The sequence below is a fragment of the Gossypium hirsutum genome, chromosome D08 (assembly GCF_007990345.1).
Source record: "Gossypium hirsutum isolate 1008001.06 chromosome D08, Gossypium_hirsutum_v2.1, whole genome shotgun sequence".
Taxonomy (NCBI): Eukaryota; Viridiplantae; Streptophyta; class Magnoliopsida; order Malvales; family Malvaceae; genus Gossypium; species Gossypium hirsutum.
The window spans coordinates 29,255,934-29,328,022 of NC_053444.1; the positions used below are offsets into that span (position 1 = coordinate 29,255,934).

The 72,089-nt window shown below is 34.9% G+C and overlaps 4 protein-coding genes across 12 annotated transcripts; 2 read left to right on the forward strand and 2 right to left on the reverse strand.

Annotated features, from left to right (window-relative positions):
* The first annotated feature begins 9,236 nt into the window (after window positions 1-9,236).
* Window positions 9,237-13,548, forward strand: LOC107906435 (uncharacterized). The gene is made up of 4 exons (XM_016833421.2): window positions 9,237-9,527; window positions 10,865-10,976; window positions 11,485-11,636; window positions 13,345-13,548. The coding sequence occupies exons 1-4, from the start codon at window positions 9,237-9,239 to the stop codon at window positions 13,546-13,548; spliced, it is 759 nt and encodes a 252-aa protein (XP_016688910.2).
* A 19,069-nt stretch (window positions 13,549-32,617) lies between these two features.
* LOC121220030 (tubulin beta chain) lies at window positions 32,618-35,461 on the reverse strand. 9 transcript variants are annotated; one of them, XR_005917107.1, is made up of 7 exons: window positions 34,498-34,896; window positions 34,334-34,390; window positions 33,981-34,248; window positions 33,694-33,759; window positions 33,503-33,617; window positions 33,274-33,313; window positions 32,618-32,944 (listed from the first exon to the last, which is right to left on the reverse strand). XR_005917107.1 is itself a non-coding variant. In XM_041099087.1 (7 exons), the coding sequence occupies exons 1-5, from the start codon at window positions 35,309-35,311 to the stop codon at window positions 33,539-33,541; spliced, it is 690 nt and encodes a 229-aa protein (XP_040955021.1). In that variant the 5' UTR covers window positions 35,312-35,411; the 3' UTR covers window positions 32,618-32,944; window positions 33,274-33,313; window positions 33,503-33,538. The 9 variants fall into 9 exon arrangements, 4 of the variants coding, with proteins under 4 accessions (XP_040955021.1, XP_040955022.1, XP_040955024.1 ...); XM_041099087.1 differs by lacking the exons at window positions 34,334-34,390; window positions 34,498-34,896 and adding an exon at window positions 34,903-35,411 and having other exon boundaries at window positions 33,503-33,589; window positions 33,981-34,079; window positions 34,184-34,248; XM_041099088.1 differs by lacking the exons at window positions 34,334-34,390; window positions 34,498-34,896 and adding an exon at window positions 34,903-35,411 and having other exon boundaries at window positions 33,981-34,079; window positions 34,184-34,248.
* A 5,645-nt stretch (window positions 35,462-41,106) lies between these two features.
* LOC107919154 (VQ motif-containing protein 20) lies at window positions 41,107-42,283 on the forward strand. The gene has a single exon (XM_016848677.2). The coding sequence runs from the start codon at window positions 41,442-41,444 to the stop codon at window positions 42,105-42,107; it is 666 nt and encodes a 221-aa protein (XP_016704166.2). The 5' UTR covers window positions 41,107-41,441; the 3' UTR covers window positions 42,108-42,283.
* Window positions 42,284-42,808: 525 nt separating this feature from the next.
* On the reverse strand, window positions 42,809-54,880 carry LOC107917938 (uncharacterized). The gene is made up of 10 exons (XM_016847368.2): window positions 54,578-54,880; window positions 54,023-54,242; window positions 53,580-53,818; window positions 53,082-53,247; window positions 50,508-50,650; window positions 45,209-45,386; window positions 44,460-45,039; window positions 43,971-44,083; window positions 43,276-43,519; window positions 42,809-43,186 (listed from the first exon to the last, which is right to left on the reverse strand). The coding sequence occupies exons 2-10, from the start codon at window positions 54,211-54,213 to the stop codon at window positions 42,947-42,949; spliced, it is 2,094 nt and encodes a 697-aa protein (XP_016702857.1). The 5' UTR covers window positions 54,214-54,242; window positions 54,578-54,880; the 3' UTR covers window positions 42,809-42,946.
* Between the last annotated feature and the right edge of the window lie 17,209 nt (window positions 54,881-72,089).

A 72,089-nucleotide genomic window follows, 5' to 3' on the forward strand; every position in this document is an offset into this window, starting at 1 on the left:
TTGATACTTCACTTTGCTTAAGGGCCCAAGTTAAAACAAAAGCAAACCTGAAGGGCCCGTATGTTCAAGGTTGCATCAAAACTCATGATCTTGAAAGGTTAGTGGAGAATGACCATGAGCTAAACCCAATGGAACTGAGTGAACCAACAGAACCAGAAACTGATGAGTCATCAAACAAGTCTAAAATGGAAGCTAACTCAATTACTGACATAGAAGAAGTAGAATCTAAGGAAGAATAGAATGATCCTGAATTGATAAAGGAATCATAAGTCTCTGAACCAAGAGAGGAGTCGAATGTTGATGTGCCAGTTGAACCAAGTGTTGATCCTGAGTTGACTATTCCAATGCCCACTTGTTGAAGTACTGTGAAGAAATTGGAATTGTCAATTATGATGGATATGATGAAATTTATGCATAGCTAACAACAGGCTTATTGGAAATATGCAAAGATTAGAGATGATTCTGTAAGAAATACTTTTAAAAATATCTCTTAAAATTTTGTTCCTAAGTTCTCAGATTATATCTTCGAGTCAAGGAAGGAAGATAAGAATGCAAGCGAAGATGAAACATCAAAGGAGAAAGACGATGAGGATAAGTCAAATAAATAAAATGAGGGAATTTGTTGTCTTTAGCTTTTATTTCTTTTAGGTGTTTATTTTATTTATTTACTAGTTAGAATTTTACTTTCGCATAATAAAATAGCAGGCATGAATAATATAAGCTCAATGCCTCTTCAATAGAAAAAATAAAGTGATGTGGTAATGGAAATGAACATGTCTAATATTGGATTGTGGGGAAAGACTTGGTAGTTAAGAAGTCTTTATGACTTGCCTCTCTTTTCTTGCAACCCTACTTGGTGTTTAGTTTTCATTCATTACTTTCTTTTCGCAATGAGGACATTGCTTCTTTTTAAAGGGGGTAAGGCATTTCACATGAATTTTTAAAGTATGTTTCAATCTTTTTACTTAAGTATGCTAAAATAAATGAATGCTAAGAAAGAATTTTTTTCATACATATGCTCAAATGCAAGCATGACTTCTAATTTTATCTAAGTTATTCGTATGTTATCTTCAGTGATGGAATACTTGTATGATCTTTAGTCTTATGTAGTATTTGCCATGAAAATTTGATTTCTTTAGAAATAGACATGCATGAAGGTTTAAGACTTTAGAATTAACTTAGTAACTTTCTTGAGGCAAAATCCTAGGAGGTATAAGAATCTAATATGATATAGTCACACTTTCTTTAGATTGTTTGAGCCTTTCAAGCCGACCTTATTAATTTAACCTTTGAAACATAATTTTTGAGCTTACTAGCATGTTTATTGCAAAGTACCTCCATTATAACTCGTATTATCATTTTTTTATTTTATCCTATTCTTTTGCACCTATCTTAACTAAATTTGTCTTGGTGATGAAAGTTTGAGGAAAAATATGAAAAGATATACAAGCTCTTCCCATGTTTAAAAAGAAAGTTAAAAAAATGACTAAAGAACAAAGAAAAGTTTGCTCAAATTCTAGAAAAAATAAGAGCAAAGAAAAGATTGTTAAAATTCTCAAAAATAAAGAGTAAAGTTTGCTCAAAAGTCTAAAAAAAGTAAAAGTTGAGAATAAGTTCGAAATAAATTTGGGGGTGTTCCAAAAACCCAATTGTATGAAGGTTTTGACATAGAAAGATCCAATACAAGTTAGGATTGAACCTCAAAATTCACTTCTTTTTATCCCTACCTTTAGCCTAACCCCATTACAACCTAATAAAAGACCTATTGGTTGAATGATTATACCGACTACATTAGTGGAGAGGAATTACTATGCTCAACTTATGAAGACCACTAATTAAACCTTAGGATTGTTATGTTTAGTTGATAAGGAAAGCATATTGATTGGTGAATGTTATGTATGACTTTGAAAATGCATGCAAACTATGGTTCATGTTGATATTATGATGTGGTTAGTATAAAGTTTGGAAATAATATTTGCATTCGAGCTACTTATCAATAAAAAGTATTTTTGAGCATGATTTTGTTAATGCGTGATTATGTGTGAAGATTGATACTACTGTATCATTTTGCAAAAATTCCTTAGCAAAAGTTGTGTTGTGCATGAACATTACTCGAGATGAGCAATGGTTTAAGTTTGGGGGTGTGTAAGTTCGAAATTATATAGGGTTTTTCTATATATTTTTACCACATTGTTTTCTTAATAAATATGTTCATCTTGAGTAATTATTATTAAAATAAGTGTATTTTACTTAGTAATATTGGGCATGAATTTATAAAGTATATGAAATTGTGCTTAATTACATGGTTTTTGTACATATTTTATATTATTTCATGTTAATTTATTAATATGTGATATTTCACTATGTAGGAAGACCATTGAAGATGTGATTAATGTAAATGAAATATGGACATGCACAAATTAATTCATGTGGACGGTAAGACCATGCAACTTGGGTCATGAGGTTGATAATTTGACCTAGTAAAAGATGTGCTAAAAGATGAACATGCCTGCTAAATTATTAGACTAAGAAACCGTACAACAAGGGGGAATTAAAGCCCAGTTTTGGCACAAGTAAATGGCTGCCAAAAACAAGCTTTGGGGTATTTAATTGAAGGTCCTTACAGTTGAAAAATAATTAGACTTCAGCCCAACAACTTTGCTATTGAAACCTTCCACCCTATGGATATTAATAGCTTTGGTTTGAATTCAAAATGAGGAGACTAAGTCATCCCCTTTTCCATGAATTGTGGCCAACCATATGTGAGAGAAAATGAAGGAATTTGAATTTTATTTTTAGCAAAGTCTACCCCTTAGCTTCACTTATAAATACCATTCATCAATCCCTTATTCCATCATCCCTCACAACTCATTTCTCTTCTCTTATTAGCATTTTCTCTACATTCTATTTCCCTTTTCTTTCCCTTTGCATAGCCGCCCGTTTCCCTTCCTATCATTTAGCCAACATAAGATTTTTCAAAAGCATTCTTTGGTTGGCCACCTTAGGAACTCCTTAGCAAAAGAAGCATAGAGCAGAATAGAGGAGCGCATCAATCACAATAGATCCAAAAGGCTGCTGAACTGAATAGAGTTTACTATTTCCTCTAATTTATTTTAATTATTTTTTCTTTGAGTTTCTTGTTTTTTACATAAACTATGGTATTTTAAATCCTATTTGCTAGGATGATTATGTTAATTAAATAAGATTTATTTTAATCTTTTTTAACATGTTTGTGCCTTAACCGATCATGTTTTCAATTAAAATCATAATACATTTTATTCATACGTGATTGAGTGCACTCAGATTAGTTGAGCGATCTTAACCAGACGATGACTAGTAGACACATAATTAAAAAGTGCAATGCTCAGTTGAAATCATTAAACCCGACTAATTTGAGGTTTATAATATCTTTAGTTAGCTCTATTATCTTGCACAATTTTTGGGTTTATGTGATTAAACTGCTACAAACGTAAATGTCTGATAGCACTAGAAAGAACATAGGTTTTTCCCCTTTCTTATTGGTTAAATTGTTCCCATTTAGTTATCCTTAGCATACATTTTAGCATTTTTAGTTTAGTAAATTGCATTTTATAACTTAGTGAATCCTAGCCTATTTTATCTTTAATTTTGCTATCTTATTATATTAATTTCGCTGCATGAGTTAATCCTAGATTGCATCCAGAATTGTCGTCGTACCTAATAGTTGTCCAGATAATAACAAAAATTGCGTGAGTTGCCAGTCTGGTATAACCAACCTGTACGTACAAGGACATAATAATTTTGAGGAAAGGACACCTGTACTGTTGGAGGAGGACATAAAAGTTGGACATGAGAAGAAAGAGGAGAGTTTTTTTTCTCCATCATCCTACTTTGAAGCTTGCGTCCATGGCAGCTTAAGCCTCTCACAGGTGAGCCAACATGAAAACTGGATGTAGACTAGCTCCTGATGAGGAGATCTAAGTGCAAGACAAGAGGGAATAGAGAGATTCAGTCGAGTTGTCTAGGAATATAATTCCCCACTCGATTCTCTCTTATATCTTTCTAAATGCTGGTGATTTGTTTCTGATTTTTTATTGTCTGAAAGAATTGATGAATTCTTGGTGAAATTTTATCTTATTTAATCTTGGTTTTATTGTTTAATCTTGGGATTTTAATTTTTTTTATCACGGAAGTGTTATTGCAGTCACTGACACTGGAAAGTGCAGTGATAGTTTGAGCCAACAAGCATTTCAACAGAAGTTGAGTGAGGATTAGAGGAATTTAGTCCACTTGTTTTTAATAGTGTCGTATTGCCATCACCAGAAGGTGAGTTTAATATGCATGTTTAAGTCTTAGATTAAATAAAGGAGTAACATTGGGTAAGATTTACATTGAATTTTATTGCCTCGACAATCACCTACACTTTTATACCTTGTGCGCATTTAGTATTCTACTGAAGGTTCATGTTGGGGATCCCAGTTGATCACTATCATATTCTATTTTATTGTTTTCAATTGACTGCATCGACAACTATCCTCACAATTTAACTTATTTATATCTAGTTATCGCACCGACATTAATAGACAAAAGACTACCATTGTGTGGGATCGATATCCGACAGACTCACATCTATCTACTATACTTGCATCGACAGTGTACGCTTGCACATTATTGTTGTGACGTTAAACAGCCGATCAAGTTTTTGGCGCTCTTGCCGGGGATGGTGTTTGTTTTATGTTTATTTTTGTTTTTGTGTGTTTTTGCACTTTATTTTCCTTACATAATATTTATTTTTCACTAACCGATTTTTCTTTGTTTCTATTTATTTAACTTCAATTTAAGTGTTTTATGACCCGAAGAAATTTGGATTTTCTTTTCGATTGTGATCCAAAAATTAAAAGGACTGTTTAGAATAGACTTTGAGAACAAGGCGATGATTAGTAGCTGGTCCAAGAGGATGATCAGCCACACTGGGACTGAGACGCGTCCCAGACTCCTACGGGAGGCAATAGTGGGGAATTTTCTACAATGGGCGAAAGCTGGACAGAGCAATGTCGAGTGGAGGTAGAAGGCCTACAGATCGTGAACTTCTTTTCCTAGAGAAGAAGCAATGACAGTATCTGGGGAATAAGCATCGGCTAACTCTGTGCTAGTAGTCGTGGTAATATAGAGGATGAAAGCGTTATCTGGAATGATTAGGTGTAAAGCATCTGAAGGTGGCATTTTAAGTCCACCGTCAAATCCCAGGGCTCAACCCTAGGCAGGCAGTGGAAACTACCAAGCTGGTGGAGTGGTCAAATGCGTAGGATCAGAAAGAACACCAACGGCGGAAGCACTCTGCTGGGCTGACACTAACACTGAGAGATGAAAGCTAGGGAAGTGAATGGGATTAGGTACCCTAGTAGTCCTAGTTGTAAACTATGGATACTAGGCATTGTGCGTATCGACCCGTATAGTGCTGTAGCTAACGCGTTAAGTATCCCGCCTAGGGAGTACGTTCGCAAGAATGAAACTCGAAGGAATTTATAGGGGCCCGCACAATCGATGGAGCATGTGGTTTAATTCGATGCAAAGCGAAGAACCTTACCAGGGCTTGACATGCCGCGAATCCTCTTGAAAGAGAGGGGTGCCTTCGAGAACGCGGACACAGGTGGTGCATGGCTGTCGTCAGCTCGTGCCATAAGGTGTTGGGTTAAGTCCTGGAACGAGTGCAACCCTCGTGTTTAGTTTCCACCGTTGAGTTGAACCCTGAGCAGACTGCTTGTGATAAGTAAGAGGAAGGTGAGGATGACGTCAATTCATCATGCCCCGTATGCAAGCATTATGCCCTGGGCGACACACGTGCTACAATGGAAGGGACAAAAGGTCACGTTTCCGTGAGGGTAAGCTAACTCCAAAAACCCATTCTTAGTTCGGATTGTAGGCTACAACACGCCTGCATGAAGCCAAAATCGCTAGTAATCGTCAGTCAGCCATACGACAGTGAATTCATTCTCGGGCCTTGTACACACTGCCCGTCACACTATGGGAGGTGGCCATGCCCGAAGTCGTTACCTTAACCGCAAGGAGAAGGATGTTGAAGGTAGGGCTAGTGACTAGAGTAAAGTTGTTACAAGGTAGTCATACTGGAAGGTGCGGCTGGATCACCTGCTTTTCAAGGAGAGCTGCTTGTTGGGTATTTTGGTTTGACACTACTTCACACCCAAAAGAAGCGAGCTACGTCTGAATTAAACTTGGAAATGGAAGCCTTCTTTCATATATGACTTTACTAGGAAAAATGTAGCCATACCCTCGATGCAACAGCAAAATGTTAATTGTCGCAAGATGCTCGCATACAAAATAGGACTATAATAGATTTTGTAGTACCTATTTTGGACGATTTACAACCAAGAGTTGTCAGGCCAATAATCTAAGCTGGGAATTTTGAACTCAAGCCAATAGTGTTTCAAATGCTGAATTCTAATGGACAATATGTTGGAATACCACACGAAGATGTGAGAGAACATCTTAAATCCTTTTTATTGATCTTTGCTCCTTTTAGTCAACAAGGCGTTTCTAACGATGCCTTGAAGATGCAATTATTTTCTTATTCCTTACAGGAAGAGCCCGTACTTGGTTTTTTAGACTACCTGCCGGATCAATTACTTCTTGGGTTGCATTAGCAACATAGTTTGTTTTGCGATTTAACCTGCCAAAACTAAATGCTCGTCTTCAAAATGATATTACTGCTTACCATCAGCTAGATGATGAAAATCTTCACACCACATGCGAACGTTATAAATCTTTACTTCAACGTTGTTCCATGTAGGGCATTCAACCAGAAACATAAATTGAGATTTTTTATAATGGGATGAATTAAAATACAAGGAATCTTGTCGATGCATCAGCCGATGGACCTCTGCTGGATTGTACTTATAATGATGCTATGAGAATTCTTGAGAGAATTGCTTAGAATGATTATAAATACAGCTGCACAAATAAAAACTACTCCAGGAGTTATTGAATTGGATGCAACAACTGCACTAAGTGCTCAAGTTTCTTCTCTCATAAACATGATTAAAAATATGCAAGGGACTAGTGGTGTTGCACCTATACAAGTCACTTAGCAAGTTGATGTTTCTACCTTTTGTTGTGAGATTTGTAGTGACAACCATAGCTATGAAGATTGTCCACAAATGCAGAGAATGCCTATTACATTAGTAACATTCGCAACAATTCTTATGGAAATCCTTACAACAACTCTACACACAACTAATAGTTTTAGGGAACTCAAAATGCTGGAAAAAATGTAGCGACATTCAGATGTGGGAATACATCTACTCAGGGCAATTATAATTCTAGGCAAGGGAACTACAATCAACAATAGGAGAACTATAATCAACACACTCAGACGCATCCACAACAAGGCCAGACACATCCGTACCAAAATTCAATGCAGCCACAACACTCTTCACTACCAAATCAAAATGTTCAAGGACATCGACAACAACCGTACACTCAAGCTTCTACTTCTTACCCGTTAGTAACTCTTGAGGCGTTAATGTGGGAGCATATTACTCACATGGAAGCTATCATACAAGGGAATTCATCTTCCATTCGAGCATTGGAAGCACAATTATGACAACTTGCTTCAAATCTGAATACTCGACCACCAGGTTCATTACCTAGTGTCACGAAAAATCCAAGTCCGAGGGGGGAAAGAACATTGTAAAGCTATCACTCTTATGAGTGGTAAAAAAACTAGCAAATCGTTTATCGACTTTACTATAGCACCTCAAGATACGGATAGAGTAATCACTGGTGAGAAGATTGAATCTGAAGAAATTTTTGATGCATCAGACAAAGAAGTTCCACAAATTGTCACTCATATGCCTAATGTCAGACCTTCAAAACTTTCAACGTAATCAAAGGTGTCAGCGCAAATAGATATATCTCTACCTTTACCCCTTCTACAAAGATTTAGAAAGAATGAGCATGACAAGCAGTATCAGCAGTTCCTAGACACACTGAAGCAACTGTAGATCAATATTCCTTTAGTAGACGTTCTGGTACAAATTTTGAGTTATGGGAAATTTATGAAAGGCCTCTTGTCCAAGAAGAAGAAGCTCATTCATATTGAAACTATTGCACTCACAGAAGGCTGTAGTATTGTTTTGACAAACAAGTTGCCCCCTAAATTGAAAGATCCTAAGAGCTTTACCATCTCATTTTCAATTGGCAACATTATTTGGGCAAGGTTTTATGCGACTTGGGAGCTAGCATTAACCTAATGCCACTATCCACTTTTAGAAAGTTGGGAATTGGTCACATAAAATCTACTGTAGTGACATTACAACTAACCGATCGATCCTTGGCTCCACCTGAAGGGCAAATAAAAGACATCATAGTTCATTTGGATAAATTCATTTTTCCTATTGATTTTATCATACTTGACTGTACGATAGATAAGGAGGTTCCCATAATTTTGGGATGACCATTTTTAGCCATCGGCCGAACTCTGATTGATGTTTGTAAAAGTGAACTAACCATGCGACTTAATGATGAGCCAGTCACCTTCAGTGTTTTTGAATCTATTCAATGTAAGGACAAAGAAGAATGCCATACTGTTGATGTGTTAGATATCTAATCGAGGAAGAATTCAATGACCAAAGCATAGTACTTTTTGAAAAGTTTACAGTGACATCTGATGCCGAATGCTTAGATGATTGTTAAAGTTGAAGCTAATAATCTTAAACTGAAGCATGGATGGCAGATTGAATCCTTAAACCTAGCCAACAGAACAACCCCAATCTTCAAACCATCTATTAAATAAGCTCCTACTCTAGAATTGAAACCACTACCTTATCTTCTTAAATATATCTTTCTAGGTGATCACAATACTCTCCCAGTTATTGTTTCCGCAACACTGGATGTAACTCAAAAAGATAAATTAGTCCATATTCTAAAGCAACATTAACGAGCTATTGCTTGGAGTATTGCGATATTCAAGGTATTAGTCCTTTTTTCATGCACAAGATCAAGTTGAAAGATGAAGGAAAGAAATCGATTGAACAACAAAGAAGATTAAACGAGAAGATGAAGGAAGTTGTCAAGAAGGAAATCATAAAATGGCTTGATGCTGGAATTAGTTACCCGATTTCTTATAGCAATTGGGTAAGTCCAGTCAATGCGTACCTAAAAAGAGTGTCATCACTGTGGTTCACAATGATAAGGATGAATTATTTCCTACACACATTTCCACATGATGACGAGTTTGTATGGATTATCACAAAGTAAATGCGGCCACAAAGAATGATCACTTCTCGCTTCCTTTCATTGACAAAATGCTTGATCGGCTTGCTGGAAAGGCTTATTATTACTTTTTAGATGGCTATTATGGGTACAATCAAATTGCTATTGCACCGGAGGATCAGGAAAAAACAACCTTCACCTGTCCCTTTGGTACTTTCGCTTTTCACCATATACCTTTCGGTCTCTGCAACACACTAGCCACATTTCAAAAGTGCATGATGACAATATTCACAGATATCATCAAGGACTCTTTAAAGGTTTTTATGGAGGATTTCTCAGTCTATGGGAATGATTTTGATCATTGCACTAACAATTTGGATAAAGTATTGAAGTGATATGAGGACACACATCTTGTTCTGAATTGGGAAAAATGTCATTTCATGGAAATTGAAGGTATTGTGTTCGGACACTGCATCTCTAGTCAAGGCTATCAGGTGGAAATAATTGAGAAATTAGCTCCACAAACAAAATTGAGGGGTAGTCGCAATTTTCTAGGACATGTGGGGTTTTACCGAAGGTTTATTAGAGATTTTTTGATAATTGCAAAGCCTTTCTGCTCATTGCTGGAACAAAATAAAAGATTCTTCTTTGATTATACATATCTGGATGCCTTTATTTAGTTAAAAAAAGATAGTAAATGCACCCATTGTGGCTTCACCCAATTGGTTTCAACCTTTTGAAGTTATGTGCAATGCAAGCAAATTTGCCGTGGGTACGGTTCTAGGACAACGAAAGGGAAATATTTCACGCCATCTATTATGCTAACAAAAATCTTATGGAGGCTCAACTCAATTATACCACCACTGAGAAAGAATTGCTGGCAGTAGTCTTTGCATTCGACAAGTTTTTTTCCTATCTTGTTGGCGCAAAGGTTATGGTATTCACTGATCACTCAGAGCTGAGATATCTCTTTGCAAAAAAGGATGTAAAACTAAGACTGATACGCTGGATATTACTTTTGCAAGAATTTGACATCGAGATAAAAGACCTTAAGGGTTCATAGAATCAAGTTGCAGATCATCTGTCTCAATTGGAAGTTAGTAGCGAAGACAGAAACATACTTCAAACTATCGACGCATTCTCAGATGATAAGTTATTTGCTGTAGATGCAACCCCTTGGTATGCAGATTTTCTTAATTATCTAGTGTGTAGAAAACTCCCATTGGGTGTTACAGGCCATAAAAAAGAAAGATTTCTTTATGATGTAGTGCACTATCATTGGAATGGGTCATATTTATTCAAGGTATGCAATGTCCACATTATTTGATGTTGTGTTCTGGAAGAGGAGATACTTTCAATCCTGAAGCATTGTCCTGATGCTTCTTATGGAGGTCATTTCAGTGGTATGAGAAATGCTGCTAAAGTTCTCCAATCAGGATTCTACTGGTCGACATTATTCAAAGAGGCCCACAATTTTTTGAATCAATGCGATAAGTGTTAGCGCACCAGTTCTATATCTCGACGTAATGAAATGTTGTAGCACCCAATTATGGAGGTTGAACTACTTGATGTTTAGGGTATGGATTTTATGGGACCTTCTTCGAGCTCATTTGGAAATATTTATATATTAGTAGTTGTTGACTACGTCTTGAAGTGGGTTGAAGCTGTTGCAGTCCCAAAGGATGATGCAAAGACAGTGCTAAAACTTTTTTACAAACATATACTCACCCGCTTTGGCACACCAAAGGCATTGATTAGTGATCAGGGTACGCACTTTCACTGCAACCAAGTGGCGACCGCACTGAAAATATATGGATTTAATCATAGAATGACTACTACTTATCATCAGCAAACCAATGGACAAGCCAAAGTTTCGAATTGACAAATTAAGGACATTCTTGAGAAGGTTGTAAACCCTTTGAGGAAAGATTGGTCTTTCCGATTGGATGACGCTTTATAGGCATTGTAGACAGCATACAAAACTCAATTAGGGATGTCACCGTATCAATTGGGTTTTGGGAAAGCATGTCCCTTGCCAGTCTAACTGGAACACAAAGTAATGTGGGCAATTAAGTAAGTGAACATGGACTATGAAGCGGCTGGAAAGAAAAGATTGGATATCACTAAACTAGAGGAGTTAGGAGAAATTCTTATGAAAATGCTCAATTTACAAGGAAAGGACCAAACGATGGCATGACAAGATTATTTTACAGCGACAATTTATCTCGGGTTAATAGGTTTTATTATTTAATTCTCAACTCAAATGGCACCCAGGTAAATTGCGTTCATGTTGGCCTGGACATTTTGAAGTTGTCGACGTATTTCCTCATGGTGTAGTCAATATTCAAGATTTACGTGATAGACACCAGTTCAAAGTGAATGGACAGAGGCTGAAACACTATTTTGGCAACAATGATCAAAAGCAGGTAGAGACCATTAAATTGGTCTAAAAGTTTTAATTTTTAATTACTACTCCATAATTTTATTTTTTTATTTATGTTTTGTTAAAGTTTGTTTTCCTTCCTTTTTGTAGAATAATTAGGTACCATTGTTGACGCATTGAAATCTTACTTTCAGTGCATTCCATAAGTCTATACTACAATTTATAGCTCATCAAAATTCAGTGAAATTCAAATTCCACCGTTGGATCAAAACTCACTCAGCAGTTTGATCCTTCTGAGCGGGCACAATTTCTATTGGATACAACTTTTCCCGCCAGCCTTATATCTCTCCACAAAACAACACGTCTCTCCGTCTTCCTCTTTCACCCACTATAAATCCCCTCCCATTGTACCGATTGTAACACATTCAATCAACCATTTTTATTTTTTTTCTCCTCTCAAAATCATATCTTTTTACCTTTAAATTGTTCTCCCTCAACAAAAGATGGCCAAAGCAAGAGGCTCGGTCAAGAAAGCCACCAAATCTGCTGGAGAACATGCATCCTCTGCTACCATAGTTTCTGAATCGAAGTCCCCCAGGCCAATGTAGACAAAGAAGCCAGTAATCTTTTTGAATAAAGTAGCAAAGGAACGATTTCACAACAATATACTAAAGAAAAACTTCCATCCCGAGCAAGGCATTTCCCTTTCACCACAATAAGAGTTGGGTAAGCAAGTCTCCAAAACCATCTCAAAGTTAAAATAGGAAACCTTTTGCACCCATCCTGGCAGCTACTCTCCTTTACTGGTACGTGAGTTTTATGCTAATCTCTATGATCATGTGTTAGAGTTCAATTTCGTTTGAGAAGGTTTAATACGATGGGACGCTGCAACAATCAACTTACTGTACAATACCAAGGTCGATGTCGACGAACACTCCGAGTTCATGGATGACATCACAGATGAAAAATGAGACCTGTTGGTGAGAGACTTGTGTGTCGGGGGAGCAGTATGGATGAGTTCCCATCAAAAGAATTAGACGATACACCGTTGCTTCTTGAGGCTGCAAGGCTAATTTTGGTTTCATTTTGTCAACTGCAGGCTAAAGCCCTCCACTCACAGTACCATAGTCACCCTAGACAGAATGTGTCTAATACATTCTATTGTCAATGGCAGAAAAATTAATATAGGCATAATACTTCACCAAGAAATAGCTTACTACATTGCAAGGCAGACTGGGATCTTGGTTTTCCCGCCACTAGTGATGTTATTCTGCCAACAAACAAAAATTGTGCCCCTTGCTGGTAAGGAAGTCTTGGAAAATAATAGCCGGATCAATGAAGCCTCTGTAGAAAGAATAAATCGAGGCAAGGAGATGCTGATACTGAAGGAGGAAGAGACTAGAAAGACAAGAAAAGGCAAAGCCAAAGTCGACAGAAAATGAACAAACTTGAATGTAGAAGCATCATTATGGCGCAAACTGAAGGATGTCAAAAAAATGGCAAATTCCATCAACAATAGGTAGATTAGGCTTGTCGCTACGGTAGAAGATTTGGAGAAATCCAAAAATTTGTTTTATGCTTATACCAGAGCCTAGAAAATTTCTATTGTAGCCACATTAGGCCAACTGAGCCCATCCCCACTACTAAAATTCCCTGTGTTTCCACCAATCATTTGCAATTATGACCCCTCTTCCTCGGATGATGACTTCGAAGACCGAGATAAACTGGTAGCATCCCCACTCATTGTGTAGATCTCTAATACTGGGAAAGAAGAGGAATCCAATGACATTAAAGAATGCCTGCGAAAGATTGATAGCTTGTTTGAGGATGGTATTTTTGCTGATCAAGAGGACAATATTGTTGAGAAGGAAGTTGTTGCTGTAGAAGAGAAAGTTGTTGCTGAAGAAAAAGAAGTTAAAGAAAATGAGAAAAAAAGAAGAAAAATATTTTGTTGAGAATATTGTCATCTCACTTGAGTCTGTGGGTACAAAGATTGATAATTTAGAGTGAACTGGAGTGAGACAGAAGTTGATGAGGTAACCAGTGAGGAGCAATGTAATTCATTGGCAATAGTGGTCTACACTGACCACTCTAAGTGGCCTCTCCTACACAAACAGCAGCCAATGATGTTGGGGCTGAGCCGGGCATTGAGGAGCAATATGAAGACCGTGCAAAGCTCAAAGAAAAGAAAAGGAAGTGCTCTAAAGATAGAAAACAAAAGAAAATGAGGAGAAAGAAACATCATGCAGCCACATCGACGACTGCGGATAAATAAGTTTATTTTAAGCATTAGTTATAGTATTCATGCATTGCATATAACTCTAGGCTTTAATTTGATAAATATATATTGTAATTGCATTTTTATTATCATTACATTTTCATATTAGTGCATTAGGGACAATGCAAACTTTAAGTTTGGGGGAATGCACATGGGGCTTGGAAATGCACCTACATTTCAAAATTATTTTTCGAAAATGAAGCATAGGTTTAATTATAGTTAATGAAAATTGTTCAAAAATTTTGTTATATTCAATGCTTAATTCTTCAATCATGTAAATTATCAATGAATGAGTTGGATAAATTTGACAGAAGGTTGTAGCTTCAATTCTTTGAAGAATGGATTAGGTTGCATTAGTAATGGATGACTGCCATCATTCCTTAAATCTTGAATGAATCTGCTTTTTACAGCTGCTTATATATGTATATATAGTTCTAAAGTAGAGACACTCCAAAGTGGGTGTAATATGGAATGTTAAAAAGGGAACACTCTAATAGAAGCGTTAGAAAAATCAATCTGGCCAAAGGCTGCAGCTGCATGAGTGTGTGTCGGTGCAATTACATACTCCCTGGGGGTTTGATGCACCTCATCGTTACTTCTTAGGAACAAGGGTACAGTAATGCAATGATATCCCTTATTTCGAAAAAATAATATGCATATATATACTTAGTATTGTACAATAAATACTCTAATGGTAGATAGATCTTAAGGTTTAAAGCATTATGCTAGCTTTGATGAAGTTGCAACCTTATTCATTCATGCTTATGAATTTTCGATGCAATATTCTTTCATCTGAATGTGATTCATCCATTGGCAAATTAAACAGTTCAAGTTACTAGAATGATCATTTGCCTTAGTAAAATTTTTGTAGCCTTGCTAGTTTCTGTTTTACGTAAGGACAAGTAAAAACTCACGTTTGGGGGTGTGATAGGACTAGAAAGAACATAGGTTTTCCCCCTTAATTATTGGTCAAATTGTTCCCATTTAGTTATCCTTAGCATACATTTTAGCATTTTCAATTTAGTAAATTGTATTTTATAACTTAGTGAATCCTAGACTATTTTATCCTTAATTTTGCTATCTTATTGCATTGATGTCGTTGCATGAGTTAATCCTAGATTGCGTCCAGAATTGTCACCGTACCTGACAGCTGTCCAAATAAGAACCAAAACTATGTGAGCTGTCTACTTTGGTATAACCAACTTGTACGTATAAGAAAAGAATAATTTTGAAGAAAAGACACTTATACTGTTGGAGGAGGACATAAAAGGTGGACGTGAGATGAAAAATGAGCATTTTTTTCTCCATCATCCTACCTTAAAGCTTGCTACCATGGTAGCTTAAGCCTCTCACGAGTTAGCTAATGTGAAAACTGGATGTAGACTAGCTCTTGAAGAGGAGATCTAAGTGCAAGACCAGAGGGAATAGAGAGATTCAATCGAGTTGTCTAGGAATAGAATTCTTCAATCGATTCTTTCTTATTCCTTTTTAAATGTTGGTGAATACTCTCGGGTGCTATCTTATTTAATCTTGCTTTTGTTTTTTAATCTTCGGCTTTGAATGTTTTTTAACACAGAACTATTATTGCAGTCACTGACACTGGAAAGTGCAGTGACAGTTTGAGTCAACAAGCATTTCAACGGAAGTTGAGTGAGGATTAGAGGAATTTATTCCACTTGTTTGTAATAGTGCCGTATTTCCATCATCGAAAGGTGAGGTTAACATGCATGTTTAAGTCTCAGATTAAATAGAGGAGTAACACAGGGTAAGATTTACATTGAATTTTATTACCTCGACAATCACCTACACTTTTATACCTTATGAGCATTTAGTATTCTGCTGAAGATTCATGTTGGGGATCCCTGTTTATCACTATCATATTTTATTTTATTGTTTCCAAGTTATTGCATTGACAACTATCCTCACAATTTATCTTATTTATATCTAGTTATTACACCGAGATTAATAGACAAAAGACTACCATCCCTGTAGGATCGATATCCGACAGATTCACATCTGTCTACTATACTTGCATTGACAGTGTACGCTAGCACATTATTGCTGTGACATTAAACAGTCGTTCAGTTTTATTTTTTTTAAATACTTAGTTTAAATTTTTATGTAAATATTCAGAGCCCTTGGCCGAATTTCCATTTAAAATTAAAATAATTAGGAGTTTGTTTAGTTTTAGTTTTCTAATTAGATTAGGAAAATATTTGAAAAGCCAATATAAAGGCTTGGCTAGCCACCGTGTTAGATACTTCTCAATTATATTAAAATTTCAGATTTGGTTAAGTACAGAATTCTCCTTGAGTTTTCTCCAAGAATTCTCTCTTGAGTTTTCTTTAGAAGTTGTTTTAACAATCTTTTGATTGTGGGAACCATCTTCAGCCTTCTTCTTGCCATTGATATTCTTTGGAGGGGAGATTAGAGCCGTTTGAAGGGAGTTGTGAGATCTTTCGGGATTTCAAGGCTTCTTAGGACTTTTCTTTTATTTGCTTCCTGTCAATTTCTTTTCTTTATTTCTACTTGTGCCCAATCTTTATCTAATTTATTTGCTGTTCTTATTATGTTTTCAGCCTTTTTCTATCTTAAAGAATCGGCCAAAAATCCCCAATTTCTAGGGTTTTTGCCAATTCATCCTTACTCTTTTTGGGTGAAATTAGATTGTCGAAATTTGGGGAAAACTATCTTGGTATTCAATTGGACAGAATCGTAATCTCTTTTAGGGTTTCAAGAACCCTTATTAACACTTATTTCTATTCTCAAATTGATTCTTTGCTGATTTGGGGATTTTATTTCAGATCTAGAAATTCAAAGTTCTAATCATTTAATTTTCTGTTTCGTTTCAGATCTGATTGTTTAGGTTTTTTGTAGGAGTTTCCCGTAACTTGGCAACTCAATCTTGGTCTGCACGCAACCCCCGTATCATTTGGTATCATATTTTGGGCGTTTTGGGTGTTCTTGGTTGATTTCTAAACTGATCTCTATTTTTTAAACTACAAACAGCAGTTTTACCTAGAAAAAATTTTCGAAAAAAATTCATTTGAGTGGGTAAACGTTTTCCGATTGATCTAAAATTTTACATACATATTTTTCGAACTGTTATTGAGTATAAAAAAATTAATCCCGCAAAAAAATAAGTGGAAAAAGTCAAAAAAAATAAAAAAAATACGAAATCCAATAAAAATTTAAAAAAATATTCAGCGGGTTGAATTTGGTGTCCAAACTTTCCAGATCAAAAATTCAATATTTACGGACATTCTAGATTTAATTTCGTGATTTTTGGAGATCAGAAACACCTCAAACGAAGTTGTCAAGTTACTCCGCAGTTTTTCAGGTTTTCTATTTTCAGCAATTTTTATTGATTCTTAGCTGTAGGTTTTCATTTCTTTGCCTTTATTTATCCTTTACACTATCTAACACCTTCTTGTTTCTTGTGTTAGTAGGATTTTTAAAGTGTGCACAATTCTTCCTCGGTGCAACACAATCAGTCAGTGTCTCGTCCGTTTTTGGCATCCTAATGCAAATTAGGATTCTTTGGTAGTCCAGTTCATACACTCTCTAATTGATTGATATAAACTCTACTAAAGAACTCACAAGCCTGAATTCTACCTCGTTGAGAATTTTATTTTCTTTTTGAGTGATTAACGGTGAGATTTGCTAACTTTTATTTTTGAGTATTGAGTGTTTATTTTTTGCAGATTTTTGAAAATGTCCAAAGGTGATAATAATGATGACACATTTAAAAAATTCCAACAACAGTTGGAAGAACAGGCTGCTGCACTTCGAGCGTTGACTGCTACTATCAATGAGGTGCGGTTGAATCAAGAGCCTCAATATCGAGATCCAATTAAAGACGATGTGGATAACCAGCCTCCAGCTCATAGGCGCGCTCCTCAGCCTGTCCCTAGAATTTATTATGATCTTCATGATCGTGGACAACCCTCTTTGGCAAAACCAAAGAGCGAGCAGCAACGAGAATATCTCTTTCATACTCGCTGCCATGTACAAGGTAAGCTTTGTAGAGTTATTATTGATGGTGAAAGTTGCTCGAATGTAGCCAGCATGACGATGGTGGAAAAGCTTTGCTTAACCACTACCAAGCATCCACGACCTTATCAACTACAAGGGCTTAGCAACGAAGGCCAATTTAAGGTCACTCAACAAGTGCGCATCGCCTTTTCTATCGGTAAGTATCAAGACGAAGTCGTGTGCGATGTAGTACCTATTCAAGCCTGCCATTTGTTGCTAGGAGAACCATGGCAACTAGATCGAAAGGTCACTCACGATTGTCGTACCAATAGGTATTCTTTCAAGCATCAAGGAAGGAAAATCACCTTAGTGCCGCTCACTCCGGAACAAGTCCATGATGACCAAATCAAACTGAAAAATTCTGTTGTTAAAACAAGTGAGAAAAAAGAAAAAGAGCAAAAAGAGATTGAGAGTGAAAAGGAATGTGAAACAGAAAAGAAAAGTGAAAAAGAAATTGAAGAAAGAAGAGAAAATAAGTTAGAAAAAGAAACAAAAGAAAAAGACAAGGAAAGGGTAGTGAGGAATGTTTCCACTAACCAAGATATGAATTTTTCTTGTGTTGCTACTTTTCAGGTTCCCGAAAGACCGAAAGATAACTTTCAACTTCAATACCTCTCAAATGAAAGACGCTTTCATACAATCAACATAGGCAAAGAGGAAATTCAACCACATGAGCCCGAAGGTAAGCGAGGTAAGGAAATTTTAGCAACCAAGTCCCGTGCAGATTTGAAAATAATTGATAAAACTTTTGGTGACTTAGTTCTTAAAAGATCCCCTCATTTTGATCCAATTAATTTTTATTCTTTGATTGTGGTTGATAAAGTCATTACGAAAGGAAGCGTGAGTTGTTATTCTCTTAATTTGCCTTGTGTAAAATCCTCGATTTTGTGCAAATCTATTTTGGCAAATACTTTCATTATTTTGATACTTGGTTTTTGAATAAGGTAACGAGCTTTTCCAAGTTTGTTTTCAATTTATATTCGTGCCTTAAACAATTTCTATGGTTATACATAAAGTTTGAGTTCCATTTGACAAAGGTTAACTCAACAACGGAGCTTCGACTACACTATGCCCCCGATGAGCGAAGGTTTGTATTAAATGAAAAAGGTAAAATCGACCCTTATTCTTCTGCTTATAAAGGTAAGATGCTTGAAACTTTTGAAACACCTTTGTACTCCGCGGATAGTGACAAAGATCGTGTTGATGATTTAATTTTTGTAAAACACTTAGATGAAACGTGCTTGACTATCCTATTTTATTTATTGATGATCTATCTGTTTTAATGATTGATAAAAAGATTATTGTCTTTGATGCATGTGTGAGTGAATCCATAGTCCGTCGATTAATGCATGGTATGATTGTGCAACTCTGTGAACCGTGTGAATCTTTTCAAATACCTGCTTGTGACGATTATGTTTACCATTTGATTTATTACTCGCAATTTATTCATGGTTTGTGGAAACAATTTGAGACGACTGAATGCCTTAAAACATGTCCATCATTGTTTCGAATATTTGACGAGGCATTGGCGAGTAAATTAGCTTGGTTGCATGGTAATCTGAATCTGTCAATTCGCATGCGTTATACTTGTTTTGTTATGCTTATGATTGGGCTACAAGTTTGTTTGCTTTGCTATTTACTAACTGATGGCTATTCTTTTCAGTGGATTCAATTGCCATTAGTCTCATTCGATCGAGGAAAGTCGAGTCCATTTGATTTTTCAGATTCGAGGACGAATCTTTTTGAGGAAGGGGGGAATGATACGAGTCTCAAAGGCCCAACCCAAGCCCAAACAAGAAGACAAACCATGCTTACTTGAAAATCAGGCCAAATTGTCAAAGTGACCCAATTTGTAAAGTTTTATTTTTTTTAAATACTTAGTTTAAATTTTTATGTAAATATTCAGAGCCCTTGGCCGAATTTCCATTTAAAATTAAAATAATTAGGAGTTTGTTTAGTTTTAGTTTTCTAATTAGATTAGAAAAATATTTGAAAAGCCTATATAAAGGCTTGGCCAGCCACCGTGTTAGATACTTCTCAATTATATCAAAAATTTCAGATTTGTTTAAGTGCAGAATTCTCTATGAGTTTTTTCTCCAAGAATTCTCTCTTGGGTTTTCTTTAGAAGTTGTTTTAACAATCTTTTGATTGTGGGAGCCATCTTCAGCCTTCTTCTTGCCATTGATATTCTTTGGAGGGGAGATTAGAGCCGTTTGAAGGGAGTTGTGAGATCTTTCGGGATTTCAAGGCTTCTCCGGACTTATCTTTTAATTTCTTGCTGTCAATTCTTTCTTTATTTCTGTTGGTGCCGAATCTTTATCTAATTTATTTGTTGTTCTTATTGTGCTTCCAGCCTTTTTTCTATCTTAAAGGATCAGCCAAAAATCCCCAATTTCTAGGGTTCTTGCCGATTCATCCTTACTCTTTTTGGGTGAAATTAGATTGCCGAAATTTGGGGAAAACTATCTTGGTGTTCAATTGGGCAGAATCGCAATCTCCTTTAGGGTTTCAAGAACCCTTATTAACACTTATTTCTATTCTCAATTGATTCTTTGCTGATTTGGGGATTTTATTTCAGATCTGGAAATTCAAAGTTCTAATCTTTTAATTTTCTATTTCGTTTCAATTTTGATTGTTTAGGGTTTTCGTAGGAGTTTCCCGTGACTTGGCAACTCGATCTTGGTCCGCGCGCAACCCCCGTATCACTAGTGCTAGATCAATTTTAACCTAAACACCAAAAGATCTCATTAGTACTTGAAATGAGTTATAATACGAAAATATAAATAAAAGGAGTTTTTTATATTTTTGTAATAATAAAATATAACATAATAAATAAATATCAAGATATTGAAAAATAGAATTAATCAAATCTGGTTATGGGTGATTAGCTTCTATATATTCATTGAGTTTTCAATGAACTCACCCACTCCTCTCTTACTTCGCATGTAAGTAGGTTGCGGATGGCATCAGTGAGGTAGATAACTTGAGCAAGGCTAGATCCTGAACAGTTACCAATGAACCCAAGGTTAAAGGTGTTGGGATTATTTGTGTGGGCTTAGTCTTATTATAGTTACCTTTGTCAAGGTGGGAATTAACCAAAAATTAGTATGGCCTATCCGTGAACACTTTCACCCCAAGTCAGTCTGGATTATGAGGTTGGAAGATAAGTAGTCCTTTCTGACTCGTTATTTTAGTGGATGTATCAGAAGGTCCTACTAGAATATCGACTAGTTGATTGATGAGAAACTCGAAGCGACAGTTGATAAATATTACTAAAGCGATCTCATCACTCATAACCAGATTTGATTAATTCCACTTTTTAATCTCTTGATATTTATTTCTTTATTACATTTTACTATTATAAAAATCCTAAAAACCCCTTTAATTTATATTTTCATTGTAGAACTCTACTTTTACACCTTTTTCGATTTAGTCCTTTTTTCATAATTAAGCATGCAAATGTTAAAATTTCTTAACGAAATTCTAATACGACCTTACTTACATCCCATATACTTTAAATTAATAATAAATTAATAATTTACTTGTCTGATTTATGGCTCCAAAATCACTGTTTTGATTTCACTAAAAACGGATTGTTACACGGCCAAGCTTAAAATAAATGCATGGTATGTAAATTTTTATTTGTTACTTGTTATATTTATGTTTTTAGGCTCGTATTAGCTTAATCTAGCTAACCTAATGGTCAATTTCTTAAATTTTTAAATGTTTAGAATTTTACCATGGATGAATTTGTGATTTTCTTGAAATTTTATGATAGATTATTAATCTTGGTTGTTAAATATAAGAATTTTGTTAAGTAATTTTTGATGCTTTTCAATTTTAGGGACTTATTTATGAAAATGGTAAAATTAAAGGAAAATATTGTAAATTATGGATAAATTTGGGCTATTATAAGATTACGTAAAAATTGGCGACCATGATTTATGGTTAGCAATGGTGAAATTGCAAGTTTCGGGTTTAGGGACTAAATTGCATAAATGGTAAAATTTGAGGGTAAATTTGTAAATTTTCATAATGAAGGGTTAAATGTTAAATTGATTTTTTAAATGTTGGAACGGGATTAATTGAATAAAAATATTTATCTAGACCAAGAAACGACTCAAACAAACACTAATCAAGGGAAAACGAAAATAACAAATTAGTCGTAAGATCACGTTAGGGCATCGTTTTAGTATAGGTAAGTTTGTATAGAGATTAATTTTTTCATTTGATGTTTTGGATGAGTTACTATATATAATTACGTGAATTATAATCGTGATTTGATAATTGATATTATGGATATGGTTGGAAGGTTAGTTGACTTAAAGTTGTAATTCATAAATGTGAAATTCATGATGGTATATAGAAATGTTATAATGCGATTGAAATAAATGATTTGAGATGTAAAAGTCCCGTTTGAACCTTGTGAATACTTAGGATGCGAATGACATGTCATTAAGGTTATATGGTTTCGAGTGCTGGTCTTGAATGTCCTACCAATGACTAAGGTCCTGTATCTGTTGCGGATACTCCATAGCTCATGTGAGAAAGCCCATTTCACAACTCATATGAGCACTAATGGAAAGGAAATGTTACAATTACGGTTACATGAAAAGGTACACTATGTGTGAGCATTCTTGAGTATCCAATGCTATTCTATATGGTTCAATGGGTAAGTAAAGGTTAATGGAAAGGCATGTATGAAAATTTAATGTTACTAATGTTCATATGATAGGGAAATATGAATATGCTTATACAATATGAAAATGGATGATAATTTATTGAGTGATGGATAAAATATGCATGAAATCTATTTCTTAATATATGTTATGTTTTATAGATGTATTGTTTACTTACTAGCTATTAACCATATAATTTCAATGGAAAGTATGCGTAAAGGATATATGTATAGGTGATGGATTATGGATGAAGCCTAAATGTTTATCATGAATATGCCATAAAATACTTGGGATTTATATGTAATGATATATTTACTAACCTTATGAGGTGATATGTATAGGAAAGGAAGTTTGGCATACGACTTGATGAGAGTAGGTTCGATTGTTTAATTTAATATGATTGGTAAGTTAACTTTCGCTTATACGAATTTACTACGCATTAAATGCTTACGTAATCGTTTCCTCTATTTTGTAATTTATCAAGAAGCTCGGTCAGTTGGAATCTCCTCGGAGTATCGTCAGACTATCTATTTGATATATTGGTATTTATGGTTATTTTGGTTAATGATTATAAATGGCATGTAATAGGGTTGAAAGGTTATTCAAGTGAAATTGCTTGTCTTGAGTTGTGTCAAGCTTGTTGTGGTTAATAAGGTAAATGTTGGCATGAATAATAGTTGCAAATATGAGTCAATGAATCCTCATGCATACTCCATAGGTCTAGATGGTATATAGTACGATGGCATGTTTTGGAATGGTTATTTTGGCCATTTTTAGGTACTTGGAATATATGGTTCTTTTTGGTATGTTTGTGATGGCATGTAAATGGTCATATGTGATATCATTTGGTAGATAAATGAACTAGGTTCTATGCTTAAAATGTGGCTACATTGCTTTGATTTGATCATTGATATTTTGATATGAATGTGGTGTCTTTGAATGGCATATTGGTTAGATAAAATAGTATATTTGAAATGGTATGTTTATAAGTGTTTGAATGATGCTTAGGTCAATTAAATGTGTGCACAAATGGGATGGATGGTTAGGTGTGTTTTGGTCTTGGAATGGCTTGAATTAGAGTCAAATTATTGAACACACGGCCTGAGACATGGGCTGTCACATGGTCATGTGACATAGACGACTTGGCAACATGGTCATTTGTCATTTGTAAATTGTTAGTGCATCAAGTCAGTGTGTTACATGGCCTAGCACACGGCCTACGACACAGCCATGTGACCTAACTTAATGAGTTACATGGGTGGAGACGCGGGTAGGGACACGGTCGTGTGTCCCTTTGTTCGATTATTACATGGCCTGGGCTATGTCACACGACTTGGCCACACAGCCGTGTGACCCGTGTTTTCAAATTTTGTAACTTTTTCCCAAATATTCTGAATTGTTTCAAACTAGTCCTGAATTGCTTCTAAACTATTTTTAGGGCCTTGAAGGCTCGATTTAAGGCTCAAATGCATATGCTTGATAGGTTTTTAAAGAGATTTATTTACTTAATGTTAAATTATTTTATTGAGATGGTTTGATGTTAATTGTTGTTCCAATTGTTCAGTAATACTTCGTAACCCTAATTCGGCGACAGAGACGGGTTAAGGTGTTACACATGCATTAATAATAATCACAAATCGAATGAAACAGTATCCTACTCAAAATCAAATCATGGGCATTAAAGTTAAAAATTCACCCAGAATAATTTCAACCCAAAGAAATTTAGCTCATGGGTTGAACCTTAGAATCCATAACAAAACCATTCAACATCACCGTTTAAATTCACAAATCACAAGTTTAAATCAGAAAATAAAGGCAGAACTACAAAAAGCTATCGCTACCCTAGCTTTCACTCTAATAATGAGATTTGATGCAAAACCAGGGCAGACTTCTCTTCCCCTTCATTGCATCTGTAATTCCTCTACTATGTAAGCTGCTACCCTTTCCACTTTTTCTCTGAGATTTTTCACGAGAATCTGATGTAGAGAGATAGAAACCATTTTTTTCTCCTTTTTTTTCTTGTCCTCCCTCTTTCTCTTTCTCTTTACAGGGTAAGTCCCTCCCTCTCAGTACACACCTTTTGCTTCCTCTTTTTCAGGGTGGTTTATCTGGTACAAGTACAGTTGGCTGAGAGTGACGTGAATTGAGTGTTGCATCATCTTCTTGGAATTGTCATGGTATTTGTGTTGGCAATCTAACCAACATTTTTTTCATAACAATATTTCACTTCCTTCATTTTCCTAATATTTTTCTCTTCTCTTCTTTATCCTGCACCTGCTGCCAACCACAAACAACACATTTCTTCCCTAATAATAGAAGTAACAAATAATAACATGTATAGCACAATCCAACCTTTGTTATGTAATGTTCTAAAAATATCTAAAAATGAAAACATATTTACTTAATTAAAAACAATTAATTCAATCTAAAAGCTTGAAATATAACTCTTTTCAAGAGTTATCAATTACTATCATTATGATTTAAATAATTGTTTTGATTTTAAGCACTTAGGACTTAATGGATATTTGTTATTACACTATTTATTTTGTCCTGGATTGTACTATGAATGTTGCTTTGGTTTACAAGTAAGGTCATTTTGATGATTGAATACTGAGGTTGTAGATGCATGTTGAAGAAGTATGTGATTGAATATGTTAAATGCCTTATTTTGTTGTAACTTTCATTGATTTATACAATGTTATCAATAATCAGGGCTTAAGTATCGATACCTCCATGTTGAAACGAATGTGCGGGAAGTCAGTAGCTTAATTTGGTATCGATACCCTTTTCAATTATCGATACTCGGGGTAAAAATAAAGATACTTTTGCTTTGTATCAATATATTGTTTGGTTCCAATATTTTGAGAGGAAACAGAATGCTAAAAAGGTACCAATTTTCCTAATGGTATCAATGCCTATCTGCATAAATATCCATACCTGCAATTGAGTACCGATACCTACGTGATTTCTTCAAAAATTTTTGTTAGATGGTCCCCATGCATGATTAACTTGTTATCAATGTCAATATATGTATATTAAGTCATTTTAATTGTTACCTAAGGTGTTAGAGACTCAATACTCCCCTAAATATTTGAAAGTGACATTTGCTGTATGTATTTGAGACTTTATGAATAAGTATGAGTTTGATGTTTTATGTAGCATCCTACTACTCGAGCTCGGTGACCAAGCCAGGTATAAGGTGTTACAATACGACCCTCTTTAAGTTTGCAACCCTGATATTTATGCAAACCCTTGTAAATAGAACCCTTATTTGTGAACCCAATTAAAGTATGTAAACCCTTGTATGTTTGACACTTATTGTTTGCAAAGCTCATATTGTGTGCAAAGCTATGTTGTTTTGAGAACATATATTGTTATGCAAACCTTAGAGGTAAGTTCTAGGGACCTGTGTACTTATGTAAGAATATGTGAACCCTGTTATCTTCTATTTAATGTCACATACAAACCCTTCTTGCCTATGTGAGATGTATATTGTGAGTGTGCATGTCTTGCCTTGTGTTCTTATATGCATATTTGTGAGTTTGTTGCTCAGTGATATCTCTTTGCATTCTTTCTTTATGAAATTGATATTGTGAGCTCGCATGTTCTATGTTTCATCCATGATAGTATGTCATTCCACTGCACTGTGATAACTTAGTACATTCTTGGTACTGTAAAATTGTGGTGTGTTAGAGGTTAGGTTGGGAGTTAATAGAGAGTCACTCCGATGGCTAATGTGGCACACCAAATTTGGGTTGAACCAACTCGGTTGGGTTTGGGGTGTTACAAGTGCCCTAAGTGTAGTATATTTGTGACAGCCCAAAATTGACCCTAGTCGGGAAGTGGTTTCGGGACCGCTAAACCGAGTCACCGAAATGTTTGAATGTGATATTTATTGTCTAGAATATGTAATTATGAATGTGTGAAAATTTCAAGCTTCGATTTAGTCGATTGCATGTGAATTTAGTCAATAGGACTTATGTGCGACATTTTTGAAATGTGATAGGTCGAAGCATAAGGACCTATTAGTGCATGAAATAAAAAGGGGGGACTTGCATGTCAAATTCCCCCCCTAATTAGTAGTGGCCGGCCATGACAAGCATGGTAGACCAAGTGTGATGGGCAAGACATGTCATAGACATGTTGTGTTGGTGCATCATGGGTGGAAAAAATAAAATAAGGAGCATGGGCATAAAATAATGAAAGGGAATATGATGAAAACAAAAAAAAAGTGTGTGGTTGTTTCCCTCCCCCCCCCATTGCCGTGAGTTAAAGAAAAGAAAAGAGAAAATTTTGTTCATCCTTTTTCATCTTCATTTGGCCGAAAATTCTAAGGAAGGAGGAAGGAGTTCTTGCTTCATGTTTGGTTTGGAAGAGGATTAGGAGGAGGTTTGGCCATACTTGTATCTAGATCAAGGTATGTTTGAGGTTGTGCCATGAGATTCATGCATGTTTTTAGTTGCTAGCTTGAGTTCTAATTATCCCATGGTTCAAATCTTTGCTATGTCATGGGGATGATATTCGGCCTAGGTAGATTTGTGTTAATGCCATTGCATGTTAAATATGAAGCTTGTTAATGATGCATGTGATGGTGGATTGATGATTCTTGAATCTTCTTTTTAGCATTTTTGAGTGAGCACATATGTGCATTGGTTGCTAGATGGAGAAGAAACGGCTAGCAAGTTGTGTGCTAAGGCCGAATATAATTTTTGTATATTAATGAGTAATGCATGTGTTAAATTGATGGAAAGGGAGAGGATGTTTTACTAGTGTATATATGTGTGTATTAGCCAAGTTTTGAACTTGAAACAAAAGGGTGTTTAGTCAATACAAGTGACCATACTTGTAGAATGTATAAATATGGGCTAAGTGCCTTGTGTTCCTCTTTTCGATGCTCAAATGATTAAATCAATTTATTTGTTTAATTAAGCTCAAGAGCAAAGGGGAACTAAATCCGATAAAGGGAAGGAAAAAGTGGTCGAATAGCTATCGGAATCGTTCGACAACACCCGAGGTAAGTTCTTGAGTAAAAGAGCTTAAATTATGATTTGATTAGATCATGTTTTAAGCAAATCAAAATCATGCTCTTTGTGTGTGGCTATTGAGCCGAAATTGCAAGAATGATAAGTGTCTTGTGTTTGAGTTTTGTTAACGAAAATGAAATACGAATGTGCCATGATTTACTGTTAAATGTGCTTGGTTATTTGAATGATGTCCGGGCTAAGTCCCGAAGGCTTTGTGCTAAGTGACCATATCCGGACTAAGATCCGAAGGCATTTCTGCGAGATACTAATTCCGGGCTAAGCCCGAAGGCATTTGTGTGAGTTACTAAATCCGGGTTAAGTCCCGAAGGCAATTGTGCGAGTTACTATAACCGGGCTATGTCCCGAAGGCATTTGAACGAGTAGCTATATCCGGTTAAATTCCGAAGGTACGTGATTTGGGAATGAATGATCTTGCTGTAAAAATTTCAGTAAATACTCTAGAAACATCCCAACATTGAGGTATGTTCCGTATGTGTTTGAATTTAGTTGAGCCCTTACAAATAAGTATTCGCTCAGTTGATAAACGAGCTACCGGCCTTTGGCTAAGTTGATCTTTTGTGTATGTACATAAGGGTTGGTAATGAGAAGCAAGTATGATATCGAAAATTTGTGCATATGAAATTATCCGTTTAGCTATATGAATGCTATACTTTTGCTGTGCTGGAATTCCTTGCTCAAAACTTACTAAGCATAAATTGCTTACTCCGTTTCTTTGATCCTCTATTTTATAGATTTTGGTTCTCCAGCTATCGGACTCGGGATTTTGAAGTCGAAGTCGCCCACACTATCAAAGCCCCCCCTCTTTTGGTACAATTTTGGTTGAACTTCGAAATGGCATGTATAGGACTACCCGCTTGTTGTGGGTCATGGACCCTTTGGACTTGTATAATTTTGGATAGCCATGCGAAAATGGCTTATATATGTTTGAGTATAATGTTATAATCATTTGGTATGGATATGGTTATTGAGAGGTGTGGATATGCTTGACAAGGATTGGCCATGGGAATGGTTAATCACGATCATAAATTGTGCTATTTATGCAAAAAGGGCTAGTTGAATCATGGAAACTATGAAATAGGTAAAGTCTACCTTAAAGGCAGATGCTGACAGCAGCAGTGATGTAGATTTGGAAAATCACTAAAAATAGTAGGAATGGAATTAAATAGTGAATAAATTATGTAAACGAACCTTGATGAATCTATTTTCATAGGAAAGTAACGAAACAATCATACGGACAGTATGTTAAGAGATATTCAGGTTCTTGTGAGACAGGGCCAGAACGGTTTTTGGATTTCCTGTTCCGGCTTTGGAAATTCATTATAAATTAACCAGAGACAATTAGGAGTCAAGCCATATATGTATAGATTCCTCTCTGAGTCTAGTTTCTATAGAAACAAACGGCATCAGTATTGAAGCCCTGTACAGGGAGATATCCAAGTCGTAATGCGCAAAGGTCAGTGTAGTCGATCCCTGTAACATGGGAGACTTTGACTAATAAACTGTACTAATTGGCCCAACAAAAAATTCTAGAAAAAATATGTAGATGGACATATGAGTCTAGTTTCAGGGAAAATTTACGGAACTGGATTCCGAGTTTCTGAACTCAAGATATGATTTTTAAAGCGACTAGTACGCAGATTGGCAGTGTCTGGAAAATTATTTTTAAAGTCTGTTAACACCTCGTGTTCGACTCCGGTGACGGTCTCGGGTTCGCAGTGTTACAATATTCGTTTGTAAACTTGTAATTTTTTCGAATAGATTGGTTAATAAAAATATTTCATTAATTACATTAATATACTTTGTATAATTGTCCTCACATGGTTTTTTCACACAAAGAAAAACGTAAGCAAATGTTGCTCATTGGTTGTCTAAATTTTTAACAAATACTAAGTGGTATTGTGTGGTCAGATTGTAGTACAGAAAGACAACTTGTATTAGTAAACAAACCTAAATATGTCTTTAGTCAATTTGAAAATGAGCAAACCGATTAAAAAACTAAGATGTCGTCTATCAAATCCAATTGGGGGGATGTCTTATCTTGGACATCGGAGCAGATGACTCTCAGAAGATAAAGACGTAGATGTGAGTAACTAGACTGATATTACATCGAATGGGACCTAAGCAGAGTAGATCCTGAATCCGTTTATGGATTTATTCACTTTTAACATTCATAGTGTAGCATACCTAAATCTTGAGTGGATGGCAGACTATGTATGTGTGACTCGTACAATTTGACGTAAGTAAATGCCTGAGTTCAAATAGATAAAGAACCCAAAGCGGATGCGTTGGGTGTCTGACTTCTATGGTATGTAGCATCATTCACAATAGTGCAATTCATAGCCCAAAACATGGGTAAATGATATACTCTCATTTGCATTATATGGTTGATGAAAAGTAAACGTGGTCACGAATCGTCTATCTTTGTGATGGATGGCTTGATCAATATTTTATAATGATTGACTTTTCATGATGGAAGTGTAATAGTTACCATGATAAAATAGGATCATATTGGGAGAATAGATATTATCCTAAAGAGATCAAGGATATCCTATGAGGGTAACACACTTATGACAAGGTCATTGGACAAGCACTGAGTAGTTGCTTTCGTAATGGTATGTCGTTAGGGAGAGCTCAATCATGAAACTATAGTGAAATGATTTCGTGATTAAATGAGTTTATAATTAATAGGTGAAAAGTTGAAACTTAATTTTAAATCATTTGAGCCTCAACTACATATGTCTAATAGATCCCTCCGCTACCTTATTGAAACCAAAAATGAATTGAGTGTTTGAATAGAAATGAAAAGAATGAATAGGAAAAGAGAAAGGGGAAACACTGAGGAATGATTTTGGTTTTCTCTGAAATGGAATTATTTGGAAATGAATGTAGGTTTTCAAATATGGAAATATAAATGAAAATGGAAATGATCCATTTGCAATCCTATATGGATTACTTAAAAAATAGTCGGAAGAATTAGTTTTTTTTTTTGGACTATTTTAAAGCTAAAAAATGAAAATAAATCATTTGATCATAATGAACATGTTGAGTTGTGAAATATTGAATATATTTTCTCGAAATTTTACTAGGGAAAAATCATCAAAATTTTAGTAGGGGTAAAATAGGGATGAGAAATTTTTTATATATATAAATATTAAAGTTTTTCTTAGTAAATAAAAAAAACTGAATCAGGTTGGATCACATTATAGAGTACTGGGTCAAAAAGGCTCATAAAATACTCATAATTGGACTCGAAGTGAGAGAGGCCCAAAAACCCCTCATGGACATGAAGGGGGTGGCAACCCTAGTAAGAATACTATGGTGTGTCATCCACCTTAGTCCTATTCTAAGTAGAATGTTGTTTTTCTATTTGAAATAAACCACTACAACTCAAAAAAGGTTTTACCTTCTCTTCCTATAAATAGATGACATCGGTAGAGTTATTAACACAACTTTGAGAGGTTGTTATTCTACCAAACAAACAGAGAGAATTTATTCTCAACTATTACATATATTTTTTCAGAATAACAATTCTATCACTTTCTATTAAGAAGAGAGAATTTTTGTTTTCACCCCAAAATGAGAGAACTTTTTTTAGTTTTGTGTTTTGATTCAATTGGTTCGAGCCCAAACTTGAAACAATTCATGATACGAGGATAGCAGAGAAGATCATTTGGTTGAAATTTGCGAACAATGAACGTCTGCTAAGCCAAAAACACAGGTACGAATTTAGTTAAGGTTTATTGCTATAAATATCACAAACCAAGAACTTCTTTTTGTGCAAGTCCAAAATCGCTTGCAGCTATCTCTGACATTCACTTTTTTTGTTTCTTTCTACAATGCTCACAATTCAAAATGTCTGAATCTCTCGCGGGACCACTAGTACTACCCATTGACACTAATGGTTGTAGGTCTCAAGCACTTTATGACCTGACATTCAATAAAGTTGGTTTCAAGGGTTCTCAAAACTCTCTAGCTCGCTTTGGCAGAGGTTGTGAATTAGAAGTCCCAACTTTTTTTCCAAAGGCTCGGGAAGGCTAAATTTTCTTGTCTAGGCCCATGGCCTACTCAACCATCTTCCCTCATTCAATTAAATCGGCAAATTCTTTAAGCTGATGTGAAACTAACTGAACCCAAAGCTCATCTCGCAAGCCCTAAAGGAGTGGCTTGTAACTTTCTTCGTCATTCAGCACTAACTTAGAGGCATTCTTATTTAGTAGTAGAAATTCTCCCTCATAATCAACAACTAACATGTAACCCTACTTCAACATCATAAATTCTTGCTTTCTTTCTTCAAGATACAATTCATTGATGTATTTCTTCTAAAACACGGACTGGAAGAACGCCCAAGTAACCTGATCAATCAGCACATGTCGGCTGATTATCAACCGCCACAAATATGCCTCTTTTTTTAAAAGAGATACTGTGCACATAACACATTGGAGCAGTGAACATTCTAATTATTGTAGGACTCAATCGATTCACTACACCAAAACTGATTTTTAGCGGCGTTTTTTAGGCCTTTAAGCGCCGCTAAAAGTATTTGTGGCGCTTCCACAAACGCCGTAAAAAACGCCGCTATTGACAATGTCGCTAACATTAGTGGCGTTTTTAGAAATAAACGCCGCTAAAGGTCATGACCTTTAGCGGCGCTTTGAAAAAAAACGCCGCTAAAGAACAGGACCTTTAGCGGCGCTTTCATAAAAGAAGCCACTAAAGAACATGACCTTTAGCGGCGCTTTACCCAAAAACGCCGCTAAAAAAACATGATCTTTAGCGGCGCTTTTATCACAAACGCAGCTAAAAAGCATGACCTTTAGCGACGCTTTTATAGAAAACGCCACTAAAAGCATTTTTATTAAATGAATTTTTATAATAACAAATAGAATGGTCAAATTTTATTTTGAATGTATTACTTTTCATTAACAATAAAAGTAAAATAAATTATAGTAATAAATTTCAACATTCACCTATAATATGGCAATAAAAGTAAAAGAACATATATTCTTTTCATTAATATATAACAAAAATCAGTACTACAATACACGGTTATTATACATTCGCTTCCGTTTTCTTGCAGCGCTGAATTGATTGAACTGTATGAGTATATGTTACTTACAGGGAACAAAATTTTGGCTACATATTTAATTTCTCAATGTCGTCCTTATTTTTAGTCTAATAATAAAAGCATCACCTTAATTTTCCGTAGTGGTGAAACAACAAAAGAAAACTTTACTTATCACTCCATGTGTGACCAAAGAAAAATACATCCACGGCTTCTTGCAAATCCTCAGTAGCATCTGCCCTCTTTGAGTAACTACATGACAAAATTAGTATTATTTAAAAAGATAACTACAATTGTGTAGCAACTTATGCTTGGTGGTTTACATAGACTAGAAATTGCTATTATATTATTATAATATAACTGAAATTCAGAAAGTTACTTTTTATTGGAAAAAAAAGTCTGAAAATAAACAATTAGTCTAGTTCTTCATCTGTAAGAAAAATTACTTCAACAACAATGTTCAAGAGGAGCATCCATGCACTCAAATGACCATTTTTGTGTGTGTGTGAGAGATAGAGGAAACGCAAATGGGTAAATACTATCTTGTGATTCTGCCAAATATGACAAGAAACAGAACTAACCCGAAAGTGCAGTTTTGTCATCTGTTTCTAACCCAAGTTCCTGCACCAGAAAAAAAATGAAATTCATTCCAATTTCTACAGAGGAAAGGTTGGAATAAAGAATAGAGACAAGAGTTCAAAGAAAATAAAATGATTATATGGGGGCATACTAGACTATATTTAAAGATAAATTGGTAAAAGCATTAGCAAGAAGAACATACATAATAATAATATATTGGAATAAAAATACCTTCTTTGTTGCCTTAAGCTGCTCATTCAACAAGTATCAGCGTTGTTCACCACTTATCTTTTCCTCGATTGCTTTCGCAATTGAGTCCTAAAAGTATGCTTCAAATGATTTAGACCTACTCAAATCAAACAACAACAACAAAAAGGTTTAAATAACGTAGAGGTGCAAGGAGATTCAATGGCATCAAGTACCTGAATCTTGCTGATTTCCATTTCCTTTTTTACTAATTCCAGTGTATGTTGCAACTGCTTATGCACCTAATGAAAACAGTACAGAACAGTTTAACAAGAAAAAAGATAATTACTCCAATCTCCAAATATATAAAATCAAACAAACAGGTCAATGCCTATTCCAGGATAATTCACATACTAGATGTTTGAGACTTGTGATATCCTAATCAAATATAAAACCAACTAAACCAGAAAAAGATCTCAAAAAAGATCAGTAATCAATAATACATTGTATCCAGTGCACTTACATCCAACTCTTCAATAACTTGCTGGCATTGCAATTTGTTTGCACCAGATATTGCAGCTCCAAAATCTGCTAACCTTGGAAAATTGAAATCAACTATATGCTACAAAACATTAAGAAGGCAAAAAAGAAGAAAGATTTCACAATTAAGTCGCTAAAGTTAATTGAACAAGCCAACAAATAGATTTTGATAGTGATATGATGTACATATAATTCATTAGAAGCAGGAAAAAGTGCTGCTGAAGACTTTGCCCTTGCATTGTCTCCATTCTCTGCCAGAATTACAGTCAAAATACAAGTATTATCATCTAAAGCCTTTTTTAACAATACTAGAAATGAGCTACTGGTCTAACGTACACGCCCACTAACTGGAAAACCTCAGAAGCGGGAGCAGTAGGTTCTGAGATTTCATTGCTGCATGGTAAGCAATGTTAATAACTTCTTTCTCTCAGCTGAACATTAGAAGAGTTACACTCAAAGGAAAATATCCATTCAACATAGAATTTTTAAGCCAAACTAACCTTGCTAAAGTTTGTGAAGTCCCTTGCTAAAGTTTGCTTAATAAAACCTCCATGTTGTTTATAACAATTTTACTTCAAAATAGAAGTGTTCAGTAGGTATAACAGATAAGAAGACATAGTCCAGACTAAGGAGAAATATATCAACACTAAAGATGAAATAAAAGACCTCACTAAAATCCACCTAAATAGGAGAAAGGAAAATGAAAGAAAATCTCCTGGAAAGCACCCAAAATAGCTTACTGAACCCAAGAACCAAAAATAAATTATGAGATCCAAAATCAACAGGGGTGAAAGGATAAATTTAACATTAAACCAAGAACCAAAAAACAGAGATCTCAACAAAACCTATAGGTTAAAAGTGCTTTGGGGAAAAGAAAAAAAGGGTCAAAGCTGTAGGGTTTATACCTTGTAAGCAATCACAATTCTCAGCCTCTTTCCTGACAACATCAAGAACAGAATCAATGAGCTCAGCTCCCTCAGTGTAATAACCCTTGGCCCAGTTGTTGCCAGCACCAGACTGTCCGAAGACAAAGTTATCGGGGCGAAAGGTTTGTCCAAAAGGACCAAATCTGACGGAATCTATAGTGCCCGGCTCCAGATCCATGAGAACAGCGCTCCAGATCCATGAGAACAGCGCGTGGGACATACCTTCCACCACTGGCTTCATTGTAGTAGACATTGATGCGCTCCAACTGAAGGTCGGAGTCACCGTTATATTTTCCAGTGTTGTCAACTCCATGCTCGTCGCATATGACTTCCCAGAAATTAGCCCTGATCTGGTTCCCACATTGACCACCTTGGATGAACGAACCATCCGATCTGCTCAAACCTCAAAGTGAAGAAGAAATTGGGAGAGGCGCACTTTAGGGTTTGGATTTGGTTGAAAAATGAAAGCGGGTTGTTTAGGCGCTTTTTTTTAAGTAAAATGATTCTTTTGTGGCATTTTTAATAAAAACGCCACTAAAAATTAAAATACTGAAAAGAGACAGCCCGTTTTACTAAATTTTAATGCATAATTCTGGCGTTTATGTAAAAACGTCACTAAAAATTAATTTATTGAAGATAAACGGTGGCGTTTTGATAAAAAATTTACCTAAATATCCATATCAATCTATTACTTTTTTTAACTTATTTATTAATTCTATTTAAACTAATATTTAAATATATCAAATGGTTTAGATTAAAATTTTTTTAAATATAAAAGCATTAATTAATTGTATAAAATTTTATCATTTAATAAATCTCAAGTAAACTTTAACCTTAAACCCTAAATTAACCATTCAATACATATAAAGTCTATCTATTATATATCTCTTAAATAATTCAAATTATACTCATAATTTCAATAATTAAATTTATTATTATCTCTTTTACAATTATATAAGAACATATTTAAAATATAAATTAAAAAGCTAATTAATCTAAACCCAAAACCCTAACCCGACCCCTAGGACTTAAACTCTAAATCATTAACTCTTAACCTCAAAATGTCTAACCCCTAAACCCTTAACCCCTAATTAACCTCTAAACCTTAAATCCCAACCCTTAAACCATAATCCCCAATCCATAATCCCTAAATCCAAACTCCATAAACCTTAAAATAGTAACTCCTACACCGACCTTAAATTTTAAATTAATCATATACACTAAACTAAAAACCCTAAACAAATTTATTGTTATCTCTTTTACAATTGTATATATAAGAACATATTTAAAATATAAATTAAAAAAACTAATTAATCTAAACCTAAAATCCTAACCTGACCCTTAAATCCCTAAACCCTAAATCCCTAACCCCTAACCCCTAACCCCTAAACACCTAACCCCTAAACCTTAAATCTCAACCCTTAAACCATAACCCCTGATACATAATCCTTAAATCCATACTCCCTCAACCTTCAAATAGTAACTCCTAAACTGGCCTTAAATCGTAAATTAATCATATACTCTAAACCAAAAACCCTAAATATAGTGATAATTAATTCAATATTTTAAAATTAATACTATTTATTTTACGATTATATAAAAAGTTTAATATATAAATTAAAAAACAATCAGTAATCATATACCCAAAAAACTTTAAAATTATTTTAAATAATAGTATTTTAATTTTTCCATGTGTTCTATTTTCAAATTATTTCTACGTGTTATTATTTTTTTCTGAAGATTTTAAATATTCAATTAGAAATAAATTGAATTTTATTTAATTAATATAAATAAATCAAGTAAGATAAAATATTTTTAGCGGCGCTTTTCTAAAAACACCGCTAAAGCCCCTACCATTAGCGGCGCTTTTTCCAAAAACGCCGCTAAAAACCAGGCATTAGCGGCATTTTTCCAAAAACGCCGCTAAAGACCTGGGCATTAGCGGCGCTTTTCCAAAAACGCCGCTAAAGCCACGAAAGGTCAGAAAACAACGCCGTTGGGCTTATGTTTTTCGCGGCGTTTTTAAAAAAAACGCCACTAATGCTTATTTTTAGCGGCGTTTTTTGAAAAACGCCATTAATGCTCAATCTTTTGTGGCGATTTCCATAAAGGGCCGCTAATGCTTGATTTTTACCGGCGTTTTTTGTCCAAACGCCGCTAAAAGCCTGTTTTGGTGTAGTGATTAATTCTAAACAACTTTTGGCTGAGGAGGGATCAACACCTTTCAACCCACTAAATTCAGTTACTCTACTTTTTTGCAACTATTTTATCAGGGCTCGTTGGGCTACAACTACTAGTGCATCTTACGGTTAAGCATCCGCTACTCTTTAAAGTACTTTTGTTAATGTGAGGAGTAGGTTCTCATCACCTTGACCCTCTCGACGAGGTTTGTCAACCCTATCTCGTCGAGCACCAGCATGATCAGCACTGTGTGGCCCAATCTCTACCCAATTCTCACCCTCAACGGAGTGAATGTTGCTGTTAATTTCATCCTTAATAGCATTTTTCGATTTTCCAAACAATTTTAGTTACAAAACAGAAGAATTCATAATCAACATCCAAATCTTGACTCACACTTGATTCGACCTTGGCATGTATCACTAGACTTATTTGTGAGCACGATTTAGTTTTAGAATTGGCTAAAATTGTATCTCTGATACCACTAAATGAAACACGACATACTCAACCCAATATTTGGGTCCGAGCGATGGGATGCCACAATTGTTGTCAGAGTAACTACGATCAATTTCAATTCAATTTAACAATTAGTAAATATTATTATGTTCAAAACATAGTTCCTTTCTGTTATACAATCTTTTACGAGCCTTATACAAGTTTATGAAATCTTTTTAGATAACTCGAAGTCGAATAAGGACCAAATTGTAAAATTTTCAAACTATTGTGTTGATGTCGCGACTTCAAGGGTTCCAGGTCGTGATGTAACTCACTGACTTGTCCTCATCGCAATATTTAGAGCTTGATGTCGTGATGTCACTCACTGTTTCCAAAAGGTCCAAATGGTACCAAATAATCTCAATCTGAATCAATTGAATATATGCCTCATTTCAACCATTTCAACTATTATACCTAATTCATACACACTAAACCAACCATATATGTAATTCAAGTTTACATGACTATTCAAACTTTTGATTTAGTACCAAAAGCTTCAAGAACCATCAATGGTAACATTTCAAAACTTTAACAGTTTCATGATTTAGTACCTCGAGCTAGTTAAATCAAGATCCCAGGACCTCAAAAACATAAAATTTACAAAAATTGGGCCCCGAATGTACTTACATGCAAGGACCGAAAGCTTAGAAATGTTCAAAAATGGCTTCCCTATCATTTTTTTCTCATTTTCAAATGGTCGAAGGAAAAATTGTTGAAAATGACACCATTTTCATGTTTTAATATATTATTATTACTAAATTTTATCTTAATTAACAACACATATTTTATTAAATTACACACTAACCGGTCACCATATATAAATTTGGGCTAATTGCCACATAAATCCTTAAACAATCACTAATTAAGCTTTTTAACTAATAAAACTCAATAGCAATTAATTTTACCACTTTTACAATTTAGTCCTTATACCATAATTACTCACTAATCTAGCAAAATTGTCTATCCAAAATTCAATTCACCTATACAATAACTCCATAAATATTTAATAATAATATTACGGAATTGGTTTACAGAAATAAGGTCTTAATACCTCATTTTCCAACACCACTAACTTTAGGGTCGAAACATTTGTATCGTAATTAACTTGTCAATTAAGAAATTCATCAGACTAAAATTTAATATAATACCATAATTCACTCATAAATATTAATGAATAATATTTACTTGATCATTAGAGAACGGGGTTTCGAAACCACCGTTTTCAATACCTTTGAAAAATGGATTGTTACAATCCCCTTTTTAGGCCTTAATGCTTGCTTCATACTTTTTGGAGTCCTTTGCTGGAACTTATGGAAAAGAATAAACCTAATTTTGTTTGAACGTGCTGGTCAAGATTCCAATAGTTTCGTTTCATGGAGCATTAGCTAGACAAAAAATTTAATGGATAAAGGGGCTCGAGAGGGACCTATGCATAGCATGGGGGGAAGGGCTTCAATCTAGTCCTCACCTATTTCTAAGTGGGTTAAACTCAATACAAATTGTGTTGTGTCTGCAAGTAGTTTTAGATCCACGACTTCTAGATTGATAAGGAGCGAGTTGGATAAAAAGGAAATTGGCTATAGTAGATTCACTAGTGTACGTTCATGAAGTGAAACTTCATGCTATTTTGGATGGACTACAAATTGCTTGGGATAAAGGGTATTGACAAATAATGATGGAATGTGATAACCTTCAGATTGTTATCTCCCTAATTCATCAAGATGATGATACGATTAGTTTCAACTTATTTATAAGAGTTGAGGACTTATGCAAAATGATCTAAGGGAGGGAAATTTGGTCATCGATTGTCTGGCTAAACTAGCATTAAGAGACAAACAAGGGTTACAAATTCTTCTAGACCCTTCTACTGCAATCTTAGAGGTGTTGCATGATGATCTTTCAATCCTGCACAGAAATATAGATGTTTAAAGCTTTGCTTTTGTATCATATTGGTTGCTAGCCTCTTTTTTTCACAAAAAGAAAAAAGTCTCATGGTCAAAGTTGGTCAAAGCTTATGTCAAATTTGTGTGATCCACAGTTCATGTCACCAAAATGATCACAAACAATTGGACATTATTATTTTCAATATTAAATATCCCATTCAAATAATATTTCTAATATTTAATTCTTGAGAAATGATCAAATGCCCTTACGTGGTAAAATTATCATTTTACCCCTTTTGATCACTTTGCACAATTTTTCACAATATTAGTCACTTATCAAATTTGAAATATTGTAATTCACATATAACCTTTAATATAAATCCATGGATGGTGAAAACTACACTTTTACCCATTTCTCGAAAAAAATAGGAAATTTATAATTTAGTCATTATTCTTTTACAATATTTCCAATTTGGTCTCAAAAGTGATTTAATCATACATATTTCAACTCATTCTTATCTCAGTAGATCAATACTAACTCACATTTCATATTTGGTCAAATTTTCACTTTAGTCCTTAAACTTTTCAGAGTTTGTAATATAGTCCTTTTTTTGTCACATTTCCACATCCGTATCACATTTCCTTGAGTTCCATCTCTAATCAATTATTTCTTTCACAAAATTCTTTATCTAACTCATTTTCTTATTTTCTCACAATTTCATTGTATCCAATCTCGGAATAGTGTCACATATCTTATATTTTTTTTAGGTATTATAGTCCTCTTACGTTTGGGAACATTTTCTCCAACTATAAACCTCATATTAATAAAAAGAAAACAAAAAAAGAGTACGATGAAGGAAGAAAAGAAACTTACCAGATCAAACAAAAGCAACCTAAGCTCTTAATCACTACAGAACAGAGAAGGAAGAAGAAATAGAAAATGAAACCAAGTATGAAGTAAGTAGGAAAGCACAAGGTTCTTAAAATTTATAAGCCTAAAGATAACATATAAAACTTCGAAGTTGTCCTTAAAATTTACTAACCTCCCTTCTTGACTCTTCAGTCGTTTCGACAGTCATTTTATAACATCCCCTCAACTAGGAGAGAGAGGACAATTATTATACTACCTCCGCACGACATCCTTGAGCATCATCTCATTAGGCGCACCTTCACCACAAGCGCCTAAAGCTTTCAACCATGATGGAACAACCATAGCTTGTTAAGCCCTCTCAAATCAATACAAGGGATATATACACAACGACTCTCTTCCCCCAACATTTATTGTTAACCAAATTTTAAATTTACTTATTATTTTAGAAAATCTTAATCCAAATATCAAAACGAATTGATGAAGTGGATTACCGAGTTTGAAATAATAACAAACAAGTTGATATTATTTATCTTACAACCACGTTTCTTATGAGCTAATTTAAGCATGTGAAGTAAGGATATTATCGTCTTCAAATAAAAATTAATTTAGAATTGTAGACAAAGTCAACTTAAACTCTTCAGAAAAATATGAGATTTACCGGAACTTTCGATAACTATAGTCTTTCTTTTTCATTTAAAAAAAAGGTTCAAATCATAGTTCTCCTTCATAAATGTTTTAAGTGTTAAAGAGTGACAGTCGGGGCAACTCCTCTCTCGCTTATCTTTTTCCACCACGTGGAAATATTGAAAAACAGCTTTGGTAATAAATAAAACGTAAGGCTCTTAAGATTTCTTTTTTCTATAAATTTGGTTATTTTTATTCACATCTGATTATTTCCATACATTCCTATAAATATAACAAACTTCACCTTCTATATTTCCTCTACCCATTCTTCCATCTCTTTTTTAAAATTAAAAAAAGAAAAACCTACAAATTTATTTAGTAAAAAAACATAATAAATCTTATAAACAAACCTATAATCATTTGCTTTAGAAAATAAATTTGTTACCAGTGGCTCTCAAAAGAAGATTATGAACCCAACGCAATTTCATGATCAACATCGTCATGCAAAGAAAGAGAGCACGTCCAACATCGGGAATGGTGGCATTTGTCCCCCGCCCTTGAAAGTCAGCAGAGACTCTCATTTGATCAAGAAATCATCATCCTCTTCGTCGTCATCGTCGGCAGCCTCCTCCCTCGGCGTCAGCGGCCCCGTGAAGCCGCAACAGCAGCGTCACCCTGTCATTATCTACACACACTCTCCCAAAGTCATCCACACACACCCTAAAGATTTCATGGCGTTGGTGCAGAAACTCACAGGGCTTTCACGCAGTGAGGATGATCATCAAAATCATAATAATCATGGGCCTCATCAACCCAAGGCGGAGACTGGTGCCGCTTCCGTAGAGGAAGACAGCAAGAGGATCAACAATGATGACAACGAATCATCATCGGTTATAACAGATGAAAACTGTGAAGGGCAAGTAAATTCTTGTTTTGTCCCACCTTTGTTTGATCCACCAGCAGCTCCATTTCTAAATATTCCAGTTTTTACGCCAAATTCGACTGATTTTCTTTGCGCCAATCATCAGCCTTTCTATAATTACACTGATTCATTGTTTTTCACACCAAACATGAGAAGCTCTATTTCATCATCTTCAGGGTTGGAGGGGATGAATGAATTTCGTGATTACTAAAGTTTAAATATTCGTATCTTTTTTTTCCTTGATTAACTATTTTTATTCATTTTTTTTGGGTAGTTATCAATTTTTTGGTTTTATGATGCAAATAAGATCCTGATTTGTTCATGGAGCTATACTTTTGTTTTGTTTTTCTGAGTTTTTTTCTTAGAGGAATAAACTTTTTACGTGTATATGAGATTTAATGTTTATTTATAGTTTTTTGATAAATTTTTTTATGTTCTCACTGTTATTAGAGCTGCTGACAATTAATTCTAGTTTTTAGAAGCTTTCATTTTTTATATATGGGATTTATTTTTTCTTTCTGATGAGTTGTTTATATAAGTCTCTCTTTATTGAGATTATATTTACTGGTTTTCTTTTGTCTGAACATCATTTTCTGATTATTGATGGAAATTAGACATCCAGTTTTGTTACTAAATCATGAATTATGAAATGAAGTAATAATATATAATTTCTTTTATTTCAAAATTCTCACTTAAATTTTGAATGGGAAGAATTATCCAAAATTCAAATAGAAAAGATAGAAATTAAAATTAGAGTATAATTAAAATCATTTTGAATAATAGATTTGTGTCATTATGTATTTGTTTCATCTCAAATTTAAATATTCTTAAATTCAAAACTTTAAAATTTGACATTTTGTTTGCTTAACTTTTGAAAAGATTAAATTCAAATTGTCATGTTTAAAATTGAAAGAATTGTTTATTAATCTTTTGAGTAGTTCCAATTTAAATTATTTTAATAGTATTCTCCAATTTTGAGATGTAGATATGGATACATGTAAATCATTATATTTACATAGGAAAACAGTTATTATGTACAGTAAAAACTAATCACTTTCTCTTCTTAGCATCCTTTTCTTTCTGTCTTTGAGTTTCAAGTACCACCGGAGCTGCTGGGATGCTGAACCACCATTCTCTGAGTCTCCTCATCCATCTTTCCGTGCTCGCCTTCCTAAGAGGCGAATACCTCGTAAATGTCTCCAAAAACACCACCAGAAGCATGTATTTACTAGGCACCAACGCCAGAATCAATGCCATAAACACCAGCAGAGCTGCAAATCTATCGCTTGCCTGGTTAAGTTTAACACCATGGCCACAAAATCAGCTTAAAGACAAGGAACTGACAGATCCGACAATAATGAAAAACTCAAGGGTAGCACCTGTGGGAAAATGGAGAGCAGCAAGGCACGAAACTTGAGAAGAACAATGTTTCCATCCTGGACAAGCTGTTCAGCTTGAGATATTGCGTTCTGAACAGCCAAAAGCTGTTCCATTGTGTTCATAGGAGGAGGTGCCATTACCTTGAGTTCAACCAAAGGCCTGCCTTGGTTGCAAAATCTCGTAACAACCATAAAGATTGCAATAAGGACTAGAGTCAATGCCAAGGTATAACCCAGCCATCCCCTGAAATGGACAAGGAATTCCTATGATAAGGAAACCTACTGAGATATCAAGATCACTATGAAGCCAACTCAAAGAGTGTTTAGCTAAAATGTGTTCGATTTTCGATCAACCATGCCTCCTTTATACAACACTAGAACTATTTTATTCGGCTGAACTGAGTACCTAAGCTGACAAGGAGGGATTGAAACATTTACAAAACTTCACTTCCAGGTATCAGTGGAAGTCCTCCAGCTTAACTCCAGATTATTATCACAAGTGCAGATGGATAAGACCATACATTGATGATTTTAAAACCTCGACATGGTTTCAATTAGAAAAGAATATACCTTATATGCACCAACAAATTTAGAGATTTAGGAACTTAACAGCCTATACTTTCCAAAACAGTATTTCATGTGATATATCACACTTGCCAAAATTTTAATAACGAAGAAAAGTTCAATTGTCTTACCTGAAAATAATGAACGTGGAAATCAAAGAGAATAGCAAAGACTTTAGAGGATCATCCCAATATACCAGCGACAGAAGCCACTTCCCAACTTCCATCACTGGAAGAAGCAACTCCTGCAAGTTGAAAAATACCAAAAAAAAAATTACAATGAGATGATAGTACAAGTCCTGCAAGTTAAGACAACAATCAAGAGAGAACAGAAAATCAGAGCCAGAAGTATGCCTCATAGGAGTGACACTATCAAAAACACGATTCAAATTAATCACTCCGTTAACAAACACTGAATGATATATTTTCACGGAATCACTACAGAAACAAATGGTTGCATGCAGTATTTAGCCATTTACTTTGTCCGCCAACCACATTTAATTCGATAACCAAGATTTAACATTCAACCTCACTATTTAAATAAAATTACTTTCAGTTGAACGATGAAATGGACTGAAAATTTTGAAACTCTAAAGCGATTAGTTGGATCATCTTCAATACCTTCATAACAGCTAAATTGGTGTCAATACCATCTGCTTTAACCCCATTTACTGTTTCTTGAGCTAGCACCACTTTTTTATAGTTTTCTCTAGATTCTTTAACTGCTCTCTCCAATGAACTCATTTCGCCCACAGCCAGTTCACCCACAAGTAGTCCAGCCTCGCTAGGGTTATTTGAACTTGAACCAAACATAACACCTAAGTTCGAAACCGTGGTCAAGGCTGAGATTGAGTACATGCCACCACTAGCCACAATATTGTTACCCCAGTTTACTCCCCTTGAACTTGACATGTTTGCAAGAGTCTCTAGTATTAAATCTCCCCCAGGTAATTGATCACAGAGGTTAAACATGAGAAGAGACTCAAAGCAAACCGTACTTGAGGAACTAATTTCCTGGATGGCTTGCACACGCAAAATTCCAAGAATAGCTTTAGAAAGTGCATCATCCTTTTCAATTCCATTAATATGGAACTTATTTATAAATCTATGAACATATAAAATTTCCCGGATTACTGCTAGCCAGTAATCACGTCGAGTGTGCCCTTTAAGTTCAGGAAACTCTATAATAGCTGGTTCTGATCTACAAGTGAAAATCAATGCACAATCAGTAGACAAATTATATTATCAGATAAGCTTTAAATTAAAATTAAAGCATGAAACAAATCATGATTGATTCAACACCAAAATATCACAAAATTCATTAGGACAGTTACACGAAGAATATGAAATAAATATGCATCATGCCTTACAAGGAAATTGATTTGTACAAGACTGCCTTGTCAAAAAGTCGAGTACCCCATGGTCCAGTCAACTCAGGTTTAACAGTTTGGTTTAGATCATCTGATAAATCATATCTTTTGGGTTTGTCATAAGATACAACTCGAAGGGCTTCAAAGTACAACGCATGATCAGTCAGTATTAATCGACCTGAAGACATGCAAGAATGATCTCAGAACAGGGTAAATATTTCACCATATGGTAATCAACAAGCAAAGCTGTTTACAAAAACAATGACAGTGAATGAAAGAAGAAATGTAAGGAAAAAGTGTGGTTGCAGTAAAGAATTTCACCAATCAATAAAGACATCATATACTGTAAAAACACTCAGAGGAAAAATTCTGTTATATTGCTACTGCTTTAGTTTACAGCTTTATAAAGAGAAAAATAATCATTTTAAAGGAAATAAATCCTAATCCCTAATAATCAGTAATTGATATCCTAATTTCCTAAGAATCAGTAACTGAGATTAGTTTCTATTTACAAGAGATCACAACAGATTTCTATCCTTAATTATAGGGATTCCAATACCATCAGATTTCTATCCTTAATTATAGGGATTCCAACACTCCCCCTCAAGTTGGAGTGTAGATGTTAATAACCCAGCTTGCCACTAAGTTCTTCAAACATGTTTCTGTTCAAACTTTTGGTTAACATGTCTGCAACTTGTTGTCTAGTAGGTAGGTAGATGATGCATACTTCTCCTGAGTGTACTTTTTCTTTTATAAAGTGACGATCTATTTCCACATGTTTGGTCCGATCATGATGCACAGGATTATGTGCTATGCTGACAGCAGCCTGGTTGTCACAGTACATCTTCATAGGTCTGGTAAAAGGCACTTTTAGTTCTCCCATAAGTCTTTGTATCCAAACTCCTTCGCATATACCATGAGATAGTGCTCGATACTCTGCCTCTGCACTGCTGCGTGCTACCACAGATTGTTTTTTTGCTCCTCCACGTCACGAGATTACCCCAAACATAACTACAATAGCCGCTTGTAGAGCGTTTATCATTAACAGAACCTGCCCAGTCTGCATCAGTGTAGACTTCCACGCTTCGGTTGATAGTCTTCTTAAAGTACAGGCCTTTACCAGGAGTTCCTTTTAGGTATCTTAGTATTCTATATGCAGCTTCCAGGTGCTTCTCCCTCGGGGCATGCATATACTGGCTAATAACACTCACACTGAAGGCTATGTTTGGACGGGTGTGAGATAGGTAGATGAGCCTTCCTACTAGACGTTGATATCTCCCCCTGTCGATTTCTTCTCCATCCTTATTAGTTCCCAATTTGAGGTTAAACTCCATAGGAGTTTCGGCTGGTTTGCTGCCCATCAAACCAACTTCCGACAGTAGATCAAGAACATATTTCCTTTGGGAAATGAAGATACCTTTTTTCGACCTTGCTACCTCCATACCAAGAAAATATTTAAGACTCCCCAAGTCTTTAAGTTCAAACTCTGTACCAAGAAATTCTTTCAATCTCAAAATTTTGCTCGAGTCATTTCCTGTTATTATTATATCGTCAACATAAACGATAAGGATGCAGCATTTACCCTCTTCCGAGTGCTTGTAGAACATGGTGTGGTCTGCCTGTCCTTGAATGTAATTTCTGCTAGTCATAGCTTTTGCAAATCGGCTGAACCACGCTCGTGGAGATTGTTTCAGCCCATACAAGGACTTCTTCAACTTACACACTTGGTCCTTATTTTCTTCAAACCCTGGTGGGAAATCCATATACACCTCCTCATTTAATTCCCTGTTGAGAAAAGCATTTTTTACATCCAATTGAGTCAAGTGCCAATCAAGGTTGGCAGCAAGAGATAGCAGGACCCGAACGGTGTTTAGCTTGGCAACCGGTGCAAACGTCTCGTTGTAGTCGAGACCATAAGTTTGGGTGAATCCCTTAGCCACAAGTCGAGCTTTGTATCGGTCAATACGGCCATCGGGTTTAAATTTCGTAGTGAAAATCCATTTGCACCCTACGGTTTTTTTCCCTTTAGGCAGATCCGAGACTTCCCATGTTTCATTGTTTTTGAGGGCCTTCATTTCTTCCATCACAGCTTGTCTCCACTCAGCTGATTCAAGAGCCTCTTCTATATTTTTTGGAATTTTTACAGAATCAACATTAGTCACAAAAGCTTTGTAAGACTTAGATAAATTTCCATAGGATACAAACCGAGAAATAGGATGTTGAGTGCAGCTCCTTGTACCCTTTCGAACTGCAATTGGAAGATAGATGGATGGTGACGGAGGTGGGACTTCTGCTTCAGAACAGTCCTCGGTTGGAGATGTAATTGGCACTGCTGTATCAGTTTCAGGAGAACGATTCCGTCGGGAGTAAACCTGTATTTGCTGTTTTCCTTGATCAAGTGGCTGTTGTACTTCGGTGGAGGTATTGTCATTGGGAAGGACGGTGTTAAATTCTTGCTGTATAGGGGAAACAACTAAATCTGAGATAGTAGTAGTAGGATCAGGCGGTATAATGAGGAGAGTATTAAGGGTCTCATCTTCATTAAAAATCTCCCCCTGAAGATGAGATGCTGCAAAGTATGGTTCATTTTCAAAGAAGGTAACATCTCGAGAGACAAACATTCGGCGCAATGTTGGTGAGTAACACTTATAGCCTTTTTGTGTAGGGGAATATCCAATGAAGATATAGCTGTGGGCTCGAGGATCAAGTTTGGATTGATTTGGTTAATGGTTATGGACAAAAGCTTTACAGCCGAATATTTTGGCTGGAAGATTAGGGACATGAAATAGAGGGAAGGCCTTTAAAAGAGTATTTAGAGGTGTTTGGAAATTGAGGATCTTTGATGGCATTCGGTTTATGAGATAGCAGGCAGTAAGGACAGCTTCTCCCCACAAGTATTTTGGAACATTCATAGTGAACATTATGGCTCGAGCCACATCAAGAAGATGACGATTTTTCCTCTCAGAGATCCCGTTTTGTTGAGTGTCAGGACAAGAGCTTTGGTGTATAATGCCTTGGTCAGAAAGGTATGGACTTAAGACAGAGTTGAAGTATTCTCTCCCATTGTCAGTACGGAGGGTATGTATGGTAGAGTTGAATTGGGTTCGAACCATTGAGTGAAAATTTTGGAATACTTTGGGTGTTTCAGATTTTTCTTTGAGTAGATAGACCCAACAGACCCTAGTATGATCATCAATGAATGTTATAAACCATCTAGCCCCTGTAATATTTTTCACTCGGCTGGCTCCCCATAGGTCACTATGGATTAACGAAAAAGGTTGGGACTGAATATGTGGTTTTAATGGGTATGGCACACGGGTATGTTTAGATAATTGGCAAATTTCACACTTCAAGGAATTAATACTTTTATTTCGAAATAACAGCGGAAGATGTTTTTTCAAATACACAAAGTTTGGATGTCCTAACCTATGGTGCCATAACATAATAGTGTCCTCTTTTGCAGTGGATAGAGCCAATCCCCCTTGTGTACTGTTTTTATTCCAAATATATAGTCCATCATCAACTTTAGCAGTGCCAATTATCCTCCCCGATTTCTGTTCCTGTATCACACAACCAATTGCAGAAAATTCAGCAAAAACTTTTTCATCCTTAGTAAGTTTACTAATTGAAAGTAAATTACAGGACAAGTTTGGAACATGTAGGACTTTATCGAGAGAAAAATTCTCTGTCATTTGTACTTCTCCTATTCCAGCCACAGGTGAGTAAGAACCGTCAGCTATGCGGATTCGGGATTTGTTATGACAAGGAGTGTAGGTGTGAAACAACGTGGAGTCACCTTTCATGTGATCAGAGGCGCCCGAATCGAGTATCTAAGGAGATTGATTATTAGATTCAAAAGCAATGTTGAGGGCAGTACCTTGAGTTGCTAGAGATCCATGAGTAGTGGGAGTACCAAGTATCTTATGAAGAGTCTCAAGCTGTGTTTTGGTTAAGCGAACATCAAGAACATCATCAGCAGTAGTGGAGGATAACATGGCAGTCTTATTATCCTTCTGTTTTTTTTCAGGATAGCCATGGAGTTTGAAGCATTTTTCTTTTGTATGACCAACACGATTGCAGTGACTACACCATGGTCTTGTTGATCCAGAATCATTTCCAGCACGTTGTTTTTGTGGCTGTGGACCTTTGGAGATGAGAGCAGAGGTTTCAGTAGGACGATTAGAAATTGGAGTCATAGGTTTAGGTTCCTTTGAATCTCCCATCATGACAAGACGACGCTTTTCTTCTCTTCTAACTTCTGCAAATGCTTCACCGATCGTTGGAAGAGGTGATCTACCCAAAATTCGGCCACGGACCTCATCTAACTCACGGTTCAGTCCTGCTAAAAACTCATAAAGACGTTCATTGTTGAGATGGACCATAAACCTATTGTGTTCTAAGCCTTCACCCCAATCTGCCTCATAATACATATCCAGTTCTTGCCACAAAATTTTCAAATTGTTATAGTAGTGAGTTACCTCGAGTGTTCCTTGTCGGATGTCCTTTAACTTAAGCTTGATTTCAAATACTTGGGAGGCGTTTCCAAGATCTGAGTAGTTTTCTTTGACTGCATCCCACATGTCTTTTGCAGTTTTGAAAAAAAGATAGGTGCGGCTTATATGGCCTTCCATCGAATTGATTAGCCAAGCCATTACAATTGAATTGTTGAGTTCCCAAGTGGCATAAGTAGGATCAGCCATGGTTGGTCGTGGGATTTCTCCATTGATGTACCCTAATTTGCCACGACCACGAATCACCATAAGAACCGATTGAGACCATTGCAAGAAGTTCTTCCCATTTAGCCGATGATTGGTGATTATAAGGGAGGAATTAATTTCACCTTGAGTGATTCCCTGATTGATATTCTGAGTTATTTGTGATGTCTCAGTTTCAGAGAAATTCTCATTGATATCACCCATTGGAGGATTAAACCACAGAAATTTTTAGTAAGGGAATTTAGAGAAAAAAATAGGATCGAATGAATCCTATAGCCCTGATGCCATGTAAAAACACTCAGAGGAAAAATTCTGTTATATTGCTACTGCTTTAGTTTACAGCTTTATAAAGAGAAAAATAATCATTTTAAAGGAAATAAATCCTAATCCCTAAGAATCAGTAATTGATATCCTAATTTCCTAAGAATCAGTAACTGAGATTAGTTTCTATTTACAAGAGATCACAACAGATTTCTATCCTTAATTATAGGGATTCCAATACCATCAGATTTCTATCCTTAATTATAGGGATTCCAACATATACTAGTTTATTGAATAAAATGTTTGCTATCCCATTAACTTACCTGGCCATGTTGATATTCCGACATGTTCAAGAACTGGTTGAGTAGTGACTGTTCCATCCACCTCAAGTATCTTTTCTCCTCTAGTTGATCGAACAGCAGACAAAAGAGATGATTCTGATTGGTTCTTCATCTTTTTAATCACTCTATAGAGGTCAAATTTTAGAATATTACATTTACATATGCAGATCTGCTAAACGAAGACACTGCCATAAATTACTAGGGCCTTTCATTTGCTATGAAACTTCAGATGAACTTAAAACTAAACGCTCAAACAACAAGGTGTAATTAGCATTGGATTAGACAGTAAATTTTACTAAGCTTCTGACAAGAACTTTCAATATTATATGATTCATTATGTTAATGACGTTATGTCACATACATTGTATTGTTATAGTTAAATAATTAGCAAGATTAGAGGCCAAGTAATTCATAGGATTATTTGTTTCAATTTTTAATGTCAAGAACTCAGGATTACTTGTGAGGGAGGAACACTAATGTTTTATCCACAATATTAATTTCAAGTTTTCCATCAAATGGTATAGGATGGTAAAGGCATCATAACAAGTATTATCAAGGATTATACAACCCCTCAAAGCTTATGAGTTTCAATTATGATGTGGTGAAGTACAACCAAATGCCATGACTATTTAGTAAAAACCAATAAGAAAGAGATTAACCAGATAATTTACAGAGAAAGGCCATGGCATACCATCTAGACTTTTAGAAATGAAATCAAATAATATTCAAGTCTAACAAAATAAACTCTTTTAACCACGAATGAAGTCTTGTGCATTTTAAACATGAAATTTAACCTAAGGTCATCTCCTTTATCAAGAATAATTCTCCTTTTCTCACAGCTAACTTCACAGATACATCATCATTTGATAAGTATTTTTAAACGGTTTTATCTCAAATCTGTTAAATACTAGGTTTGTTCTGGACTTATACTAAAGTTGGTCCCTCCACCCACTGCCAAATAGTGTTACTATTGATGATTTAACATCAAAACCTAGATTCTATTAAGTCATTGTTCTTGCCTATCCCCATGTGAGGTTGACAAACCCTGGTGAGGTTGTCCACATGTAAGTCCAGTGAGTTATACATGACGGGGAGTGTTCACTGGTGTTATCCTACATCTGTTAAAGATCAGGTTTCTTGTAGTCTTATAATCAAGTTGATCCCCTCTATCTATTGCCAATTGGTTTTACCTGGGATGCTTTAACAAGGATAAAGATTTGCCACTTTCTATCTGTGATTCTGATATGCCCTTACTTGATTGACCATCTTCTATGATATATCCACAAAATTTCTCCATAAAAATATTGGGCTGAGACTCAAATACAGGTCTTTCCTTCAGAGTTCCCAACAAAAGCCTCAGTCCAAATGATAGATTTGGCATTAATGTGAACCAGACTTAGTTTTACACCCATCAAGTTCACATCAGCCTTTTTGGTTATCTATGTTACAGATGCACCATAAAACAATTTAAAAATCACACAGAATGGTATGTGCACGGTGTTGGACGCCGAGCTTTGGGGCATCTTGGATGGTTTGAATCTTATTCTAGAACGAGGTTATGGAAGTGTTTTAATTCAAACCGATAGTCTTGAAGCGGTGAATGTCGTTCAAGAGGAATCATTCGGGGGTTCCACTTCAGCTCTTGTAAGGAGAATTCGTCAGCTCTTGGATACTGTTAGGCTTTGGAAAATTTAACATATCTCTCGTGATAAAAATAAAATTGCCGATGGTCTTGTTCGGATGGTTCATGACAGGAGATCAGGCTTAAGAGTATTTGAAGATTCCCTCTTATAGGAGTTAGTTTAATTTTTGATTGTGTACTTTGTTATTCACCAAAAAGAGAATCACACAGAATGGAATATGAAATGATCAATAGCCAGTAGGTACTGGAAATGCCAGATGCACACCTAAAACCACCATGTTCAAGGAAAAGTAACACATTTTAAGTTTACATTGACAAACAGAACACTGCAGGTTCAGCTCCTTGGTTGTTCACTTCATGCATAAATGTTTACAGTAAGATCATATCAGAATTATCCCCCACCACACCTTACATGGTGCATATATACATGTTAGAATTTTGAAACTCCACAACAAGAGAGAAAAGCGTAGGGAGGCGGTTGAAACTTTGATAAATCTGCAACTCCCTTTCTCACAAAATTTTCAGCAAAAAGATCATTTGCAGTCATACTTGTAGTGGTACTGAACAAACCATTTTCAATTCTAATTAAGGCGGTCCCAAGGTCCTGCTATAAACTGTTTACTTCTTTAAATAGACTATCAGTTCAAGGCTTTTGGTCTTCTAATGATTGATTGTATTTTACAAGCCATTTAATCTTGTTTTGAGAATTTATCTTAGGATCCCTCTAGTTTGGCTATATAGCCTATTTGGTTATTAGTTGCTATCTAAACCTTCAAGGATAAGAGCAAACCAAAGAACAGTTTTTTTTTAGTCTTTGACCAGTAAAGTTTGCATCAGAAATATGTACGTGGATCAAAACAAAAACAAGAGAGGCATGATAGCGTATAGGAAATTGACATGGCAAGGGCCCATACCTCTCCAGTCCGTTTAGGTACTTCTCATAGATAGAGAAATGAAGCCGACCACCTGTTGAGATGGTAAGAACCTCAAAAAGATTTTCACAAATAATCACATTGGCAATGATTGGAACTGCAGGAGCTATTCGAGAGAAAGCCTCTATCCCAATGGACAGATCATCATCTAATTGCATACAAGACAAAATGATGACATTAAGTTTTAGCATCATTTACTTTTATTGGACAATTAATGGCCCAAAAAATAACCCATATTCCATGTACATAAGAATAGTTTGAATGTGCAAAATACAAGAAAAGATGTATTAATTACAGAAGATATATGAGCATGGTATTTTCACAAAATATATGTAGCATGCATTCACAGATTAAAAAACAAGAGAAGCCAGCAAGCATGCAGCTGGATTGTTTTTGCAAGATGATTGGACCCATCCCCCTGGAGGCGCACAAACATAACCACAAACACACCCTAAAATAGAAATACATAAAATATGAAACTTACATTAATTAGAGATTGGCCGGCGGCTGCTGGGGCTTCCCAGGCCACCATCAGGTCAAATGTAAGGCGTCGAAACTTTTTATCAGCCAGATGACCCATTCCTTGAGTGGACAGAGCAAGAGCCCTGAAGCAGCAGTATTCCAAGAAGTTCCTCGCATACCGTGACTTATGCTTTATAGAATCAGATGCCTCAGCGTTAAAGCTTTCTTGAAGCTCACTTGAAGAGGTTTCAAGTATTCTGCATTGTTAAAACTTTGTTAAGGAGACTATATAGCAGTCAAAAGGCAATTTGCATTATCCTTATTTGCATCTAGGTCTTAGAAGTATATGAAAACCTAATCTAGCAAAACAACTTCCAATTAAGATACAAGTTGCAAAAATAAAAATAAAATATTATCTGCATATAAGCAGCAAGACCAAAGTAGCAGCAGAAGCAACCTACCTTGAGCACCTGCGCACAACTATATTTGCAGCGGGAGAGAGCTCAGGTATCCAATTGTTTCCAGCAGATGGAGACCTCTCCAGCTCCTCAAATTCCTCAGCAAAGGAGCTTCGCCTGCTAAGTAACCAATTTAATGATCCTTCTCTTACCAAAGCCTCAAGCATATGTCTTGTTCTGCTTGCCAACGCCATTTCTAAATTTCTCCCTTAACTCATACCGACTGTAGTGCAATCCACACACAAGTTTAAAATATCAGGACTTCACCAACCAGAGTTACTTTTAGCAATCTTTAAATGCGTCCAACTGGCAATAGCAAAATGTAAAACAAGCCTAGTGACATTTTTCTCCACCAACTTTAAATGGCAACCAAAATCACAAAAGAATCAAAATTACTCAGACGATTATAGACATCTGCTAACAACTGCAGATTTTATCAGGAAAACCGTACAAAATTTCTAACTTTTTTCAAAATCAAAGTGTTGAGCTCCATTAACCACCTAATCCCAACTACTTAAACTAACTATAGAAATAGGAAAAGAAAAAGAAAACACTAACCTCAAAATGTGAACTTTCAAATCCTTCTAAAACCCTAAATTTGAGAAGAAAGAAATATCTGTTAATTCCTGCAACATATCAAGAAAACCCGTCTCAGATTTTCTTCGTCGAACAACTTCCCACAAACCCATTTCTGCCAATAGCAAGATTCACAAGATGACCTCAGGAAACAAGAGCTCCAAATCAACTTATTTTTGAAGAAAAATCATTATTCCTTAATGGGTCCTAAAGAAAAGAAGGAAGAAAAGAAAAGAGACAGAAAGGCGAGAGTAGTGAAATACAGTAACCGGAACAACTGGTAAGGAACTTTTAATTGCCTAAGAAGAAGCTTTCTAATACGGGCTAAATCCTTAAGTCTAATTTAGCTGTTAAGTGTTATGTTTAATTTAGCTGTTTTAGCTTTTAAAATACAATCTCAATAATTTTGTGATGCATTTTATTCTAATATTAATTTATCACGTTTAGGGAAATAAACTTTTGAATTTTTATTTCAGATTTTAATTTTTTAATAATTTTTAAGTCTGTTTTATACCCGTCAAAAGGTTTATCCTTTTTTAATTTTTTATATAACTTATCTATTTTTTCAGATAAGTTAGGAAAGAAATTTCTTCCATAATTAACAATTTCTAAAAATTATTAAAGTTATTTTTTATCTTCAATATTTTCAGAAAATTCTTTTATCTTTACAATAATATGATCTTAGAGTTTAAGACCATTTGCAAATAATTTTAATCCTAAAAATTCTATCTCCGTTTTCTCTAGCTCTATTTTGTTAGGGCTTAATATAATTCCATATTTTAAGAATTCTTTATTAAAAATAGAATCCATCCATCTTTGAAAGATTTGTGGAGCATTACATAACCCAAATGGCATTACTCTCCATTGGTAATGTTCATTAGGAGCACTAAAGGCTGTTAATGGTTTGGACTCATTGGTTAGCATAATTTGCAAAAAACCCGATTTACAATCAAGCTTACTAAAACATTTGGCTTGTTTAGCCTGATTAATCAAAACATCTTTTCTTGGAATGAAATATCCATCAAAAATAATATTTTGATTTAATCTTTTATAATTTATGACCATTCTAGCTTTTCCTCTTTTTATTTCAGTAAGGTTTCTTACCATAAAAGCTGGACTAGAATGTGGACTATTAGTTTTTTCTATTAATCCCTTTTCTAATAGTTCATTTATTTGAACTTCAAATTTGTCTATATCTTGTTTAGTATAGATCATAGGTTTAACTCTGATAATCTTATTGGGATTTTCCAATTTGATATCACAGTATCTAAGACTATTCTTCCATAATTTTAATGGTTCTTCACTAAAATTATCTTCTAGAATTTTAAACAACCAATGATTTGTTTCTAGTTGTTTAATTTGTTCTTTTTGAGTTGGTGTAAAGTTTTTATCACACACAAATGTATGATTTTCTACCAGTGGGATTTCTACAGAATATTTTTCTATAGATAAAATAACTAAATTTTTATCAATAGAAAATGGTAGATGTTGATATATAAAATTATTTCCTAATAATATGTCTCCATGCATAGTAGGAAAACATAATATTTTAGGAATTACAAATCTTACATTGTTTATGTATATTGATATATTTCTAGCTTTATATTGGATTATGGTTTCGTTACCATCTATTCCTATTGCTTTTATAGGATTTTTCATAAGTTCCCATTTTTCTACAGGAATAGCATTTTTTTCTGCAATTACTAGTTGTAGCTCCTATATCTAATAAAGTATGTAAAGAGTATTTTTTTATAATCTCTAAACTGAAATGTAATTTCAATATATGTATAATATTTCCTGGATTGAAAATTTGAAAATGTAATAATATTGTCTTTTCCAATTTTCATTTGTTGAATAATTGTTTTAGGCTTAGTTATTCCAGTGTTTCTAGAATTTTCTAACATAAATATATATATTTTATCAAGATTTGTTTCTAATAATTTTTTATCTAGACTTATTTCTAAATCTTGTTTTTCAAGTTTTTTAATTCTTTTTCTAACTTCTTTTCTTTTGTTAGAAAAGTTTTTGACTATATGACCTATTTTAATACTTAAAATATCTTTGACTATATGACCTATTTTAATACTTAAAATATCTTTAAGTTTTCTAGAAATTTTTCTTCTAACAAACTTATTATTACCAGAAAATTTTTTATTTCCTAATTTCCATTTGACTAATTTATATTTTTTCTTTTTATGCCTATGATGAGTATTAGGTCTTAAAGTTTTATATCCTAATAAAGCTTTACTAAATGATTTTCTTGTATTTTCAGGATTTAACTTATTAATAGTTAAGTTTCCTATTCAACTTTAATGAAACATATGTTTAACAGGGCCTTAGATGTAGCCTTTTAACGTAGGGTGGGGGTCGTTGTAGTGACACGGTGCTACAATAGATTTTGATTTGGCTACACGGGTCATAGTAATTCTAATTGCACAATGGTTGTATTGGAAGTTATGTTAAAAATTGAATAAAAACTCTAGTCTCTCTTCTGCTTTCTTTTCTGTGTTTTTTATCTCTTTTTTTTGTTCTCTGTAAGCTCCAGTAACAAGGGTATCAGAGCATTCTAAATGATCTTTCATGACCGATTTTGGTGTTTCCACACAGTTACAAAAAAGAAGCTACTCACCTCCAGCAAAAGATAGGTAAATTGTAAACTGATTTCTCTCAATGGGACTCCATGTTGGAAGGTCGACTCAAATATTTGAAAGACGAGATTCGGGAAAAGCTGAAAATGGAGATTCAAGGGTTGTTCGAGCATTATTTGGGTCGATTAATGAATTCAACAACTGTTGAACAGTCTCTAGATAAACAGAAGGGAATATTAGGAGGCCCTTCTCCAAGATTTCCTCTTAAAGAGTCGTTTCCAACCTTGTTGATGGCAGATTTGGGCAAGATACTTTCTTCCCACAACTCAAAGAGTATGGAGTTGGGATCTTGGCCTCCTAAGCTTGACTGTTGGAAACACAAAAATTTACACATTTTTACATACCCTTTTTAACTTAAAATTATACAGTTTCGCTAAAATTCTTGTCGAAAAAATAATTAATTTTTACAAAATAATTAAAGTGCACTTAAAATATGAACATGTTAAATTTTAGTTAATTTTATAATTAATTTTGATAAATTTTGGTTATTTTTGACAAATTTGTACAAAGGGCAAAAAATGGCTCGGCAAACATTGCTAGAAGCACAAAATCGAGAAGCAATTTGAAGTATCGAGGTGAACTAAATTTTAGCCTAAGACGGTCCAAAATTATATGTATTAATTCATAGTATAATTAATTTTAATTTATATCCAATTTAATTTGGGTTAATAAATTATTATTAATTAATTATGAAAAAGTAGTCTAGTTGAACTGAACCGAGTGAACCGAACCGACCAAGAAATGGACAGCCCAAAAACTGTCCTAAGAGCTGACCCAAATCAGCTTATTAGCTAATTATTTAAGCTTAGGAAGAGGCCCTTGAAGACTTGTTCAAGTTGCATTCAAACCCCTCCACAATTGGTGGCTTTATAGATTTGCCCCAAGCCTAAATTAGCAAAGTTGAAACTATCAACCTTGAAACTATCATAAATAAAATAAGCCATTTCCTCAAAATTTCACTGTATATTTTCAAGCCAATACCCAGCCATATTTAAATATTCATCTATTTTACCTTTGAATTCTTCAGCACCATACTTCCTAACTATTAATCGAGAGCCGTCGAACTATTCCAATAGGTTGAGGACCTAAAGGTACCATAAGAAACATATTAAGGGGAGAGGTTGAAGAGCCACTGAATTGGCTCACGCCATTTCTATGAACTACTAACTCATTAAGTTGAAAAAAGCTTTCGATTTCACTATCAGGAATTTACAAAACCAATAATCTATAACTTATTTCTTGTTTAAAAGTCAGAATATTACCATTTACCTCATTAAGGTCAATATGATCAAATTATATTAAATTTTATTAAATCTGTAAGAAAAACAAGGGTTAAATTGGATCAATCAATATCATACTATCACCAGTTTATATGGCATGTAATTTTAGTTTTCATCACGCTACGTTCAGTTTGAGAATTGACTAAATTGTAGCTCTGATACCACTCAATGTAACACCCATAACCCAATTCTATCGCTAAATTAGGGTTATAGAGTATTATCGGATAACTCAGAACAATTAATAAAAGATAGTATCAAGTTACCAAATTAATTAATGAAATTTCATAAATAATTTAGATCGGAGTAGAACCTACACTTATGGGCCTTAAATCGAGCCTACGAGGCCTTTAAAATAGTTTAGGAATAATTGAGGACCAATTTGAGACAAAACATAAGATTTGGGGAAAAGTGAAAATTTTAAAATTAGGGGTCACATGGCTGTGTGTGTAGACCATGTGATAGAGCCCAGACCGTCTGGTTCCAGACATGGCCGTATGGCTATCCTAGACGCCGTGTTGTAACAGCCCGTTTTTTAATAGTGACGGAACAGTGGTTTTAGGACCATAAATTTCTATTGTGTTGGCTCGTAAATGTTATTTATAGAATATTTATGAGACCATTATGGTTGTATTAATTTTTGGTGAAGAAATTTTATCGTTTAAATAACTAATTAAAGAAAAATGACTAAATTGTAAAAGGTGCAAAACTTAGTAATTATTGCATCTAAGTGATTAAATGGTTTAATTACTAAATGAGAAGGACCTATGTAGCAATTAGCCCTAGTCATTAAGTTGGGACGACATTAAGAAAGAAAATGATAAAAATAATGTATAATTAATGGTAAAATTGTAAATAAAGTAAAATAAAGAAAAAAACAAGTTGAAAAGTGAGATTTCCTTCTTCATTTCTTCATCTTCTTGCCGAAAACTACCATTGAAGACCTAAGAGAGCTTTGGTCACCTTCTTAGCTTGCATGGTACGGAAATTGACCCATTTTCTTATAATTTTTATGTTTTTGAGATCATTGCAACTAGGTTCAGCTAGCCCATACCTTCGTTTTTGACTCTGTTACAAGTTTTAGAAGTTACCATTGATGAATCTTGATTTTTTATGATGATAGTTATATGTTTGAAACTTTGATTGTGGTATTTGGTTGTTTTGTGAAGTAATTTTTGTTAGATTTTGATTTAAGGGTTAAATTGTTAAATTGTTAAAATGTCAAAATTTCAAGGTTTGATAGTGAATTTGATGCATAATAGGGACTTTTAAAGGGCTTAGAATATTTGGCTATAAATTTGATTCCTAAAAAATGGTCAATTTGATGATTTTTGAATTAGATGATTAAATTACAAAAGTTGTAAAAGTTTAGGGAAAATGTATAATTAATGAAAAGTTAAGGGTCATATGCATTGAATGGAATGTGAAATGTGTATGAGATTAATATATTGTGTTTAATTATTATATAGATCAAGATTTGAATAAAAAAGACAATAACCATGGAAAAGGAAAAATAGCAGAATAGTCCCTGTGTGTTGATCGAAATTAAATCGTAGGTAAGTTCATAGTATTTCAATACGCAAATAAAGTTCTACTTGAAATCTTATATTATTATTCTTTAGTTAATATGTTTATAGATAATTATTGTTGATTGCATATACGTGCCCCTGTTTATACTTTGGTAACCCTGAATCAAATAGTATATGAACTGTGTCTAATTGTATTTAGATTAATTGATACACTATGTCCTTACTAAGTTATGTAAGCTTACTGGTTCTTATGGACTATTTTGTAGATAATCATTGTTGACATTGTGAGAGGATCAATCAACGTGCTCACTCTATCCTCTTAGGGTAGTGGCATGTATATATAGATAAATATGTGGTTTTGAAATGTATAGGATGTTTTTTAATGGTGACTTGGTATGTTTTATGTTTAGAAGGTTATGTTTGGTTAGGTTTACTTTAATGCTTCACCAAGTATTTTCATTTTGGGCATTTTCAATTGCTTGAATATAAGATTCCTTTTTGGTATTTTGTGATGACTTGAAAATGGTTATTTGTGATAAGTTTTGTTAAGTGTTTGAACTAGATTTTATGCATGAAATAAGGTAATGTTGGCTTGTTTTGGTACGTAATGTTTTGATATACTGTGGTGCCTTTGAATGGCATATTGGTTAGGTGAATTAGGTTGTTTGAAATGACATGATTATGTTATTTGAATGATGCTTAAGTCTCTTGAAAGTGTGTATGAATGGATGAGTTAGTTATGCATGAATTGGTTATGAAATGGCTTGATTTTGGATAAAATTTTAGGTTCACACGGCCTGGGACATCGGCTGTCACACGATCGTGTGAGACACATGGTCTGGAAACATGACCATAGTCATATAAGAATTTCTTAGCGTTCAAGTGAATAAGTTACACTGCTTGGCACACGGCATGGCACACAGGCGTGTATGGCAACTTAGAGATTTACACGGCCTAGAACACAACTTGGCACACTGGTATGTAGGGCTACTCAGTGAGTTACACGGGTGAGGACACAAGTTGGGACACGGCCGTGTGTCCCTTATTCGAATGTTATATGGCATGGAGTGATTTCACACGGTTGTGCGACCTCTATTTTCTAATTTTTACAACTTTTTCTTAAAATTTTTATTTTTTTCAAATTAGTCTCGAATTGTCTCAAAGTTATTTTTAGGGCCTCGAAGGCTTGATTTAGGGATGAAATGCATATGATCGAGATATCTTGAAAGTCATGTATTTATTTTAATGTTATATGGACAAAAGATTATTAATTGTATGATAATGCTCCGTAATCCTAATCTGGCAATAGAGACGGGTTAGGGGTGTTACATTTAGTGGTATCAAAGCTACAGTTTAGTCGATTCTAAGACTAACATAGTAGAGTAGAGGTTAGTATATACATGCCACATATACCTTATGATAGTGTGATGCTTTTGATACGATCTAATATTGTATTTTCTTATTGATTCAAGATGTCGACTAAGTCGAACATGGCTGTAGTTAACGAAGCTGAAAACAATGTTCAAGCTTCGAATGCTGAAGCAAGCAATATTGCATCGATTCCACAGTCCTTTGGTGATGAAATGAAAAATGTGTTTCTCGAAATGATGAATCAGTGGTTCAATGAATTCAAGAAAGAAAATCTTGCAACTCTACCACCTCCACCCCTTACTATGCCTCCTCTGGCACCCCTGGGTCCTTAAAGTCCTATACCTGTGATAGTTATCGAGTATCTGTAGACAAAATCTAAAAATATGGTGTGAAAGAATTTAAAGGCAAGGTTGATGATGAGCTTGCAAAAGCCGAGTACTGGTTAATGAATACAAAGAGAGTCTTCATAAAGTTAATGTGCACTCCTGAAGAATTTTTGACATGTGATGTGTCATTACTAAAAGATGAAGCATACATATGGTGGGACATTTTGAGCACGATGAAATCAAATGATTTTATTAATTGGGATTTCTTTCAACAGAATTCAAGAAGAAGTATGTTAGTCGGTTGTTTATGGACAAGAAAAAGAAAGAATTTCTTGAATTAAAACAAGGGAATCGGTTTGTAGCTGAGTATGAGCGAAAGTTTGTATAGCCAAGCAAGTATGCCCGTAATATAGTGTCAAATGAAAAAAGAAATGTGCACCAGATTTGAATACTGGTTGAATGATGATATTCGTATGTCTGTGGCTGCATTAAAGTTATGAGAATTTGTAGAACTTTCGAAACAAGCCCAAAAAAATTGAAGAAATTTGCAAAAGTAAACGACAGTCAGATTTGAAACTTTGAGACTTTAACAAAAGAGGGTCGTTCAAGCTTGCTCAAACGTCTCCATCGAAGAAATTTAGAAATATGGCAAGTCAATTTGCTACCCCTTCAGAGTTCACTAGCAGAGATAAACTGAGGCAAAGCAATTTTAAGTCTGTTAATTCTCCAGCGGCTAGTGTCGGGAGTCTAAGAAATGTTGAAAGAACCGTTCATGTTTGTGATGATTGCAACAAAAGGCATTTTGGTGAGTGTTGATCAAAGTCGGGAGCTTGTTTCCGTTGTGGATCTACTGATCATTTCCTTCATGATTATCCAAAAAGGCAAAATGATTTTGGGAATCAAACAAACAAGCCTAAAACAACCTCACAAAGAGGTAGACGGTTTGGAAACGCTAGAAATACTACTTCTGGTCGAGGATAGAATAGTGAGATGAATGGACAATCTGAAGTGAGAACACCGGCTAGAGCTTATGCAAAGAGCTCGTGAGGAAGCTACTACCCCAAATGTTATTGCGGGTACTTTTTCTCTCTTTGATATTAATGTATATGCATTGATTGATCCTGGATCAACTCACTCGTATATATACATTGCATTAGTAGACAAAAAGAATTTTCCTATTGAGCTCACTGAATATACTGTCAAAGTAACAAATCCATTGGGTCAATGTGTTTTAGTTAACCAAATATGTAAATCGTGTCCACTAAAAGTCAGGGGTTACAATTTTCCCGCTAGTTTGATGTTGTTACCTTTTGATGATTTTGATATCATTCTGGGAATGGATTGGTTGTCTGAGCATGATGCAATAGTGAGTTGCCGAATGAAGTAAGTTAGTTTTAAGTGTTCGAATGGTGAATTTATTTATGTTAGGGCAGATAGGGCTGATTGTATTACAAATGTAGTTTCAGCACTGTCAGCTCTAAAATTTATTAAGAAGGGATGTGAAGCTTATTTAGCCTACGTTCTTGATTCGAAAGTGGGCGAATAAAAAATTGAGCAAGTACCAATAGTCAAAGAGTATGCTGATGTAGCACCCCTTACCCGAGACCATTGCCGGAGTTGAGCATGGGCGTTACCTGACTTAACTTATTAGTTCGGGGCATAAAAATTTGCTTTTAAAATTTATTTCATTGTTCACCATAATGCTGTGCACCTGTGCAATAGTCACTAATTTAATTATAACTTGAGTTAAGAAACTCAAAATTTAGATCCATAAATTTTCCCTAAAGTTAGACTCATATATTATCTTACCATAAAATTTTCAGAATTTTTGGTTTAGTCAATTAGTAAAGTTTATTCATTAAAGTCTCCCCTGTTTCACTGCCTGATGGTTCTGACATTTATTCACTAAAAATCAATTTTCTCATTGTATGATTTCCATATGGTGTTCTCACTTGTTTCTAAAGAAAATAGAATCACTAAGGAATCAATACATATAAATTATAACTCATAATTATTTTTTTAAAAATTTTTAATAATTTCCTAAAGTCAGAATAGGGGACTCCAAAAACCATTCTGACCTTGTCTAAGCAAAATTCAAATATCTCAGAATATAAAATTCCTTTACCCACGCCATTATTTTTCTATGAAAATAGACTCGATAAAATTTAATTATATATATCATCAACTCTATAATTCCTTTTATACTATCCTTGGTGATTTTTCAAAGTCACGTCACTACTGCTGTCCCAAAACTGTTTCATTGCAAATTTTTACTCTTTCATAATTTCTAGGTATAAACTATCACCTAGGCACTCATAATACCAAACATATTCTTACTTAGCCATTTTAATAGCTAAAGATTATCACATATTTACACATCATCCTTTAGCAATATCATTGATCATCATAAAATACCGAGTTGTTGTTGTTGATAGTGTGAGCGTTCTCCGACGTCTTTAAGATTTTCGACTTTGCTTGTAATACTATAAAGGAAGGAAAATAAAGGAAGTAAGCATAAAGTTTAGTGAGTTTACACGAAAATAAATAACAACATTTAACACAAATAAATATACTCAAGTGTCATGATCTCTAATTTCCGCTTTACTTAATCTTTTACCCGTTCACTTACTTGTTTACTTAGATAACTCATGATTATAACTTACTTTCTCTTGCTGAAATGTTGGTTCTCAATTGATAACATAGTATGTTCTTAACTCTTTTAACTCACCTGAATTTGCTATTTATGCTTTTACCTGAACTTTCATGGAACATAATTTGTTTACTAGCCCGTTGAGCCACATTGGAAGAATAAGGATACTTGGGTCTCTTTTCTAATAATAACATGCCAAAGACATATCCCAGACATGGTCTTACACGGGATGTTTCTTGTACTGCCAATGTCCTATCCCAGATATGGTCTTAAATGAGAGTTCTCATATCGGTGCCCATGCCATGTCCCAGACATGGTCTTATAGGGGACCTCTCATCTCGATGCCAACGCCATGTCCCAGACATGGTATTACATGGGACCTCTCATAACCTCAATGATGCCAACGCCATGTCCCAGACTTGGTCTTACATGGGATCTCTTTACCCAAATGTCATGACATTTGTATCCGATACATTCCTAATGTTTCGACGGGACTTTTTAACACTAATTCTCTATCATCTCATACTTGAGTCAACATTAAATAATTTCATAAAATAAATACATAATTGCTGGAAAGTAGCAGCATTAATAATAATTATTGAAATATTGTATTTATTTACTGTAAACTTATGTCGGTATAAAATATGGTCAAATCTATCAACTTAGTCTTCAACCTTTTTCTTTCCTCGGTCTAACCCCGAATTTCGTTCTTCTTGATCTATAATAGCAAATTTAGTTTATTTAATACTCACATTTATCAAAACAGCCTTCGACTTTAACTTTGGCAAAATTATGATTTTGCCCCTAAACTTTTACATATTTACACTTTTTCCCCAAAGCTCGGAAATTAAAATTCATTCCATATTGATATGTTTTATAACATGCTTAACATTTTTCCCTTCTATGGAAACATCGAATTCCCACTCTAACACTTAGTTATGAACATTAGGTATTTTTACCGATTTTGTCGTTTTACTCATTTTCACTTAAAATCGCTTAGCAAAAGTTGTTTAACATAATTTCAAGCTTCATTTTCTACCATAAAACATCAAAATAAACACATTTAACCTATGAGTATTTTTTCAAATATAAACCCTAGGTTAAATTATTACTAGAATAAGCTAAATCAAGTTACCAAGACTCCAAAAACGTAAAGAACATTAAAAATGGGGCTTGGAATCACTTACTATTGAGCTTGGAAGCTTGCAAACCCTAACTATGGCTTCCCCCCTTGCTTATTTCGGCCAATTGAAGAAGATGAGCACAATTTGCCATCTTTTTCCCTTTAATTCATTTTAATTACCAAATTACCAAAATACCCCTAACTTAAAAATTTTCTATTTCACTTATCTCATGTCCATTTTTTTTCCATAACTGAACCAATGGTCTAATTACCATATAAAGACCTCAAATTTAAAATTTCATAACAATTGGATACCTCTAACATGTAGAACTCAACTTTTGCACTTTTTACAATTTAGTCCTTTTGAGTAAATTGAGTGCCCAAACGTCGATATTTTTGAACGAAATTTTCACAAAATTATTTCGTGAAATTGTAGGCCATGAAAATATAGTAAAAAAAATTTCCTCATCGGATTTGTGGTCCCGAAACCACTGTTCTGACTAGACCCAAAATCTGGATGTTACATTTCTCCCCCCTTTTAGAGATTTTTGTCCTCGAAAATCTTACCTGTGAAGAGATTTGGGTACTATTTTCGTATAGCCTCTTCGAGCTCCCATGTAGCCTCATCAACCCCATGCCTATTCTATAACACTTTGACAAGTGTAATACTCTTGTTCCTTACTTTCTTGATCTCTCTATCTAGAATTTTTACCGGTTCTTCAACATAAGTCATGATTGGCTGAATCTCAACCTTTGTTGGTGAGATCACATGTGATGGATCACTATCATTTGGTATCAGATTTTGGGCGTTTTGGGTGTTCTTGGTTGATTTCTAAACTGATCTCTATTTTTTAAAGCATAAACAGCAGTTTTACCCAGAAAAATTGTTCAAAAAAATTCATTTGAGTGGGTAAACGTTGTCCTATTGATCTGAAATTTTACATACATGTTTTTGGCACTGTGATTGAATATAAAAAAATTATTCCCGCAAAAAAATCAGTCAAAAAAGTCAAAAAATCAAAAAAGACGAAATTCAATAAAAATTTTAAAAAAGATTCAGCGGGTTGAATTTGGTGCCCAAAATTTCCAGATCAAAATTCAATGTATAAGGACACTCCAGATTTAATTTCGTGATTTTTGGAGATCGGGAACACCTCGAACGAAGTTGTCAAGTTACTCCGCAGTTTTTCGGGTTTTCTGTTTTCAGCAATTTTTATTGATTCTTAGCTGTAGGTTTTCATTTGTTTGCTTTTTATTCTCCTTTTACAATATCTAACACCTTCTTGTTTCTTGTGTTAGTAGGATTTACACGTGTGCACAACTTCTTCCTCGGTGCAACACGAATCAATTGGTGTCTCGTCAGTTTTTGGCATCCTAGTGCAAATTAGGATTCTTTGGTAGTTTGGTTCACACTCTCTAATTGGTTGATATAAACTCTGATAAAGAACTCACAAGATTGAATTCGACCTCATTGAGAATTTGATTTTTTCTTTTTGAGTGATTAACGGTGAGGTTTGATAACTTTTATTTTTGAGTGTTGAGTGTTTTGCAGGTTTTAAAAAAAATGTCTACAGGTGATAATAATGGTGACATATTTAAAAAATTCCAACAACTGTTGGATGAACAGGCTGCTGCTCTTCGAGCTTTGACTGCTACCATCAATGAGGTGCGATTGAATCAAGAACCTCAATATCGAGATCCAATCAAAGAAGATAGGGATAACCAACCCCAGAGGCGCGGCCCTCGACATGTCACTAGAATGGATGATGATTTTCATGATCGTGGACAATCATCTTTGGCAAAACCAAAGAGCGAGCAGCAACGAGAACATCTCTTTCATACTCGCTGCCATGTACAAGGTAAGCTTTGTAGAGTTATTATTGATGGTGAAAGTTGCTCGAACATAGCCAGCACGATGATGGTGGAAAAGCTTTGCTTAACCACTACCAAGCATCCGCAACCTTATCAACTACAAGGGCTTAGCAATGAAGGCCAATTTAGGGTCACTCAACAAGTGCGCATCGCCTTTTCTATCGGTAAGTATCAAGACGAAGTTGTGTGCGACGTAATGCCTATTCAAGCCTGCCATTTGTTGCTAGGAGAACCATGGCAACTGGATCGAAAAGTCACTCACGATGGTCGTACCAATAGGTATTCTTTCAAGCATCAAGGAAAGAAACTCACCTTAGTGCCGCTCACTCCGGAACAAGTCCATGAGGACCAAATCAAACTGAAAAATTCTGTTAAAACAAGTGAGGAAAAAGAAAAAGAGAATGAAAAAGAGCAAAAAGAGATTGAGAGTGAAAAAGAAATTGAAGAAAGAAGAGAAAATGAATTAGAAAAAGAAACAAAAGAAAAAGACGTGGAAAGGGTAGTGAGGAATGTTTCCACTAACCAAGATATGAATTTTTCTTGTGTTGCTACTTTTCAGGTTCCCGAAAGATCGAAAGATAACTTTCAACTTCAATACCTCTCAAATGAAAGACGCTTTCATACGATCAACTTAGGCAAAGATGAAATCACACTACATGATCCCGAAGGTAAGCGAGGTAAGGAAATTTTAGAAACCGAGTCCAGTGCAGATTTGAAAATTATTGATAAAACTTTTGGTGACTTAGTTCTTAAAAGATCCCCTCATTTTGATCCGATTAATTGTTACTCTTCGATTGTGGTTGATAAAGTCATTACGAAAAGAAGCGTGATTTGTTATTCTCTTGATTTACCTTATGTAAAATCCTTGAATTTGTCCAAATCTGTTTTGGAGAATAAGGTAACGAAATTTTCCAAATTTGTTTTCAATTTATATTCGTGCCTTAAATAGTTTATGTGGTTGTACATGAAGTTTGAGTTCCATTTGACAAAGGTTAACTCAACAACGGAGATTCGACTACACTATGCCCCCGATGAACGAAGGTTTGTTTTAAATGAAAAAGGTAAAATTGACCCTTATTCTTTTGCTTATCAAGGTAAGATGCTTGAAACCTTTGAAACACTTTTGTACTCCTCGGATAGCGACAAAGATCGTGTTGATGAACACTTAGATCGAAACGTGCTTGACTGTCCTATTTTATTTATTGATGATAAATCTATTTTGATGGTTGATAAAAAGATTCTTGTTTTTGATAATGCATGTGTGAGTGAATCTATCGACCGTCGATTAAGGCATGGTAATCTGAATCTGTCCATTCACATGCGTTATACCTGTTCTATTATGCTTATAATTGGACTACAAGCTTGTTTGCGTTGCTACTTACTATTTCATGGCTATTCTTTTCAGTGGACTCAATTGCCATTAGTCCCGTTCGATCGAGGAAAGTCGAGTTCATTTGATTTTTTTAGATTCGAGGACGAATCTTTTTGAGGAAGGGGGGAATGATAAGAGTCACAAAGGCCCAACCCAAGCTTAAGAAGGTGATGGGCTCAAATCAAGAAAATCAAGATTCACTTTCTTGTTTTCAAGAAAATCAAGAAATCGAATCTTGGCCCAATTTTGCTGTTCGGAGCGATTTCAAGAATCAAGAAAATCAAGATTTCAAATCTTGGAAATCTTGGTCCAAGAAACCGAATCTTGCAGCCAAAGCGCGTTGGATCTCCATTACGAGCGTCAACAACCCAGTTTCGGTAGGAGATGGATCGCAAGCCCAAATTCTTAAAGGCGAGGCCCAATAAGCAAATTCCCAGCCCAATCAAGAAATCCATACATATTTAGTTGAAAATCAGGCCAAAATGTCAAAGGGCCCAATTTGTAAACATCTTACTTGTTTAATTTAATTTTTTAATCTTTAGGAGCATTACATGTAAAATTAGGCCCAAAACAGCCCATATAAGTGCATGGCCGAATTTACCTTGTTATTTTATTAATTAGGTTTAATTTTTTATTAGTTACTTGTGAGATTAGGATTTGTTGGCGGCCTATATAAGCATTGGCCAGCCACCTTTTGTAAAAACATCTTATTATTATTTTTTCTATCAAATTTCAGATTTGTTGAGTGCAGAATTTTCTTTGGGGTTTTCTCCAAGAATTCTCTATTGAGTTTTCTTTAGAAGTTGTTTTAACAATCTTTTGATTGTGGGAGCCATCTTCAACCTTCTTCTTGCCATCGATATTCTTTGGAGGGGAGATTAGAGCCGTTTGAAGAGATTTGTGAAATCTTTTGGGATTTCAAGGATCTTTAGGACTTATCCTTTAATTCTTGCTGTTTTCGATTTCTTTCTTTACTTTTCTTTGCTTATACTTGTGCCGATTTCTCATCTAATATTTTGCTGTTCTTGTTTGTTTTCCAGCATTGATTAAACTCAAGATCTCATCGTTTAAGTTGTTCTCCTATTGGCAGCACCCATTCGAACCCAACAATCCCCAATTCCTAGGGTTTGGCCGATTGGATTTCTTTCAATTTGGGAATCAATTGATTGCTGGAAATTGGGCATTCTTGGCCGAATCAATTTGTTGACTGATTCGTAATCTTTCTATACTTCCAATTTCGTTTGATTCATCTATTCTATTTCTTTGTTTCTTGCTGCTCCTTTAATTGAATTTGGGGATTTAATTTCAGATCTGATTAGTTTAATCTTGTTCTTTGTTTTAATTTTCAGATCTGTTCGTTTAGAGCTTTCGTAGGAGTTTCTCGTGACTTGGCAACTCGATCTTGGTCCGCGTGCGCCTCCGTATCAAAACGGTAACGACGTAACATAGACACATGGAATACATTACGAATCTTCTCTAACTCAGTTGACAAAGCTAACTGATATGCTAAGGGCCCAATTCTTTTAGTCACCTCAAATGGTCCAATGAAACGTGGACTTAGTTTGCCTTTCTTGCCAAATTTGAAAATTTTCTTCCACGGGGATACTTTTAAAAACACTTTGTCACCAACTTGATACTCGATCTCTTTTCTTTTTAAATCTGCATAAGACTTCTGTCTATCTGAAGTTGCTTTTAAACAATCTCTGATAACTTTTACTTTCTCTTCCATTTCTTTGACTAAATCAACCCCGTAAATCTGATTTTCCTTAAGCTCTGTCTAATACAAAGGCGTACAACACTTACATCCATAGAAAGATTCATAAGGAGCCATCTTCAACCTCGACTGATAACTATTATTATAGGCAAACTCTACCAACGGCAAATATTTCTCCCAACTGCCTTGAAATTCTAAAACACAACAAATGAGCATATCTTCAACTAGCTGAATAACTCTCTCTGACTGACCATCGGTCTAAGGATGGAAAGCTGTACTGAAGTTCAACTTTGTACCCAAAGCTTTCTGCAATTTCCTCCAAAACTGCAAAGTAAATCTTGGATCTCTGTCTGAGATAATCGATAACGGTACCCCATGTAGTCTGACTATCTCTAAGACATACAATTCAACCAACTTGTCAAATGAATAATCCATACGAACCGAGATAAAATAAGTTGACTTCGTTAACTTATCAATCACAAACCATACTGCATCTTTCTTTTTCAGTGTCAATGGCAACCCTGCTACAAAATCCATGGTAACTCGGTCCCATTTCCACTTAGGAACTAACACAGGTTGCAATAAAACTGAGGTACCTGATGTTCGGCCTTTACATGTTGACAGATCAAGCATCTAGAAACAAATTCTGAAATATCTTTTTTCATTCCTGCCCACCAGTACATTTTCTTTAAATCGTTATACATCTACCTGGATGAATAGACAGAGAACTACTATGTGCTTCTTGTAAGATCTTCCAAATAAGGTCATCATTCTTTGGTACACATATTCTGTCTCTGGACATCAAACAACCATCAGAACTGATCTGAAAATCAGACTCTACACCCGACTCGCATTGAGCTCTTTTAGCTTGCAACTCACTGTTATTTTTTTGAGCTTCATAGATTTCTTCGAGAAACATCAGTTTAGCCATGAACTCAGCTAAAATGGAACCATCATCAGATAAAGTCAAACTGGTATTCAAAGCTCTCAATGCAAATAAAGATTTTCTACTCAAGGCATCGGCAACAACATTTTCCTTACCCGGGTAGTAATCGATCACTAACTCATAATCTTTAATCAACTCTAGCCATCTTCTTTGCCTCAAGTTCAAATATTTCTAAGTCATCAAGTACTTCAAGCTTTTATGGTCAGTAAATATTCGACACTTCTCACCGTACAAGTAATGTCTCCAGATCTTCAACGCAAATACAATGACAGCCATCTCTAAGTCGTGCGTCAGATAGTTTTTCTCATGTGGCTTTAATTGTCTGGAAGCATATGCGATGACCTTATCATCTTGCATAAGTGCACAACCCAATCTATTCAAGGAAGCATCACTGTAAATCACAAATTCTTTACCATGTTCTGGTTGTACTAAAATAGGAGCTTCAGTCAAAAATGCCTTTAACTTGTCAAAACTCTGCTGACACTTTTCAGTCCATTCAAACTTGACATCTTTCTGCAACAACCTTGTCAATGGGGTAGCTATCATGGAAAATCCCTTTACAAATCGTCTGTAATAACCAGCTAATCCAAGAAACCTTCTAATCTCTGATACATTTTTAGGAGGCTTCCAATTAATAATTGCTGAAATTTTACTTGGATCAACTTT

What these genes read in the sequence shown, in the direction of transcription:
- LOC107906435 (XM_016833421.2), top strand. Translation starts at nt 9,237, where the DNA reads ATGGATTATCACAAAGTAAATGCGGCCACAAAGAATGATCACTTCTCG. An exon ending in TCATCAAGGACTCTTTAAAG is followed by an intron (nt 9,528 to 10,864) that starts GTTTTTATGGAG and finishes TACGTCTTGAAG; the next exon opens with TGGGTTGAAGCTGTTGCAGT. An exon ending in GGCATTGATTAGTGATCAGG is followed by an intron (nt 10,977 to 11,484) that starts GTACGCACTTTC and finishes AATGGCACCCAG; the next exon opens with GTAAATTGCGTTCATGTTGG.
- LOC121220030 (XM_041099087.1), bottom strand. Translation starts at nt 35,311, where the DNA reads ATGGTTCGTTCATCCAAGGTGGTCAATGTGGGAACCAGATCAGGGCTA. An exon ending in GAATTGTGATTGCTTACAAG is followed by an intron (nt 34,249 to 34,902) that starts GTATAAACCCTA and finishes TAATTCTGGCAG; the next exon opens with AGAATGGAGACAATGCAAGG. An exon ending in CTGCTTCTAATGAATTATAT is followed by an intron (nt 34,080 to 34,183) that starts GTACATCATATC and finishes AATGTTTTGTAG; the next exon opens with CATATAGTTGATTTCAATTT.
- LOC107919154 (XM_016848677.2), top strand. Translation starts at nt 41,442, where the DNA reads ATGAACCCAACGCAATTTCATGATCAACATCGTCATGCAAAGAAAGAG.
- LOC107917938 (XM_016847368.2), bottom strand. Translation starts at nt 54,213, where the DNA reads ATGGCGTTGGCAAGCAGAACAAGACATATGCTTGAGGCTTTGGTAAGA. An exon ending in GTTGTGCGCAGGTGCTCAAG is followed by an intron (nt 53,819 to 54,022) that starts GTAGGTTGCTTC and finishes TTAACAATGCAG; the next exon opens with AATACTTGAAACCTCTTCAA. An exon ending in CCAATTTAGCTGTTATGAAG is followed by an intron (nt 44,084 to 44,459) that starts GTATTGAAGATG and finishes TTCAACTTGCAG; the next exon opens with GAGTTGCTTCTTCCAGTGAT.